Source organism: Cryptomeria japonica, chromosome 2 (assembly GCF_030272615.1).
Source record: "Cryptomeria japonica chromosome 2, Sugi_1.0, whole genome shotgun sequence".
In the NCBI taxonomy this organism is placed as follows: Eukaryota; Viridiplantae; Streptophyta; class Pinopsida; order Cupressales; family Cupressaceae; genus Cryptomeria; species Cryptomeria japonica.
Window position 1 is genome coordinate 35,917,758 of NC_081406.1, and position 72,089 is coordinate 35,989,846.

The 72,089-nt window shown below is 37.5% G+C and overlaps 1 protein-coding gene across 1 annotated transcript; it reads right to left on the reverse strand.

The window, feature by feature from the left end:
• Nucleotides 1-28,811: 28,811 nt before the first annotated feature.
• Nucleotides 28,812-47,386, reverse strand: LOC131047386 (eukaryotic translation initiation factor 3 subunit B). The gene is made up of 11 exons (XM_057981247.2): nt 47,009-47,386; nt 32,519-32,753; nt 32,032-32,178; nt 31,521-31,649; nt 31,282-31,410; nt 31,031-31,114; nt 30,746-30,870; nt 30,434-30,632; nt 29,725-30,257; nt 29,521-29,629; nt 28,812-29,435 (listed from the first exon to the last, which is right to left on the reverse strand). Exons 1-11 carry the CDS (start codon nt 47,125-47,127, stop codon nt 29,094-29,096), a joined length of 2,151 nt encoding a protein of 716 aa, XP_057837230.2. The 5' UTR covers nt 47,128-47,386; the 3' UTR covers nt 28,812-29,093.
• Nucleotides 47,387-72,089: the final 24,703 nt, after the last annotated feature.

Consider the following 72,089-nt stretch of genomic DNA (forward strand, 5'->3'; position numbering starts at 1 on the left):
TCCTCAACATATGTGGATCTAGAATCATTGAAAGCTTCTACATCCAAACAAACAGAGCTAAAAGAAAAAATCAAGGTTAAAGACATGGGATGTGGTGAGTATATATTTCATGTTGATCAACTCCCTCTATCTCCTAAGGTATTCAGTCGACAGGAACAACCTACAAATAATTTGCAATATCAAGGAATTGGGTATGGACCATCTAATGTTGTGGCTACTAAGTCTGAATGTAAATCTCTTCTAGTGGTGCAAGCAGCTCTTGATATCAATAGTCCTAAGAGTGGTTCCAACAAAGAATCTATTGAACGTATCGCCAGCCCTCTTGAGAACTCACATAGCCTTACCATTTCACCCATTCATTCCATTTCCACTCCTCTCCTAGACTTGGATCAACAAGAATTACAAAAGCCCTTACTCATTGGGGATCAAAAATCAAGCTATGAAAAGAAAAATCTAATAGTCAAAAATAAAGGAAATTCCTTAAGTCCAAATCAAAATCAAAAGCTATTGGACTCTGCAAAAATCAAAGCCAAGGATAAAAATCCTATGAAAGAGAAAGAGCAAGGATAAAAATCCTATCAAAATAAATGGGCAAAATTTTTACAATTTTAAGTCAAAAGGCATACTTGTTGATCCTAATTCTCTATCATGTCATCCTACTTTCACTTCTTTTCACAATCATAAGCCTTCATAACTCATCCACTTGTTTCACACATCCTTTCCCTTCTAGCGATACATCATGGACCTTTCATGGAACTTCCTCAAGGGACTTTGTTGTTAGGGATGCCCAAACTTCTTTAGGTGACATGCATATAGGCCTGTGTAGTTCACAAGCTAGTAATTATATCTTAGTTCCTTTATCGAGGAAGACAATCACTCGAGCTACACATCATTCGGTCAAGGAACAATGCAGCTACAATCATAAGGTAAATCCTCGTACATTTGAGGTAGGTGACTTATTTCTCAAATAAAATCCTCAAAATCAGCAAGATGGAGAGAAGAAGGGCAAGTTCAAACCAAATTGGCTTGGTCCTTAAATCATCACAACAGTCTATTGATCAGGTGCATATCAACATTCAACCCCAGATGGAAAACCTTTGAAAGATCCAATCAACAACATGCACCTTCGTAGGTTTTACACATAGCTCTTCAACATATCCTAATTCAAAAATACAAAAAAATAATAAAAATAAAAAATACAAAAAAATACACCCCCCCCCCTCCCCAAAAAAAAAGTGTAAAAGGAAATATTTTTTTCCAATGGTGAAAACTACTTCAGTGGCACCCTGGGCAAGTACCATGGTGAAAATCGAGTTACTGATGCCTGTGTAGAGACATTTCTCCTCCCTACTTCAGGATTCACCCTCATCCTTCCACTTTGCACACAATCACAGCCTATCCGTCCATAATAAACTTACCCATTCCCATCATGGCTTGTTATTGATCTACCTAAGTTTGGTTAGCCATTCATAATAATCCTTCCTTTTCACCCCTGTCTGTCCATAATAAATCAGCTCCTATATGTCGCTAAGGCAAATCCTATGTCTAGTGATGGGGTTTGGAACTGAGAGCATCACACATTCTAAGGAGTACAATTTCTTCCAGTTTTCTTCAGTCTAGCCGTGCACAATCCACAATAAAGCAACACTTGCATCACAAATCCACAATAAAGTTCCATTCTTCTCCGCAATAAAGTATCAATTTCATGGATTCAGTCAGTTTCAGATGAGACACAAACAACAACAATGGGCTTCAACAAATCAAATCTTTCAACAGACTCAGACAACATTATGGTTCAATGCTATGTATCCTTTTGTGAATGAAAACATTGTGACTAAAATCAAATCAACTTATACAAGTGACAAGAGACACTAAACTTGAGGACTACAATGGATGTTGGTGTCGAGTCTTGGTTTTCTTTTGATTTTATCTTTTGGTGACATGTCTTTTAGCTTTTCCAGGATGTCTCTGACTAGAGATTGTATCTCCGGGATGTCTTTGACTAGAAAGACGAGGATGGGATATGTTCACCTTTTGTTTTGTTGTCTATGGATTGTCTCTTAGTAATGCTATGACTTGTCCAAGGATATGAGGACACTGTGAGTCTAGTGTGAACTAGGGCATTCCTTGTTTGTGACTGTCTGATCTCCATGCAAGCAGGTACAATGACTTTCTGGGTCGAACCTCTACCTCAATTGTCATAACCTATTTGCCATAAAAAAGCCCAATGATGATAAAGAACAAGAAGCTCTTTCACTTCCATATCTTCTATCTTTCATCCTCCTTTCTTGATTGACCTCCATCGTCCTTCCTAAGTCCATGTAGCTCGCTATCACATGACTGAGTATAATGACATGCCAAAAATATTTGCATTTCATGTAGTTTGCACCTGCATTGCCACATATTAGCATTTCATGCATACATATAGATATCACAATTGCACCATATCCTACACACAATACATGTTAGCACATTTTACATTCTCATCATGTAAATAGTTATTTGCATTATCATATTCATCTGCATTTCATACATTCACATTTGCATAACATATAAAACATAAAAGAACAAAAATATTGCATTTCATCATATACATATTTGCATCTATATCACATGCATCACATAGAAGCAACATCACATAGGTACACATGCATATAGTTGCCGCAAGGATGAATCATCTCAAATATATATATCAAAATCATAAGTGTCATGATACAATGATGTCAAAATACATATGGCTACAAAATCACCTAAAGGTGTCTACATCGTCATACAAACATGGTACAAAAACTGATACATAGGGAGCCCTCTAAGGCTATGATGAACTCCCTCCCTCGGAGCCAGCTGGCCTTGATGGAGTTTGAGCCCTGGAAGTCCCCGCCCTAGGATCATCTCTCATGTTCCCTCTATCTGGTGGTGGTGGAGGACCCATGACCCCACCACTAGATGCTTGTCCCTTGTCTCTCCCTCTAGTGGTCATCGTAGTCTGTGATGCTCTCCAGAAACTCATAGCCCGCTGATCTAGTGGCACAACGCCATAATACAGGTCTCTCCAGTAAGCTATCTCTTCCCCTTCATGTAGAACATAGGCGTATTTTTCCCTTGTGTCCTCTACTTCCTGCATGCCCTTAGTGATGTCTCAGCCTCCGTGTAGCGTTGAATAGCTTGATCTCTCTCCCACTCAATGTCCCTCAGCTGTCTCCTGAGCCTAGCCCCATCTCGCTCCAGATCCTGGATCACATTTTCCTGTCCCTGTCAAATCTCTCTCAAGGATAGTAGCTCATCCTCCTCCTCTAGTCCCTATGGCTTCTCCTGTGGCTATCCCTGTCCCTATCCCTATCCATGTACCTGTCTGGGAACCTATGTTGTTGGCACATGTAAAGGCAATCCACCTCTACCTCTGACTACATGAGCCTGCCTCTCCTCTCTGCCATCTCTCCTCTGAGCCACCCTCCTCTCTACTACTGCCCCTTGCCTTCATTATCTGCCTCTGCCTCCACCATCCCCACTATCATCTCCACCATCCCCACCATCACCCTCTATCGGCTCCCCTGGATCTGTCAGTCATGGAAACGAATGCTCTGCCCAATATGCGCTATATTCTGCATCCATCTCTGCATCCTCCACATCTACCCAAATATCCCAAGGCATGTGAATATCTCCAGCATCTGTGTCACGGCCTGATCATAAGACAATAATAGAATTAAATGAGCCCGATCCCTCATTGTCCGTGCATACATCCCTGAACCCCGTGGCATCCGTTGTATCCTATCGAGATGCCTGCATACTCTCTCAATCAATTGTCGCTCAATAACATATGGTGTCCAACCAATCAAATACCTACTCCTGAACACATATGGAAGCTCCACTGCGTCATCCTCCCAGTCCTCATAGTCTCAATAAGGCTTCCATATCACACTGTCTACCTCATCAATCGCTCGGTACCAATACTCTAGCCTCCCAATTTGTGGTTGGGAAGTATTCATATCATACAAATGCACATAACTGCGCCCATGTCCCTTGCCTCTAAAGTGTATCGGTCGTGTAACCGAAAGATGCTCATATGCCCATACTTGTAGTAATGTCACTCTACTCCCTAATCTTGTTGATCCATGATACACAAAATAATGCAACTCATAATACAGGTGTGCCAGCAGACACAGCCCCCATGCAAACCTGGTGTTCTCAATCACCAATGTCTTCAGAGTCCTCCCCCATCCCACAGCCAACCCTCGTGTCGCCCTATTCGGACATAGGAACCCATTGATCACTCCTGCCAGCACCACCGGTAGTGCCAATCCTATAGCTGTCATAGTATCCCAAGCCACATGTCTTGCCCTCATCTCCAGTCCTAGATCCTAGAACACTTGTCTCGGTGCATCCATGTCTCCCTCTCGATCGTAAGGAACCAACTCCCCATTGATCGGTATCTGCAATATCATGTACACATCCTCCAAGGTGACTGTCATCTCACCCATCGGTAAATGAAACGTGCATGTCTCTGAGTGTCATCTCTCGGCTAATGCAGTCAGCAACCCCATGTTCGCTCGAAACTCGGGCATATACATAATATATCGTAATCTCATGGCCTCAACTGCTGCTCTATCCTCCAATGTTAGCTCTGCTCATAATCCCTGAGTCAAAGGGTGTCTATCCCATGACTCCAGCATAGGTAGGTCCTCCTGCAGTCAAGCAAATCAACTGTGTCAATCCTCATAGTACTCCTTGTTCATCACAAAGTGCTATTTTTTTATCCTAGTGCTTATATCTATCATATGGCACTCTATCCTGGTAGTACTCTTTGTTCATCACAAAGTGTTGTTCTTATCTTTTGGGGCACCTACTTGAGTGTATCCTCTTGAGTGGCTTATCCAATTGACAATGTATGTTCTATCACAGAATTGTCAATTTTAGCCTAATCCAATTGGCAACGTATGTTCTATCACAAAATTGCCAATTTCTTTGGTACTCCTTGTTCATCACAAAGTGTCTCGCTCTATCCTATCCTAGGGTCTCTACTTGAGTGTATCCTCTTGAGTGGTTTCCTGATTGACAACATATATTCTATCACAGAATTGTTAATCCTGGCCCTATCTGTTGTCCTAGTCTTCCCTAGAGAACCTGCTTGAGTGTATCCTCTCAGCAGCTTATCCAATCGACGACGTATGTTTATCACAGAACTATCGATTCGACCTTGAAGACATAAACGCGCATTCATGACACAAACGTGCTTGCATACTTCACAGACATTTATGCATTTCATAGATGCGCCTGAAACACATAGGCGTGCCTCTGTCATGCACAAACACACCTACCCTACATAGACGCACTTGCACTTCACAAACACACTTGCATTTGACATAGATGCTTTTACAATCATAGACATGGTTACATTCTACGCAAATGTGCCTAACCTACCCAGACACACCTGGTACCAACGCAGACGTGCCTTCCCATCTTTTGACCCACTTGACATTTTTTTAGACCTATCTAATGCGCATTTATTGACCTACCTAACATGCATTTATGACAACAATTAATGCAACCAAGGTACAAGGAGATATTGTGGTACTCACCGGCTCTCCTGCATCTGCTGGCCTCTGATATCGGCAAACACGATCAAATCTATGCACCAATGCCATCATTGTTGGCTTGTCTCTGCTCTCTCTGAACTCCGATCTCTTAGGTGTGTGGATGACAATGAGGATGTTTTCCCTCGTATTCTATCTTATAGACTGCCCTAGCTCTAGTCTCCCGAGTCAGTCTTCTTTATCCCGTGACTTTGTCACTCTATCCTAGCTCGTCAGTACTTTCTAGCCTTTCTTTCTTATCGAGAGATTGTCTACCATATTTTCAGACATTTCATCCAATCTCTCGAGGGGGCATATCATTCCCGTCTTGGGGCAACTTTGTATCAGTTCATCTTATCTTCTTTGAAACAACGCAACAAGTTGCATTGTCTCAAAGAGGGGAAAAATGCAGACACCTAAAATTGTCTTGTCTAATTAAATAAATATTTTTATTTATTTAATTATTTTAACCTAATTCTTCTATTAATTAAATAAATCTTTATTTATTTAATTAATTCATTTATCCTCTTCTAAGACTTTTCTCATTAAAATAAATACTTCTATTTATTTAAATTGTTCTTTCCCTAAATTAAATAAATATTTTATTTATTTAATTGATCCCACTTACTCTATTAATTAAATAAATCTTTTTTTATTTAATTAATTCATTAGCCTTTTCCACCCATGACACATGTCATTCATCTGTTAATTCCTACACTACCTACCCTCTTGTTATTTTCGTATTTCTTCTACCTACCCTCTAATCCTAGCCGACCATTTATCTTTTACACCTCTTAATCTTATCCCTCCATTTCTTACAATGTCTTCTATATAAGAGGATGCTTATCTCATTATCAACCCTAAGCATTCTCCTCAACTACACATTCAAACTTTCATATGCAATCAAGCTTTTTTTGTGATCAAGCTATCAACCACATTTATGTTCTTTGTTGAGCTCTTGTGCACACATAAAATCTGAGAGCAAATATATCAAGCAAGATCAATGGAGATAGGAAGAATGGAGATTCAAACCCTAGTAATCTTTGTGATTTTGTTGATTTGCATTGTCTTAGGTAATCTCCATATGTTATGGTGTATCTTTGTTGTTGTTAGGCTAGGGTTTTGTGGTTGAATCTATTTTAGTCTTTCAATATTATTGTTTCCATTATCCATTTTCACCATACACAATCACTATCATCAAGATCCTATATACATCCTCTAGTGTGACCGACATCTTGTCAATTGACAAATTAAATGTGCATGTCTCAGAGTACCATCTCTCTACAAGAGCAGTCAACAATCTTGTGTTCGCTCGGATTTCAGGCATGAACGTAATGTGTCTCAAACCCATGGTCTCTATCGTCGCATGATCCTTAGTAGTCAAATTCGACAGTAACTGTTGCATCATAGGGAATCCCTCCCACGACTCCAACTATGCTAAATACTCCTACAACCAAACCAATCGCGTCAATCCTAGTAGTCATATAGTGTTGCCTATCTTATCCTATCCTAGCCGAATAGTGCTTATGTTGATCAAATGGTACTACTCATTAGGCTATATCCTAGTGCTTATGTCTATCACATGGCACTCATCCTATTGGTGTATATGTTTATCACATTGCACTTAGTCTTTATCCTATCATGCTAGAGCACTTGCCTAATTTTATCAATTCGACGACTTATCCTAGATTTTCTTAGTATCCTATCCGCCTAGGGCCACCTGTCTTATCGTATCCTCTTGACAATTTATCCAATCATCTATGCATGTTTATCACATGGTGATCAATTCTAACCGTAATCCTATCCTATCCTACTTGAGGCACCTATATGAGTGCATCATCTCAATAATTTATCCAATTGACAATGTATGTCTATCACAGAACTGTTAATTTCAGCCTTCCTGGATGTATACACGACAAGGCCATGCCTAAACAAATTTTTATTGCACAAATAGTTTCATCTACCACACACACACCTTTACACAAAGATTCAATTTTGTTCTACATATACGTGGCAATCCAACCCAGACGCTCCTTCACTTGACATAGATGTGCTTTCAAGCATAAACGCGGCATTGCTCTGCATATTCATGAACATACAACCTAAACATGCCAATATAACTAATATGGAAATCCATGACATAAACGCGATTATAATCATATAGGTGGATTTAATTGGCACATATGCATTCACACATCACAAGCATGCCCTAAACGGACCTAGACGCGTTGAAATACCTAAGGACCGATTCTGCATTTTTATTCTAACCTACTTCCTAGCCTAATAAATGTGCAATAAATGCTAATTCACCAAGTAAGTTTGACGTGCATATCGGCTCGCACATGTCTATAGGTCACTTGAACCGATGTAATTTGACTACCATGATCTCCTGATTGCTAATTGCTCTCCTAATCTCTTTGAGTGCTCTACTCTCTAATCTCTAAAATATTGTGGATGCAAATGAGGATGTTCTTTCTTGTAGCTTCTATATATAGGTTGTGGAACCCTAATTGGTCGTTCTCGCCTCATGTTGTCATTTTCTCACCCATTTACCCCTTATTGTTGAATGAAAGTATTAGCCAATTGTTGACATGATGTAATAGAATAAGGAGGTAAAGAACAATACCATCGCAAATCTTTATCCCTAAATGTTCTAGTAAACAACTTAGCCAAAGTCTTTGATCATAAGAAAAATGACTACACAAAGTTTGAAATATTTTCACATGAATCACGAGATCGTATTTTCCATTGTAAAGCTCCGATTGAGGGATTTCCATATTTTTAAGGTGGGTAGCATGAACAATGTCATTAGATAATGGGCTCGCTACATCAAATGTTGGCACATTAAACTTGGATTGGTTCATAGAAGTTAGTTATTGTTGTAAGGATGACAAGATTTGAGCTAGGCTATTAATGGTTGCTTCGATGGATGGGTTGAAATTAGACATGTTGGATTGGGATGGAGGAGTAACATTGTTAAATGAAGGAGAAGGTTGAGAATAAGGAGGTGGGACACTATGATAGGTAGTTATGGGAGATGTTTGGGTGACAAATGGAAGACTCACAGAAGGAGGGATGAAAGAGTTTTGATTAGCAATGTTGCCCCCTTGACTAACATGTGTGTGGAAGTAGCCATGATGTTAGATCTAAAAGTAGGCACGCTAGTCATAAAAGTAGTCATATGAATAAAATGATTAGCTTCACTAGGAGGTTGAGTGTAACCAAGGGCTTCAACACAAATTTTCAGAGGCATAATATTAGTGTCAACAATATGAGCAAGGCCACACAACAAATCAACACCAACTTTATCGCTTTGAACCATTCTTTTTAATCCTTCAATCAATGGGATAGCCTCACTTTTTGAGTATTGTTGACTCATCCATTGTTGAAAAATTTCAAATCCATTGTCAATCTTCTCTAATTGGCCAATTGAAACCTTAGTTAGTGATTCACCCCCATCATGAGAATTATATAAAGAATAGGGATAAATAACATCAATCATTGGAATAGAAGAACACCCACATTCTCATGAAACAAGTTAACCAAATTAAGCTCCATATCCTTAGTAATTAAACCTTGGGGAGCCTTAATTCTAAAACTTCTTCTCGTGAGAATATTATAGGTAGGACTAATGGTAGTAAAACTCATGCATAGAGGGAAATTTGAATTTGAACTTGAAAATTATGATTAAGCAATACAAAATTTTGTGAAAAAATGATTGATTAACCAATTAATGAAGCAATTTGGTTTGTGAATATGAAAGATAAATGCATCAAGATCATAGCATAACATTCATAAAGATCAGATTTGAAAAATTATGCAATCCTCATAATAAATTTTAGAATTATAAATTAGGGTTTTTGTAAATTCAACCACTAAATTTATGTAATTCAATTTGAAAATTAAATCTAGGAGGGGAAATTTGAATTTTAAATTAAGTGAATAGTCAGATTTGAAATAATAAATCCAAATTATACAACCCATAAGTTCAATTTTAGAATTAAAAATTAGGGTCTTTGTGAATTTAACCTCTTAATTTTAAAAATTCAATGAAAGATTAAATTTGAAAATGTAAATTTGAATTTGAAATGCATAAACACTCAGATTTGAGAACATAAATCAGAATTGCAGGTATAAGATGTCAGGTTCACCAAAATGCAATGGTGAAAAATTAGGGTTTCTACAATAGAAGGATGAAAGCTACAAATTTTTACTTAGGGACCAAAACATTAAAGAGGGAGGTAAAACCAATGGATCTAACCAAAAACTAACGAGGATAAGGGCTGAGAACTTTATTGGATTTAATAGATTTGATTGGACAACCTTCTTTAGAGTTGAAATGTGAAAATGCTAAAATTAGGGTAAATGTGTTGGATTTGATGTAAATATGCATAAACAATAAGCTATAGTCATCAAATCAAGCCATGAACCTGGATTTGAGGAATAAATGTATTTGGATTTGTTCCCAGAAGGAGCTCCTGATTTGTTGAGACCGTAGTGACGATCACTCTGGTCCTCCATACTTTTTGTACTCTAGTGGGGGGTTGATTTGTCACTGTAAATAAAGCCGATTCTGAATATCGCAGCTCTGTACCTACTACTGTGCACAATAGAGAAGGGAAATCGGTTGGGAATAGGGGTTTGCCTTAGTTCAAACCCCAGTTTTGGAATTAACCCTGAAATAGAAATGAAATATGATTGAATTGCATCAATGGAAATGTTCTCCTTTTGAGGGAGATGTTGAATAATGACTGAAACATAAATACTATACCTCCTTGTGAATTTTTGTTTGTGTCCACATAGAATTAGGGTTTCATGAAGTCTTCAATAACATATAACATGAATGTCAACTCCAATACTTGAATCTTGACCTTACGTCTACTCCAATGCTTGAAAGAAGATTGATTGCTTGCTCACATGAACTCACATGCTTGATTGCTTGAATTGATTGATCAATATGATTGTTGGATTCGAATTGTATTTCAAAATCAAAGGTGTAGACCTCCTTTTATAATTTCTTGTCAAAAAACAACTTAATTTTCTAACATGAGCCGACATGGGGTCTAGATACCCACCCAAACCTTGTGACTATTAAGGGGCCCAAAAATGGGTCCTAATTGGGAGGACTAGGCGTGCCCTGGTCCTAACCAATCAAGCACCAAAATAGAGGAAATGAAGTGCAGGGATCACAAATACGACAAATATGAATGGTATGAGCAACATCAAGTCTCTGATTAGGCCTCGAGACACGAATGCCAAGTTGAGGGCCCAAATGAGGACAAAATTGTATGAGAGTACAATTTAGGACGCTATAAATTGAAATTTAAGTAGCTTATCCCTTAATAATAGTGTATAAACTCTGGCTGGAGGCCAACATTTAACTATCTATGGAGCCATGGAGGCCATAGTACCATTGTACCTTTCAATTTCATAATTGTCTCCTTATATTCTTGCAACTTCGCTTGTATTTGACCCTTTTCTTTTATCAATTCTTCCTCTCTCAACTGCAACTGATTAACCATTTTCAACAAACTGAGTGCCAAGGAGGTCCAAGAAATGGATGATGATGCATGTGAGGCTTGTGGTGATACCATTGTTTCCATCAATAGTTTTGTCGTTGACACAATTTCTTGTTGCAATACAAATTCTATAATATCCCCAGTCTCCCCAAAAACCATTTCTGCTAATTTGTCTAAGTTAAAATTATCCTCAAATGCAGGTCATCCATCTCAGTCTGAATGTTTTCATACTCTTCAACGGGTGTTTCAACTTCTTCCTCAATTTCCACTTGATTTTCTCCACCCCATTTCCTCAACAGCATTCCCTTTTGAGGGTTGTGGCATCTCTAATGACAATGGATTTTCTTCTTCCCTAGGGAAAGTATAAGGACGTCCTCATGATTCTAAATATTGTTTAGAAGAGATTTCCTTTTCCTCGGCTTGGATTTGTCTTTCCTTTTCACCATTGGTTTTAGAATCCAGATTCAAAATTGCACTTGTTTTCTCTTATCCTTTGGCAATGCTTGATTTCCTATTCAACCTATGAGATTGTCTTTGTTTACCTTCTCCTTTAGAGGCCTTACCCTTCTTATTATCAGATTTTCTAGTTGTCACCGGTATTCACCTAGTTGTATGAGAGATAATAGGGGATTCTTTTAAAATAACAATAGTGTGAGTACCTAGCTTGGATGATGTAGCAGAGGGTTAGAATTTCTTGGATTGCACATCAAGAGGGCTAGTTTTAGGCTTCCTTTTCTTTTTAACAATAGGGTTTTCTTCTCCCTTTTCTCTGACAATTTTAGGGCTTTCACTCACCCTTACTTTCTTTCTTTTTCGAGACTTGGAACTCTCATCAACTCCCTTATGTTTCATAGGTGAAGTATCCTTTATTTATTTTGCAGCAAAGCTTTAAACCTTGGGATTTTTCTTCTTTTCTTTAATAGAAACCTGTGTTTTCTCTTTATCCTTCTTTTCATTCATAGATTTATCAGGGGTTTCCATTCTAGGCTTCTTAGCAAATTTTCGAGCCATTTCTTGGCCTCAAGCTTTGGCTGTGGGAGGAGTTGACTGAGTCTCCCCCTTCTTCCTTGGAATCCCATGATTTAGAGCTCTTTGAGACATAAATCTTTTTCTTGGGAAGATGTTGTTTCTTTAGACTCTTCGAAACCTAGGGTTTACTACTTTCCCATTTTTTAAACCCTCTTAATCTAATTTTTATTCCACTTTGCCCAATATTTACATGCATAATCTTTTTAATTTCCAAAAATTCCTCCCAGATCATGTTTGGAAAGTAAATACCCAGAATTATTTTAACTAGGACAAAAATTAAACAATGGTGTGATAAGGAAGTGTCCTTACCTTTTTGGACTTCAATGGACATGTGATTGAGAAAATGTTTAAGGTAATTAGGCACATTTACTAATCTTTCATGGCACAAATGAATAAGAAGCTTGTAATAATGTGAGTATAACAGATACATTCGACCTTCACAAGATAAATACTTGATTATTATCTCTACCACCTCAACCCAATTCTCTAGTAGGGAAACCCTTCTCATTCCTTTCTTTGATGTTTCAAGAGGAGGGTCCTTGGGTCTAGTGAAATCTGTTGGATATGGTTGATCATTATTGTTGCTAGGATATGTTGTTGTCATTGATTTCAACATATTCCTGAGATTTATTTTGGTGTGATTGGGAAGATTTTCTGATCCGGTTTGCAGTTCTTTGTTTTACCGGACTCTGTCGGTATTCCCTCTGGTATATTCTGGTGTGATCAGATCTGGTGCTGAGACTTTGGGATATTGTTTTGGTTGGTCTTGTGTATCTTCATTTCATATGGTTCATGATTTGGTGCTCCGCAAGATATCTTTCTTTGTGACAGTTGTTGATTGGTTGTGTTCTTGAGCTTCTAGACGTTGACAGATGAAGATTTAAAAAATGGTGTCGGTGCAACTGTTTCGGATGATTCTAATGTGCTTGTTGGTGTTTCCTAGTCGTGTCCTATTTGTTTTGGCAATCCGCATTGATCGTTGTGCGATTTCTTGGTGGTTTTCATCAACCGCTACTGATTTTCGTATTATGCGGTATTTCTGGTGGTGTAGCGTGCTACGGTTGATCTTGGCATGATTTCCGATGGAGTTGATCATTTGGGAATTTGAATTAGGTCCATGTTACGTCATGTAAATCATTATATTGGTTCGGTGGTCGATCTTTGTATTGTGTGATGTAATTTTATAATTGAGGGTTGAGGGTTTAGCCAGCCTTGTTATCAAGGTTGATGAATTGTATATATAGGTGATATAGTCATTTAGTTTGAGTGTTGATGTTGTGTCTGCATTATCAAAGAGAGGTTTGTGTGCGAACAATTGATTTATCCTTCGGTGTTGAGTTTGTGATGAGATTGGTGTTGCAGGGCAGACATTTGTGCTTAACCGGAACTGTAATCAAGCATTTAGAGATGATATTCTTTCAGTTCACTTCTTCTGGATTGTAGTCCAAACCTTATTGTAAGTTAGTGAGACTTCTCTGAGGGTTGTAGACTTCCGGGCAAATATCTTTTGAGTAGTGAGCTTTAGGCAATGTGCCTGAATGCATGTGCATTCCCCATTGTAATATTTTCACATCCTACTATAGAGTATCATCTTACTGTGGGTAGGTTCCCACTGTGGTTTTTCCTTTAACCGGGTTTTCCACGTCAAAATCTTGGTGTTGTGTGTTGTGCTATTAATTTTCTTATTTGTTTATTGCTGCAGTTTGTTAGATATGTTGTTGTGCTTAAATTTGTATCATCCAGTGAAGACTGATTTACCCCCCCCCCCCCCCCCCTCTTAGTCTTCCTTCTTGGATGTTTCTATCAAACTCTACTCGACTAATAACTACATCGTGGGTATCAAAGTAATCTTCTCCATTTGTGGAAAGGTCGATTACTTCAACAACAACAATTATACATGCATCGACTCTTAAACCCTTCATAGTTGTCAAATTATCTTGTAACGTCCAAGAAAATTCTAGTGCCACTTTCGTATTATAATCACCCAACTTGTAAAAATAGTCCATTCATCTTGAATTTCCCAATTCTTGTTTGCAATTGACCACATTATCAAGAATTGTATGAACTTAGGGTTCTCTTTTGATAGGCTCTCCTCTCATTTTCTTGCACTTTCACTCACCCCACAAAGTTTTGTGAAAACTCACTCTATCTTTGTAGATTCTTAGCTCCGCCTTTTTGTTTTTGTATTTTGTATTCCTTCAATTGAATTCTCTCTTCAATTTCTAAGACTAAAAACAATAACAAAGAGATGAATTTTTGACAAGACAGGTTCACAAAAGGTAGTGCCTTTAATGCACAATAAAGAGATTGTTATTATGATTTAGATATGGTTATCTCATACCACATTTTTAAAAACATATCGAAAAAATCGAGAATGCAAAGTGATGATTAAAAAAACATATTGATATGACTACCCTCCACCCAACTTAAGACTTGCAAAGTGTCCACACATGAGGGAAAGTATGAAAATAGCTCATTCAAAAAGAGTACAAATAAAATGTGTGATAATAAATCATGATATAAAACATAAATTAATACATGAGATATGATGTGATTTAAATGGAAAGAGTAATAGATTAATTAATGATGCATATGCGAACGAAATCACAAATACGTTCAATGAGTTGTGTTGACGTGACGTGAGGTTCGTAGTTTGCATGCCTCAATTATATTGCAATGATGAGTTGGTAAACAATATAAATTGGTACAATTGGGGAAGTTGTGCCGCCAACATGGAACCAAATATATTGACTGTAGTTGTAGAACAAATAGTCATGTGCTTGACATGGCAAACTAAAATGACTCCAACAGATACAAGTCTTGTGTCAGTGGTTGTAGGAAACAAGGCCCTCTACTTATTTACCTAAATCTATGATAGAAAAAATAGAATGGATGATACTTTATTATGACAATGGAGTGTTCTCAAATAAATGAGAACTTTATTAATGTTGGCTTCTCTTACTAAGAAGACACATCGGTTAATCTTGAGTGTGGAACATCAAGAATAGAGGATGTTGTTGGGAATTTGTACTTATGGAGGAATTTTTATTTTCTACTTGGCTTATGATATAACCTAAGTCAATGACCATTTACCAACAGGGAGAATTGTATTGGGTCAATAGTTTTCAATTGTATAGCTCTGTTGGGATAGACTTCTGCAATTTCATAAGGTCCCAACCATCTGGTCTGCAATTTGCTTTGATCATCTTTATAATGAGAGTCAAATAGCAATGCCCAGTCCCCTTGTTGAAATATCTTTGTTTCAATGTATCTATTATGATATTTCACTTGTTATCCTTGAACTATTTCCATGTGGTGCATGATTAATACTAAGAGGGGGGGGTGAATTAGTATGCAAAAAATCTTTGCACTTAAACACTTTGCAAGACTAACAGTAAACCGGTAAAATAGTTTAACAGACAAATCGGTTAACAAACATGCAAACCAAACAACTAATAATGCATTCACCCACAGAAGCACAAACACCATAACACAATAAATTTTGACGTGGAAACCCAAATGGGAAAAACCACGGTGAGATGGAACTCACAAGTCACTATCTGCAGAATAGGAACCAGACCAGTTAAGGTCTTACAATGTTCTTTACCAAAACAGATTCTGTTAGGAATCACAATCTCTGTTAGGAGATAAGTCTGATTAAAGACTACCTTGCTAGAGGATTTTAGATCCACATATGTGAACCACCTTGTTAGAGGATTTACAAAAAGGCTTTTGGGCCTAACCGATTAAGAGCTACAGACTTGTCAAAGATGTGAGTAATCAACAAGTGTTTGATCTATCTAATAGCACAGACTGCTCGGTTAGATCCTTGATAGCTCATTCTTAATGCACTCCTACATTACTTCAATCCTCTACACATTCATATTCTTTCCAACTCCTCAACCACCTTAAACTCTAGCAATAACATAAACTTTTGTTGCAACCTCATCAACAACATAAAACCCTAGACATGATGTCCTTATAAAGGAATCTGATTTCATGTCCGTCCAATAGGATTACATTACAATTTCCTAAGTTCAATGAACCTGGACAAACTTGGCAACACGACACAAAAAGCACCATTAATGTGTCGGCACCGTCAAACAATCGGTGGATGGTAACTCATCACAAAATGTCGGTTGTCGGTTTGACAAAAATGAAAACTGGTAAAAATGTGTTATGCCTCTTTGGTCCTTCGTACCGCTTGGGATCCACAAACCGGTTGGGGTCAACATGCCGCTTCAGACCAGGAAACACATTCTGCAAAGCACCAATAGTCTAAAGACTATAATACAACATACTGGTTGGAACAAATATCAGTTGTGCTCTAACTTATACATATAAAGAGGATCTCAATGCAAGTGTGTGTCCATCAATGACAATCACAACAAAAACATCAAAAATGCCAACAGTGCAATGCCTCTCTCCTGAATGCATCAAGCATGTTGAGTTGTTGAATTATGTCTCTTTGGGCTTGTGTTAAATCTATGCCAATTTGGACAATTGTTTTCAATGTCTTATGTTCAAATTCAATAGGCATAGTGGCCTTCACACCATACACCAATTCAAATGGTGTGAATCCTATAGTTGTCTTCTATGTAGTTATGTAAGACCATACTACTTCTTGCAATATGGAACCCCAATCCTTTTTATGAATAGCAATTATTTTTGTAAGAATCACTTCCAACTCCGTATTTTTAACCTCCACTTGGCCATATGTAGTACCTTTGCGATGTTTGAGTTTATATTATTTCATCAATGTTGCAATCAAGGTTGATGTGAATTGTGGACCTTGGTTGGTGACAATCTCACACGGCACCGCATATCTTGTAAAAATTTACTCTTATAGAAACTCGCCAACTTTTTTATCCTTTGCATGCTTCATTGCTCTGACTTCTACCTATTTTGTTAGATAATCTATTCACACTAAGATATGCTCCTTATTATTGGGAGGAGGATTCATGGGTCCTACAAAATCCAATCCCCATTTATCAAATGGTGCCAATACCAAATGTGGCTACAGAGGTATTTCATCTGATTTTGCAAGCCTCCCCATTCTTTAGCATCTGTCACGTTGCTTAGTGTATTTATCTAGATCTTTATGGATAGAAGGCCATTAGTGTCCTATGTTGAACACCTTAAGAGCTATTCTTTTGGCTGCAAAATGTTCCCCACATGGTTCATCATGTCAAGCATGATGGACATCATATATCTCATCTTCTCTAAGACAACACCTCATAACATTATTTGGTCCAATATAAAAAGATATCTTGCAATCCAAGAATAAGGAGAACTTCTTTCCACTAGTTGTTGTTTTTCCCTTGTAGAGAAGTAAGATAGTATTTTTCCAAAAGCCAAATAATTTGTAATGTCTACATACCAAGGATCATGAGTTTGGATTGCAAAAATAAGCCCATCTAGGAATGAATCATCAATCAGATTTCTAGATTCTTTAGTGGTAAGTCTAGATAAGAAGTCAGCAACTACATTTTCTCTCCTTGGTTTATCAACTATTGTAATATCAAATTCCGACAACAATAATAACCATCTTATTAACTGGCCTATGACAACTGGTTTATTCATTAAATATTTGATTATTGTCGGTCGGTATGAACAAAGATTTGATATCCCATGATATAATACCTAAACTTGTTGATAGCATAAACTACTGCTAACATTTCTTTCTCTGTGATAGTATAGTTAAGTCCAACAGCTTGCGGATTCTTACTTACATAATAGATTGCATACTCTATTATTCCTTCTTTTTAACCCAAAATTGCTCCTATTGCATGATCTAATGTATCAATATATATGTGAAATGAAAGAATCCAATTTGGCCCTTTAAGAATAGGAGCTTCTGTCAATACATCTTTTAATTCCTGAAATTATTATTGACATTCTTAGGTCCAAACAAATACAACATCTTTTGTCGGGAGAACAAAGAGGTGAGATGCAATTTTACTAAATTCTTTAATGAATCTTCTATAGTAGCCTACATGACCCACAAAACACCTAACATCCTTTTGCTTTGTTGGTACTAGCAAATTTTTAATGACCTCTATTTTCATTAGATCCACTTGTATACCCTTCTGAGAAACATGGTGACCTAAAACCATCCCATCTTGCATCATCACATAGCATTTCTCATTACTTAATGCAAGGTTATAATATTTGCATCTTTGGAGAACCTTGGTTAGATTTTTCAAAGCCTCTTCAAAACTATCAACATGTGTGGTAAAGTCATCCATATACACTTACATACAATTATGTGTTAAATCTAAAAATATACTAATGATTGCTCTTTGGAATGTTGCAGATGCATTACAAAGTCCAAAAGGGAGAACGGAATATGCAAATTTCTCAATGAGCAAGTAAATGTAGTTTTATCTTGATCTCCTAATGCAATTCGTATTTGATTATAACCACAAAACCCATCCAAAAATGAAAAATATTTCTTGCCAACTAAAGAATCTAAAACTTGATCAATAAAAGCAAGGGGAAAGTGATATTTTCTTGTTGTTGAATTGAGTTCTCTATAATCCATATAGACTCTCCACTTTTCTCCTTTATTTGAAACTATAACAAGTGGTGAGACCCATTGACTATCAGAAATAGGATAGATGAATCTTGCTTCAAATAATTTATGCAACTCATTCTTAACTATTTCTTGAACTGCTAGATTCATCCATCTTTGAGGTTGTCTTATTGGCATGAAACCTTATTTGATATAAAATTTATGAGTGCAAAGGTTTGGGTCCAATCCTTTCATATCACTATAATCCCATACAAAAGGTTATTGATGCTCTTTCAACATAGACACTAATTGCTCTTCTTGTTCTGGCAATAGTGCACCATTAATATTTAGGTTCCTTCCAGGTGTAACTTCTACTTGAGTGCAGGATAAGATCATTGAAATTACATTTAAACATGCTACAAATGAATCTATTGTATGTGGTAACAGTTGATGGAATAACCTTGAAGTATACAAATATGTTTCACAAAAGGATTCAGGAAGCAAAGAGTTCATTGGATAGGATGCAAATGATGAGCATGCATATTTTTCCTCTCATTTACCATAATTATGCTAAATAATGTTATTGAGGATTGTATCATCATCCTACCCCTGCATCATAGGGTCATTTTCTATCATCATTAGCATCAGCAAACTATCTTCCTATGCATCTCCTATGTCTTGCCAAATAGGATGGTCATTTTGTTGGTTGGGTTGAGTTAGAGGATAAATAATTAATTTCTTCATGACATTACCATTTAAATTATCATATGATCTACATCCTATAAAAGCATCTATTGTTGCAAGTCATGGTCTCCCTGGAATGATCGGATATCCACCAAGGTTAGCTTTAGGTTGCAAAATGATAAAATCTGTTGGATATTCCCAAGAGTCTAGTGTTATGACCTAATCCTCTACCATCCCTTTCGGTTTAACAGTAGAATTGTTTGCTAATTGTAGGATTGTAGGTGTTGGCCTTAGGTTTGATAATTGCAAAGTTTTCATAGTTTCTTTGTTCATTACATCAATGACAACTTCTAAATCAATAAGAGTATCGGGTTTTAATTTGCCATTAATAGTGACATTGACCATAGGGCTAATACACAATTTCTTAATCATCTTGTTATAGATGAGAACATCTTTTATGGCTTGAAATAAAGGAATATGAATACTGACATTCCTTAATTGATCCATAAAATCATAGTCAAGTATACTTTCATCTTGTCTTTTACTTAGCCTAGTAGGACATGGTGGAACTTGTTGTTCAACAGATATATTTGCATTATTAGACCCTTTCTATTTCTACATAGGACCTTTTCTCACTTGATGAGGGATGAATAACAATTGAATCATCTTCCTCTGGAGTCTCTGTTATAAGAGGGGATGTTGGAGTTAGAAAATTTTTCCAAATTGAAGATGAACATTATTAATATCAAGGACATAAGTAGGGTATTGTTGTATATCACTAGCGTATGCTTGATTATTTGGGTTAGGTGCAAGCTAGGCAAGAAATTGAGTGGGTTTGGCAGGCAACAAGGAGATTCGAAGGATTAGACATAATGGTTTGTTGCATGGGTGGTCCCTGCAGCTGTGGTTGGTGTCTTAGGTTTTGATTTCCCCAAGATTGATTACCTCTTCGTTCTGGTGGTTGGTGCCAATTGCTTTGTGACACTTGCCAATTTGGATATGGGTTTTGCGTTTGAAAAGGCTACCATCCTCCAGTAGGAGAAGCATTCCAGGATACTGGCCCAAGGTTCATCCAAGTGGGAGGTAATTGGTTTTGCCATTGATTATAATTGACATAGGGAACATTATAAGAGAGGATGTCTTGGGGCATACTTGGCCTTTCATTCCATGGCTTTCATTGAGTAAGATAGAACACTTGGCCATCCTCATCTTCCAGGGCTTTAAAGTCAGGCTTCTCTTCTATATTGGCAATACATTTGCATCCACAATTTTTTTTCTTATAACGACAATGTGGACAATATTCAACCAATATAACATGTGCTTCTTCCTGCTTCTTTTGAGCTTGCAATGCATCCATCTGTGTGGTCATATGATTGATAATATCTTGTTTCATATCTATTAGCAAGTTACTAATTATGGAAATTCCTGTAGTAGTCTTTGATGCTAGCCCTCGTATGCCTTTTCTTTTTTTCATAGTTGATCTCGAATAATTCCTCATGAGCTGGCAAAGATCCTCCCAAGTTGCTTGCAATATTTATTCTCCTACCATCAAATTCAAAGCATCTAAGCAATCTTCATCAAATTTGTGAAGGAAGACATGTTTCAAAGAATCTTCGTGTAGATTGTTATGTTTTGATTTTTGCAAATAGAACTGAAAGCGCTCAAGATAATCTTCTAGTGGTTCATCTTCCTTTTGAGACTTGTGGAAGACGCCATCTCCTCGTGAATCCCCTCCTTTGCAATAGTCTTTGTATTTATTTAGGAATTTTGTTTTCATGCTATCCCAATCAATGAGTGCATCTCTTCCCAAGCTCATAAACCATCTCAAGGCTACATCCTTGAGAGTGGCACAGAACTATTTCAACCCATGGGCGTCTGTAGTGTAGTCATAAATTCAGCAAAGGACATCAAACTCAAAAAGGAAGGTCTTTGGGTCTTTAACAATGAGCCCATGGAAGTTAGGAAGAGCAGATGGTGGGATATTTTTGAGAGTATTATTTCTTTCCTATTGAACAATGGGGAAATGGAATGTTGGAGTTTCTTCGTTGTCATTAGCACATCGCTTCGCATCCCCCCTTCTATACCTAGGTGGTCAATTTTTTGGAGTGGTGGTATTTGAGCCAGATATGGATGGTGGAGAAGATGGTGGTGAATGGTACCATATTTTTGCTAGTGTTGCTTGGAGGGCATCAGTATTAATATGAGAAAGGAATCTTTCATGAGAATCCCTTCTTTTGTGCATGCAAGAAATGTATCTATCACCCTCAGCGTGCCTACACGTGGTTATCAAAAACTAGAGAAATTTCTTCGGAAACTAAAGATTCTTCTAAGTAAAAATAACAACTTCTAACTCTACAAAAGCATAAAAATTTACTAAACAACCTAGATAGTCTCATAGTTTGACACCATCCCCAACAACAATGTCAAAAATGTAGAGCCTTTTAATTTCATTTGAGAATGGAATGTTAATTCACAACTCAGGGATGATTTTCTAGATTAAGTAATCCATCATGGCTTAAAAGATTTCATTTATTCTATCAACCAAGGGACGTCAAACTTGAAATAGTGTAGCATTGTACGTGCACTACAAGTCTACCTATAGTTGTTTTCCTATGGAAATTCCAAGATACAATAACAAAATAAAATATTAGAAGAATAACAACTAGAGAGTACTATAACAGAAATGAAATGCTCAACAATTAACCTTTGCAAAGAAATATTAAACATTATGCTGCATAATCCAAATGTGTTTGATAACATGAATTTAATCAGTTGATGTTCAAAGTAAACAAGAAAAAATGAACTTAATCCGATTCAAAAAACTTATTCTAAGAAATGTAATAGAATTTAATCTAACAACTACAATAGTATTGTACCTCAAGTGGGCCCCCTTGGGTATGTACTCAGTCACAGATTCATAAAATTAAGTTCGTCTCATAAATGCATCATTCTTCATTGATTATGTTATTCATTAAAGAAAACACAACTAATGAGGACAACAAAACCATTAACCTTGTTAGGTAAAAGGGCTTTCTAATTTATGTAATTTCCCCATGACTAAGTCTCCAACTAACTACATCTCGAACCTAGTATCTAGGGAGAGATTTATTAAAAGAAATAAAAGACCACGAATTGGCTAAGAGTCCTATTAAGACTGTAACTCCTAACTCCTAACCAACTGCATAAATATCCATTACATGCAGTCCAACAAAGTCCTTAATGATACGTGTTTAGGTAGTTAAATTCATAATTAAAGAGTTCCATGTGTAAGTGCTTCTTCTGAACAGTCCAATCTATTTGAACTACCATTTGACCAAATCAACACTTATTCTATAATGGCTACAAGAAATGGAATAGTGATCAGCTACATGAACAATCAACTCAAGTCCAAAGGAGAGGTTGCAAAATCAGTTAGCACATACAACATCAAATATTCACAGCAACTAACCATTTTCATTGCATCATGCACATATTTCATAAATATATATTATATTAGAATTATCACCACACATAAAAGAGTACTCAAACAAAGTCTTAACATAACAACAAACCAAACTATGACTGATGTCTTATGAAAATTAGCAGTAAAAATTAATAAGTCTATAATGTACTAGCTAAAAGACTAATTAAAACAAACATTCTTGATCCCTATCAGGGTCTCTTTGTCATTCATGGTGGTACAAATTCATGTGCAACCATACTTGGTCAGCAACATAATAATATAATATTTTAATTCTCTCTCTTTTGCAAAGATTGCCTTTTTCTTGGTTGATTTGCATCTTTCATAACTTGAGGTCTTTTCATGTATGAGTGGTCCTCCATGCAAGTACACGTACGTCCCTTGGTTTGACCCATGCATTGTTTGAAGTGGTATGTGTTTTTATGAATAATCTCTCCTTAGTGAATTTGTGCAATCCTTCACTAAGAATCCACTTTTTCTTAATGATAGGGAAGGTGTGTATTCCTAGTCTCCTTCCTCTCTCAAATATGTCATCCTTAATAAAGATCTCCTCAACTTTTGGAGGTATATGTCTTTGGGTAAAGATCTCTCCCTTCATGGATCCCTCAAAAGGATCCCTTTACAGTTGTTGCAGGATATCTTTTTTGCAACTATCTTCTCCTTGCTCATAAGAGTTATGCCTCTTTGGCTTGGATATATGTACATTGTTTCTTTAAGTATATTTCCTTGATGATGGTGTTTATCCTTGTCTCTCTTTCTACCATAAGACACCAACATAGGCCTATGTTGACATCTTAAGGGGGGGAATACATCATGACCTCCTTGTATCTTACGTTCAATTCAAGTTGTGGATTTCTTTGCATACAATGTTTTGCTTGTTATCCTTTTCAAATTCAAGTTGCAGATTTCCTTGCATAAAATGCTTTGCTTGGTTATCCTTTTCAAAGCAGATTTCCTTGCATAAAATGCTTTGCTTGGTTATCCTTTTCAAAGCAGATTTCCTTGCATAAAATGCTTTGCTTGGTTATCCTTTTCAAATTCAAGTTGTGGATTGCCTTACATACAATGCTTTGCTTGGTTATCCTTTTCAAGTTCAAGTTGTGGATTTTCTTGCATATAATACTTTGCTTGTTTATCCTTTTCAAATTCAAGTTAGGGATTTGCTTGCATACAACGCTTTGCTTGGTTATCATTTTCAAATTCAAGTGGTGGATTGCCTTGCATACAATGCTTTGCTTGGTTATCCTTTTCAAATTTATCTTGCATATTTTCTTATAGACTGTTTCATTTGGTTATCCTCTGCACTGTTTTGCAAAATGAGTGGACTGGCATAACACAACTTGCTAGACTATTTCAACTTCTTTTTCACACAAATCACACAACATAACACAACTTCTTGTCCCAAAAGGATTTGTGCTTCCATGGATCACCTAGCATAACACAACTTGCTAGCTTATGAAATCCATGCTCCCTCTTGTTTTCTCCCATGGATCATGTAGCATGACACAACTTGCTAGCATGTGATATCTATGTTTCCTTTTTCCTTCCCCATGAACCCATAAGCATAACATATCTTGCTAGTTGTTGGATCATGGTTCATCACTTGATGCATGCTCTTGCTCTTTCCATGTGACCACTTGTGCTCTTGTAATAACATTCTGAGAATGATATTAGCGGTTGAGACATTTTGACTATCGAGGTCTCTCAAACAAGTTAACTTGGAGCTTTTATTTTAAGTACCAAACCCTTTTTGTCTTTTTGTGTGTCTTTGGATTTGACTTTTTATTTTTCTTTGTTTTGTCTGGTATGTCCTTGCATATGATTGTACGAGTTAAGATCCTAATATTAGGGGCTTGTTCCCTTTAACTTTGTGATGTCTTATCTCTTTGTGGTCTTTCTCTTGAATTTCTCATATTCCTCTTTCTCTCGCTCTTTAAATGCTACTTTATCGTGAGTATGCGCATAGGTTAATACTCTTGCTAAAGTGGGGGCTAGATGTAGCATCATAAATTGTAAACCTACACATTTTGCACCACATTTTGTGCCCCTACTTTAGTGTGTCCCATTTTAGCTCACACATGGGTCCATTTTCGATCTTTTTACCTCAAAATTGATGTCATCTTTTTGCACAATGATTTGAATCCTGGCATTAGGTTGTGTGCTCTCCATTTCTCACTTATTTGTCATGTTTTTGGTGGATAGGGGCACTTGGGGTGCCCTTGTCTAGACAGGGGCGCTTGTGGCATCCTTTTCCTCCTTAAACAAGACCTATTTCAAGTATGTCAGTGCACTTCCCCTTCTTGGTGATTTCGGATCTTAGTGTCTTAATTTGACTGTTAGAGGTGGACCTTATTGGTAAATTGCCCTAGGAACCTTATATAAAAGCATTCTTCTAATTCATTTTAACATCACGTCATCATGATATCACAAGCATTCATTAAGCATAAAGGTGGCATTTGATCCCACCATATCCTTCCAACATTTTCAAGCATCATAGAGCAACAAACTACATCAATCTTTATGCAAGCATGTGTTTATGATTGAGTCTCTTATGTTTTGTCATGTTATTGCATCAACACTTTTGATTACATTCAAAGAGCATTACATCATCAACCATTATCAATTGGAGCAGATCTAAGATATATCATTTAACATTTACTTCAATATTTTCATTTACAATTTCAATTCAATTAAAGGGTTAACTCCAAACCTAGGGTTTGAGATACATAAGCTACAAATGAAGATTCTGGCAGAGGAGACAACGATGATCAAATCTGACTTTTGAAGGAGCAAAAAGAAAAGTATAGGGTTGCTCCACACTACCTTGTAAAATAAATTTCGAACGAATTTATGGGAGACAATTCTAAGCGACATTATGATTTTGAAAGTTTCTGTTTGTCTACATCTGATAGCTAGAGGACCGAGTCGCCGCAAGGCACATTATCCTATACTTTTAGGCCAGATTTTTAAACACAAGTTTCTCTTTGTGCCCTCACCTTAGATCTAGCTCTATGTCTTTATACCACTACTAAAAGAGGGGTAAAAATTTATTCAAACACAAAAGAGATACAAACAGAGAGTCAAGAAGAGAGAACAAGAGAACCCTATCACTATCCACTAACTGATCTAGCATAAGAGTCATATCAGGGGACAATTGCCCCTTATCCACTATATTCCAACCCAACATTTGATTAAAGGCCCATTTGGCCAAACAATTTGCAACACCATTCCACCCCTAGGAATGTGTGTGAAAGTAACTAAATCCAGGGAACCGCACAACTGAAGAATCTGACTGATAACTGAAGCCAAGTGCCAACTAACATCTCCATGCTCGTACCGGGTTAGTAAATTCACCACCACCTGAGAATTAGATTCACAAATAATATTGTGCCAACCAAGAGCAGAACAATGTTGAACAACATACAAAATGGCAAGAGCCTCCATTAAATTATTTGTATTAAAACCTTTATAGACAGAAGAAAACAAATTGAACATCACCAAAACTGTCCCGCCCAACTCCACCAATGCCAGCATGCCCAGAGTTCCCCTGAGATGAACCGTCAGTGTTAATTTTAACACACCGAGTTGAGGGGGTGTCCATGGCCCTCCCGATTGACCCGTCGTAAAGGATGTTTGCACCTACCTCTACCACCCTACCTTATAAACACTAGAGCACTCCCTTGAAGAGGAAAAGTAAGATGAGTGCAAATAGCAACATCACCAGGATCCACGCCGCCAAACAAATCACACTTAGCCACAACCGTCTCACGAAGAGAATGAATAAATGTGTCTTTATACCACATTTGTAGATCATTATTTATGTTATTTTACACTAATTTTATATAATTTACTCTTAGATCTAGTATTAAATTTCAACTCCCTTAGGTAGCTTCAACTCAAACAAAGAGAGAGATACTTCAACTCCATGTGTAACTCTCTCCCTTACATGGGTAGTTGAGTTACACACCCCCTTTTGGCTTGTTGTGCCACCTCACTTAACCACTATTTTGTCATTTTTTAAGTAGGTTATGGGGTAGTTGGGTTTCTCACCCTCTTTTGGCTTTATGTGCCACCTTTCGCAACTCTTTTCCTATCTTCTTATGTGGTTATGCCACATGTTTTGGCATTTTACCAAGTAGGTAAAACCTTCCATTTTTTATGGGGAGGAGTTAATGAACCCCTTGGATGTATATGATATTTATTTTGTATATAATTCACTCTACGCTCACCTTCACTAGTGAAGTGATAGCTCGATGAGAGTATTGAGAACCTTCTGAAAATTTTCTTTCTCTATCTCTATTTTTCTCTTATTTTAAATTTCTTTTTATCTAGCTATCTAGCTATTTTGATCTTCGATCATCTATTGCTTGGAGTTGCATGTGATGTATGGCCAACATCAAATCCTAGCTCGGTTCTCATTTCTCACAGAATCTAATAGTATGTATGTATGTATTTATTTACATACATATATATATATATATACATATACATACATAAATATATATATATATATATATATATATATATATATATATATATATATATATATATATATATATATTTATTTATGTATATACATATACATACATACATACAAGAGGAGATAGTAGAGATCGACTCTCCCATTTGCAAGGATCGATTCTTGCCAAAATGATTGTATAAAGATTTCTCTATCCTATTTGTAATTTGAATCAAATCTTCTAGATGCAGCAATCATTCAACCCAACAATCGAGAGGAAGGGCGATCGACAGTTAAGCTGACGGGTGCATGAAAGTGAACCGCATTATCTTCCTATTAATCAGTGAATTAATAAATCTGTGCTAAAACAGTTCTAGAATAAAGTGGAGGGAATTCTAGTTGTGGGGGTATAGTTCTCGAAGTCTCTCCTCATTAGATACCCTTTGTATGTTGTGCTCCTTCCAGCCTACTGGTCCAGACAGGTTGCAGGTGAGAAAGCTTAATTCATGGCTTTGGAAAAAATAAGCCCAATTTGTTTCATTTCGATCAGACCTAAATTCCTTGTTCTTATTTGATGCCTTCTGCTAAATGGACTTCTGCCTTGTATGGCCCTCAATGGAGGATGATGATCCACAATTCTTACCTCTTCCCAAGAGAGGTGTCTTCTCCAAACTAATCGCTGCCTCCTCAAGACTAATCGCATGCCCCTTCATTAGCATCATAACTGATGTGCTTAACAATTGGTTAAAGACTAAAGATTGCTGATTGTGGAGTCTCTTGGTTCGCAGCAAAGGTTAGAGTATTGAGCAAGATTAACTCCTTAAATCGGGCTTCATGATTATAGAAAATTTGAGGCTTTTTTAAAAAGGCAATTTCCTGGGTAATAGTAATATCAATATGTATCTGTATCAAAGTCTGATCTTATTTTATCAGATCTGTCTGCTATTTCCCAACCTAACTTCTTCAATTCTCTTCCTTGCTAAGTGCAGTTTATACATATATATATAGGAATTTCTGATCTTATTCCATCTGCTATTTCTTCTTTTAACTGATCTGCTCTGCTTCTGCAATAGATGGGGATCAATTATTCCTTGATTCCCCCACACAACTTGTATAAATAGCTTTCAAAAAACCCCTTCGCCCAAAGGAGGTGACCTTTCTAAAAGGGTCAACCTTGTTCATTAATAAATTTGATTTAATTTAATTTAATTCTTTCCAAAGGTAGTGCTCCACATAGGCAGGTTGGCCAGCATCAAGGGGGTCGGCCCATTTAGAATTAAATGTAATTTATTTGAGTTGGCCCTATAAATTTAGACGGCCAGCATTATTACTTACCAATTCCTGAGTTGGCCCTATAATATTTATTTCATTGCCTAAATTCTATTTATTAAAGATGCAATTAGTTTGTCTAAGTCTCTATGGCAAGGACATGACAATATTAGCATCAAAGCTTTGTGTTATCCTTGAACAAAATTAAAATCAAAGCAAAAAGCACATGAACTCACCTAAAGCTTGCAGTGAAACAAATATATACCCCCGCATCTAATAATCTCACACTTCTTGAATGCATCATCCGTGATTAAAATTTTACTTGTGTATTTTTCTTAATGTTACAATGCAACCACCTCGAGGGATATATAACATTCGACAGAAACAAAAGATTTCTTACTGCAGTTTTTTCATGCTAAATTTGGCAATTTTACAACTCAACTCAACAAAATTTTAAAGTATTTCTGCAATAAAAAATGTGCTTATAAAATAAGAAAAATTACTGCAGTCTGAGACACCTGCCAGCAGAATGGCACAATTAAATACTTTCCTGGATGGGATTGACATCAGCAACCTATTTTATGGTACTTTAGTCCTCAAAACCATATGAAGCAATCTCTTCTGTAACATCTAATACCTCTTCAGCTTCTACTTCTTCTGCTTCATATTCTTCTTCTTCATCACTGGGCTCTCCATCACGCAATGCTTGTCGAAGGAATCTCTCTTCTTCCCATAGACATTTCCATTCATTGACCCAGCCCTGCCATTCCTCCTGTAATTTCTTTCGTTTCTCCCTGTCTTGTTCACTTAACAATAATGAAACATCCTGATCCTCAGCCTCGTATTTCTTGCTATACTTCTTCAAATTCTTGGCAATCTCCTCTTCTTTCTCTGGACTTAAAAGAGAGGGTGGTCTTGGGCGCCATAACAACTGTGGATTACAGTAAAGGCATATATGAATACAGAGCTATAAAACCTCTATTTTGAACTAGTGCAGCATGGTTTTTGATTCTCACCTGATAAAAGTGATCCCTAGAAACACGATATAATAGCTTTCCATTAAATGACCATATGTTGAAGCCATTTTCCATTTCATGAACTGTTGTGACATATGTTGCTACGTATCTGTAAATAGACAGTGTATAAGCAGCTATATGAGAAGCACAAAGCAGCAAAACAAAGGGATAACTTATGTAACATTGGGTATATATAAAAATTACCTTCCAGTAGGATCCCACTCAATATCAGTTGCCATGAAATGCTCCCCAGTTGCCATTGTCTCAAGCTCATCAACATTGTAAAATTCAAGCTGGCCGTTGTGAGATTTTAGCCCTGCCAAAATAATGAAGCGCCCAATAGGAGACCAGAAAAGTGCATTTGCTGATCTTCCTTTAATAGTGGCGAGTTTAGAAACCCGACCAACATTATTAGGGCTCCTCATTGAATAGAAACTGACATCTGGCTTAATCCCATCTCCATGAATAATAGCAAATCTATGCCCTTTGGGCTCCCAAGCAAATGCAACAATTCTGTCATTCTTGTTTTCTAATTCTAACACTTCTATGGGAATATCTCTTTCCTTGATGCGGAAAAGCTCAAAGCCAGTGTAGGTACTTTTCTTGGTTTTTGTATATCTGTCCACTTTCACTGCAAGGTAATCTCCGTTGCTTTGCCAATACATCTTGCAATCGCTTACACTGAAGAGATTTTTCTGCCTTAGTTCTTCCCTTCCAGGAATTTGCACAAGACTAACCTGAGAGAAATGGCACTTATTTAATAAAACTATCTAAACCAAGGCCCTATAAAGCATAGTAATTTGCATCACTTGTTCAACATTCTTAGATGGAACTTTCAACTGAAAGCATACAACTATAATTATAAACTGATAAATGTAAGAATTTGTCCAAGTAACAACATTAAAAAGCTCACTCTTGCAGGTTGGTTTCCACCACCTCCCTCTGGCACAAACAGTGATAATATTGGATCTGTTGGAGACCAGCTGAAATCCATTACATTGTCAACTCTGAGGAGTTTCTTGTCAAGGAGACCCATTGTATCTGTTTCATAGACACTGATGGCATTTTTTCCAATCCTGGCAAAATATTTATCATCTCTGCCGCCTGCCCATCTGGTCAGATTTGATTTGCATCAATTTAGAGTGTCACTGATAAGTGAAAGATACAAGCAACAACAATACTAAACATGTGATATACTAACACTAAACAAAATGCAAAGAATTACCTGAATACAGGCCAAGACACACCAGCAACTCCTCCAGTTCCACCAGTTGCAAAATCGTCAGCACTTCCTTTAAATTCTCTCACTACGACACCACTCCTCATATCAAAGATGTTTAGAGTAACCCTCTTGAACAAAAGGCATCTAGTGTCAGAGAAAATTCACAAGACATTTGAAATGAAATATATTAAAGACAACCTCCACTTATTATCTCCACCATGTTTTTCAATAAGAAGACGGTATTTTTCTGAAATATTTAGTCATATAGCATCTCCGCTGCTAAAATACCTGTGTGTCTCTTGGGTTACTAGGCTCATGGCTGCTGTAAGTTACCAGGAATTTCTCCCCGGGTGATATATCAATCAATCTAACCTAAAAGAAGAATATAGGAGATAAGTCATATTTCTATTCTATATTTGACAAAAGAATGATTTCTATTAAATATTTATGTGATATCAAAGACTCAATAGCACAGCAACAAAAATAATTCTCAATCATAATGCTTCACAGCCACCCAAGTAAACTTTACACAAAAAAACCTGTGTATGTGCGAAACGCATCAATCTGGTAAATGTGGTAGCACCTCCCCAAACAGCTGCTCCCTGCCTGTGAAGAGTTGCCAAGTATGTTCCAAGCGGTGACCACTGAACAAAGCTCTCAGTCCAATGCTGCAAAAGAATTGGTCCTAAGCTTCAGTAGACTGGAAAGTAAAATGCAGTCATTGTGTTACTTTTCACTAGATAAAAAATTCTGCAGCTTGTGCCACGATCTACTTAACTGTACGGCGGTACACTAATTCAGGCTTCAAATGCCTAGCATCATTCCAATAAACTTCAGTGTCTGACTGAGCACGAATGACAAATTGATCGCGTCCTTTCTCATCCGTAAGCCACTGGTGTAAATTTTCCTGCAACATAATAATACTCCAATTGATAAATGCAAAACAAGATTGCTAAGAATTCCAGGACATATAACACTACATTATCAAACTTTTAAAACAAGCAAAATTCAATAGTTAAGTTTTCAAGGTGTAAATATTTATAAATGAACATTCCAGTTAATAATTTAATTCTTTTGTGAATTGAATAATTCAGGAAAAGCTATAATGTTGCCAATAGAAAACAGAAGTGGAAGATGAACTTGCAAAGCGTACATAGTAGTATTTAATGATTCATTAAAGTGAATTTTCAGGTAGAACTCTTCTACGATTTCAAAACATATTTTGAGCTGAGAAGAATCCAAACAAACCAACTTTGTCATATAAAAACAGATAATAAAGGAGTACATACAATGGGAGAATATGTCTTGGTTTCAGGAGGAACCCATTCGTCTGATACTTTCATGAATTTCTCAAAGTCATCAAACATGTTAACAGCAAAAATGTGTGCTTTGTCCAGCTTATATCCATTTGTTTGATCTTTTGCTGTTTGTGCTTCCTGCATCAATCAAAAAGCAAAATGGGAATATATTAGATACAATTGTTACACGGGAAGAAAAGGGTGAAAGCATCAACACAATCTTCTTGATTAAAATAAAAATCAAAGATTCCAAAATTAAAGATTTCATTTAGGATATAAAACATTTAAAAAGTTGGCCAGAAGATTGCAGTCGGCAAGTCAAGAACAAAATGATCTCTGCATATAAAAACAAACACTCAAAAATTATTGTAAATTTTAACTTCTATATGCCATTATGTAACAGTAACACTATCCAGTCTATTTGAAAAATGAGTCAATATAAAGCATTCATAACAATATGGAGGTACACAAACCATACCTGAGGAGTGTTGTACTCTATAAAACAATAACCTTTAGTCTTCTGTGTCTCGGGATCAACTGGCATCCACAGACCCCTGTCCCTGATTGTTCCAATCTGGCCAAAAATCTTACGAACAACACCTTCAAGTTTCTCAAACTTCTCTGGAGGCACAACAGGAAGATTGTCAACAACAATGACATTCCCGAACCCCGTCTCAAATTCCAACGAGTCTTCTTCTTCCTCTTCATCATCACTGCATTGAAAAGAAATAAAATGAACATTAGCAAATAAGGAGAGCACTCTATATTTCCAAGAGAGCAATAGTTCTCTTGGACAGCCATTGCTATTTCAAACCATCTGCCAGGGTTCTATTCCAGCTGTGGCCTGCAGCCCTGTCCCATCGAAAAGAGAAAAAGTGTACTATATCTTGACAACATCTTAGAAACATTAATGGAATAAATAGGTAAAATATTAGGAACTATTTTGCAGGTTGCAGCCTACTAAGGAATGCAACAGGTTTCTTCTAAAAGTATTGGTTAATAGTTGGCAAGGACATAAGCAAGGTAGGAGATGAATCCAGGCAGAATAAGATAGACTTGAAGGATCTTAACACCACTTTTCTCTTTCCCATTCCAAACAAACAGGATTCAAAGTATCTTGTGGTATACAGGCAGTTTATGCAGCATGCTTTATATGATAACCTCAAATATAATTTGCAATCATCCCAAAATTGAAAAGCTAATGCTTAATCAAAATGGGGTCTGCAACTCTTCGCAGCTCGCAGGGGCGAGCATGGCAAGCAAAGGGCACCCAACTACAGAGCTTTCCCAGCAAAAATTGGAATCATTGGCAGATTGGACCTAGGAACATTGCTGATATATCTATGAGTCAGTCCTTGCCTACATTTGTCACAGGATCAAACAGAATCCCTATAGGGTTGGACCGATATTCAGAGGTTCGGGAAACACTCAGACTTGGATGCTAAGAGAAGAAAGGGAGTCCTGAAGGAAGAATCGTTGTGTGGGGCATCTAGGGCATCTCTTCAATCTTCAGAGGTTGTTCTGGGAGGGTCAAATCCTCAAGGGAGGCCACTAAATCAAATAAATGATTGGAGTTGGAGAAAGAGGCAGGGTCTAGGGGAAAACAAGCATAGGGTTTTCAGTTATAAGGGTTATCATAATGATGAAAGATTCAAACCAAGAGTCCTGGCAGCAAGCTTTTTATAATGCCATCTGATCTCATAGCTCCAAACGCTAATCAGTTAAAGGACAAAGCTTTGCTGGTGAAGTGGTGTGGTGAGGGTGGAGATGTCATAGAGATAATGGACTGGTGGAGGAAGGCCTACTCAGGAAAGATAAGTATTTGTCCCCTTCAGAATGCTTTTTTCCTTATAGAATGCATAGATCTGAATTTTAAAATCGAAATTTTATATGGAAAACCAATCTTCTTCAAAGATTCGAGCTTCCACCGAATCAACTAGACCCCCAACTTTGATCCCACTAAATATAATTTCAAAAAATCTCCAAATGGCTTAGTTTGGTAGGCCTACCTGCAGAATTTTGGAACGGGGAAGCCTTGATCAAAATAGGAGATGCCCTAGGCTCCTTTCTGGGGGTAGAAGAAGACTTCCTCAATGGTAAATCAGGGGATGTTGCAAATATTAATGTGGAGATTGATTCAGATATAGGAGTCTATAAAGAATTGGAAATCTTGTCAGATTTTGGTAGATGGCCTCAGAAAGTGAAAGTCTTGGATGATAGGCAACCTGGAAGCTGCCTCTTTAGGGAAAAATTGATGGCTGGTTGTTCAGGAGTCAATGAGAGCTTAGAAGGGGTGAGGAGGGAATGTTTGGAATCAGGTGTAGATCCTCAGACAAACCTCGTGGATTTGCGGGGGAGGGGGGGTTGATAGAAAGCATAAAAGGCAAATCTCCATTGAGTAGAGAGGAAGATAGCAGGAATATTCTATCAACCTCCTACCTTCATGGAGAGGAAGGAGAGGGGGGGAAGCCCCTGAAGGAAGGGCCTCTAAAAGATATCACAGGCCAAGTTCAGCAAGCAAATCTCAAGAATCTCAGAGGAGAAGGAAAACAGTTGGAATTGGCTGAAGGCAATAGAGAGTCAGTGGAGGGTGGAGAGTTGCGCTTGGGAGAAGGATTGGGCAGGGATACAAATAGATGACACAAGGGCTATGAATAAAGAGGAACTTAATCAACTTAGGAGGGAATCTCTGCTCTAAATCAGGAAATCAACCACCGTGTTTTATATCCTCAGAGGATAGCCAATTGGGCTTTGACAAAAGAGAAGTCAAGGAAACTCAACTACAAAAGGAAGCCTCCTTTGTTAATGGCTTAAATGCTGATTAAAGAGAGGCCCCATTGGCTCCTAGCTTAGAAAAGGAGGGAGATAGTTAAAAGGTTGTAAAGGTAGAGTCTATTATGGGAGAAGAAGCCCATCTTTCCCCGGAAATGGAAGCAATTTGTGATTTCCTTGGTATCTCTCAACCACAAATTGAGGAAAGTGACGAGGAATTGAAAGAAAAGCATCTTTTAATTCAAAAAATCATGGAGTTAGAGGATGCAGATGATACAGATCAGGATTTGTCATTTGGAGAAGAAAATATTCAGGATCCAGAGGAAAGGAGTAGAGTGAGGATATCTTTGGCTTATGTCAATGTTGCCCCAACAAGGATAAACCAGATTGTGGGTAATCTTCAGTAAAGAGGAGGGGTAGGAAATCCCTAGCAGAGCTCAAAATGATGGATGGAGCAGCGGATGATCAAGCAAAAATAACTACCTTGTTGAAGTCAGGGAAGGGGAAGACCCTTCCCCAGGAGCCATGATACTCCTAACTTGGAATCCCCTAACAAACAACGCTTGGTGAAGCGTTGCAGTTTTACTACAAAAGAAAAAATAATAATGTTACAAGAGACACAATTGAATAAAGAGATGCTAACCTTTAAGAAGAAACTAGGAAATTGGGAAGCAGATGCAGTTCAAGCTATGGGATTGTCCAGGGGATTGGCTATTCTTTGGAATCCGGGGAGAATATCTTTTGAGAAACTAATAGGAAAGTCTCATTGGCAGAGTGGAATAGTTAAAAGTGTCAACAGTGATTTCGATTTTGTCTTAATAAATGTATATGGGCCCATACCGAACAATAGAAAAAAGGAGGATGGGGAGAGTTGAATATTTTCATGCTTCAAATACCAAACTCTAGCATAATCATTGGTGGAGACTTCAATGCTATTCTCCATCTGTCTGAAAAAAGAGGAGGAATTCAAAAGGAGTCACAATCTCAAACAGATTTCAGAAATTGGATAATTGGGAATAATTTGTTGGATCTAGAAACTGAGAATGGAAGCTATACATGGAACAATAGGAGGCTGGGATTCAATCATATAGCTGAAAAATTGGATAGGTTTTTCTTTAGAGGGGATCTAGTTGCATTTCCTTTCAGGCTCAAATCATCCATCAAGTCTATCTCAGGGTTAAATCACTTTCCTGTTCAGTTAGATATCATAAAGGATAGGAAGCTTATGTGATGTCCTTTAAAGTTTGAAAAAATGTGGATGAAAGACCAGAGTTTCTTTGCGATGATAGAGATGTGGTGGAAGGAAGAACAGTGCGGGGATTCAATACTTTTCTGCTTTGTCCTTATGATGAGGTCAATTAAGCAAAAACTGTTAAAATGGAATAGAGAGCATTTTAAAAACATTTTCTCAACTAAAACCAATATTGAGGAAGCAATGGAGAGATTGAATGAAGAAGTGTTACAGTTGGTATGGATTAGAAAAGATTTTTGAGAGAGAAGAAACCCCTAATTGAGTATGAAGAAGTACTAGCGAAGGAGGAAATTTTTTGGCGCCGAAAGTCAAGGGAGGTATGGTTGGCAAAAAGTGACAGAAACTCCAATTTTTTCCATAACAATACTGAGCAGAAAAGGAATATCAATAGAATCCTCAAGCTTCGACTTGGATATGGCAATATTATTGAAGATCCTATAGAGATTGCATGAGAAACAGTTTCATTCTTCCACAATATAGTAAATAACTGGGATGGTTCTGATTATAATGCCCAAAATACTTTGTTGGCTAACATACCAAGGTTGATCTTGGAAGAGCAAAATAAGATGCTCACAGAAAAGTTCCAATCAACGAACTTCTATCAGAAGAGTTGGCATATCATAGGGAATGAGATGGTTGAGGCAATAGAGGCTGCAAAGAATTCAGGAAGATTCCTGAGGGAAATAAACAACACTTTTATCACCTTAATAACCAAGAAGGAAGATGCTTTGTGCTTGGATGAATTCCGACCAATTTCACTACGCAACACTATATATAAAGTAATGGCAAAAGCCTTAGCCAATAGATTGTAGAAGGTATTATCAATCATCATTTCAGAAGAAGAAACAGGATTTGTGTCAAGGAGGTCCATATTCAATGGAGTAATAATATCACAAGAAGCCATCCATTCAATTCAGAACAATGATCAGCCAAGCATAATTATTTAATTGGATATAAAAAAGGCATACGATAAAGTAGATTGGAGGTTCCTATGCAAGTGTCTACAAGCCTTTGGTTTTTGAAAAGAATGGATGAATTTGATATATTTTAGCATTTCCAATCCAAGATTTTCAGTGCTAGTTAATGGAACTTTTGAAGGGTTGTAGAGATATCTAGAAGACTACACCAAGGGGATCCAATTTACCCTTTCCTTTTTGTCATTATGGCTGAGGCTCTGGGAAGAGCCATAAGCAAGGCTCCGGAGGTAGAACAAATTAGAGGAGTCAAGATCTCTAATACAGTCCAAGTAGTTTCCCATCAACAGTTAGCAGATGACACAATGCTATTTGGTTATGGAAACAAACAAGAGGCCAGATATTTTTAAAAAATACTAAATCTGTATTCCAAAGCATCAGGCCAACTGGTAAGCCAAGAGAAATTGGAGATATTCTATTTTTATGTCAAACCTAGGTTAGAGAGAGATATTAGAAATATTGGGTTTCAAATTAGGAAAACTCCCCTGCACTTCTTTGGGGTTACCTTTGGATAAAAGAATAAGATCCTCTAAAATATGGGACCCTAATGGTAAAAAAATGGATACGAAAATGGAATCTTGGAAGAGTAAATGGCTGTCCTGGGCAGGAAGAGTAACGATGTTGAAGGTTGTTCTATCTACCTTGCCCACATATTTGATGTCTTGTCTTCCTCTTTCAGCGGGGGGCAATTCAAAATTAGTGCAGAAGATGAGAAATTTCTTTTGGCAGGGAAAGGCAGAGAAGAAAAAGATGGCATTGATAGGATGGGACAAAATTGTAGCGGTGCGCGTAGGGTTAAGGAATCAGCAATGGCAAAACAAAACTTTGGGAGCCAAATTGGTGTGGAAGATGTATAAGGAACCTCACTTAAAATGGGTGTGGATACTAAAAGGTAAATACATGGAAGACATGAACCCAAGTGGGATTTTTAGAACCCCAAATCCTCCTAAAGGATCAAGGGTATGGAATTTTATGATGAATTGTCAAGATCTTATTACAGAGCTTATCTCTTGGAATATATCAGATAGGCAAAGTGCATTATTTTGGAAACATTCCTAGAGGGGCTACCCAATAATAGATAAAATAATGAATACTGACAAGATTAGAGAATTTTTTGAGAAAGAATGGGGGATATATGTAAGGGACTATGTGGAAATATTGAATGGGGACCCATCTTTGGGATGGAAGTGGAAGTCATTTGATGACCTCCCCCTCCCAAGAGCACACTTAATTCAACTCAAGGAGATATTGAGAAATAGATCAGTAACACTCCAAAATGGAGAGGATGTTCTAGTTTGGATGGGAGCTAACACAGGGAATTATAACTCCAAATATGGTTATAAAGCAATTGTCAAGAAGCAAAGATTTCAAAACACAGAGATACCAACCCAGTTATGTTGGGACAAAATGTACTTGCCGAAAGCGGGATTATTCACTCAGGCAGCCTTACAAGTCCGAGTTCTTACAGCTGACAGGTTTAGGAAATTTGGGTTTGTTGGCCCCTCTATCTGTGTCCTATGTGAACATGGTGAAGAGACAATGGATCTATTATGGGGACATAATTGGTAAAAAATTATTGTCGTATTTACGAATGATCATGAAGATCATTATAAAGAATTACAAAGAATCTCAAAATAGAAAGATTCTAATAAGAAACTAAAATGACAATATCTTACAATATATTACATTATTGAGCATTAATAACTTAAGAAAATATAATATTAATACCCTCCCTTAATGCTCCATCTATCAACTACAGCAATAGACCCCCTGAATTTTACAAACTTATCTGGACTGAGGGGCTTGGTGAGAATATATGTTGGCTGCTCCGTTGTAGGAACATACAGGAACTGAATGGATCCGTCTTCAACCAACTGGCGAATGTAATGACAATGAAGCTCTACATGTTTGGTTCTTTCATGGAAGACTGGATTCTTGGCAAGTTTGAGAACTCCCTGATTGCCAAAGAACAAGGGAGTCGGACCTGCTTGAGATATTTGCATATCCGCAAGCACCGGCGAAGCCAAACTGCCTCACAAGCTGCCTTAACTGCTCCCCAATATTCTGCTTCTGTCGAGGAGAGAGCCACTGCTTGCTGCTTCTTACTAGTCCAAGTGACTGCACCGGATCCCAATCTAAACACATATCCAGAGGTTGATTTCCTGTCATCAACCAAGCCTACCCAATCTAAATCTGTGAACCCATTGAGTCTAGGATCATGACTCCTAGTATAAAGAAGTCCATAATCAAAGGTTCCTTTCACATAACGCAGCACACGCTTCATTGCTACCCAATGATCAGCCTTGGGGGCTGTCATGAAGTGTGAAATGTAGCTCACTGCAAAACTGAGATCAGGTTTAGTAGCAGTAAGATAGATGAGATTGCCCACTAGTTGCCTGAATTGTGTTTCATCTACAGGAGGAGAATCAGACTTGGCTGATAAGTTCAAGCCAGTCTCCATAGGTGTGGAAGCAGGTTTGCAATCCTGCATTCGAAACCTATCAAGCAAGTTCCTGGCATACTTAGACTGAGAAATAAAAATGCTATCATCAGTTTGTCAAACCTCAACACCTAAACAATAATGGAGAAGCCCCAAATTTATCATATCAAAATCCTTGCACAGATCCTGTTTGATTTTTTCAATCAAATGTGTTGAACTGCCAGTAATGATCAAGTCATCCACATAGACAAGAAGAAAGAGAATATCATCACCAGAGTGTTTGATATACAGATTACTGTCAGAAGGGCAACACCGAAAACCATGAGCAACCAAGTACTGATCAATCTTAATGTACCACGCTCGAGGAGCTTGTTTAAGCCCATAGAGTGCTTTAACAAGTCTACATACTTGATGTTCTTTGTCGGCAACCTTGAAACCAGGAAGCTACGTCATGTAGACTTCTTCCTGCAACTGACCATTGAGGAAGGCACTCTTAACATCCATCTAATGGACTTTCAATCCAAACTGAGCTGCAATAGCGAGAAGAAGACGAATGGTACTCATCTTGGTAGTAGGAGCAACTGTCTCCTCATAATCAATGCCCTCTCGTTGTGTGAATCCTCGAGCAACTAATCTGGCCTTGTACTTATCCAAGGTACCATCTGCATGATACTTGACCTTATAGACCCATTTGCAGCTAATGGGTTTCTTCCCTAGAGGAAGATCAGAGAGAACCCAGGTGTTGTTCTTCAGAAGGCTATGGTATTCTGCGTCCATTGCCTGTTCACACTCTGGAATCCCTTTTACTTCGATATAAGTCCGAGGCTCATAAATACTATGAATGTTGGCCATGAGAGCAAAGTTAACTGTATTTTGCTGCTTGCCCTTATTTCTGGAAGATCTACCCTCAATGAACTCATCAGGATGAAGATCACTGATGATCTTAGCCCACCACTTAAGCCGGAGAGTAGATGTGCCAACATCAGATGGAGGAGGAATAACTGGAACTGGACGTGGAAGAGGATCTGAAACAGGTGGAAGATTAGCATCATCCGGAGGAAATTCAAGTAGTGCATCATCAAATACAAAATCTGCATCATCCCTCCCATCAGGTGAACCAAATGGAAGACGAACACCTAAATCAGAAGCCTTCAAAGGCGGATCCTCAGAATTCTGCTCAAAGGAGGAAAGCTGAAATGGTCCTCGATCGTCATCAAAGACAACATCGCGACTGAAGATGAGACAATCAATGTCTACATCAATCAGCCGGTAGGCCTTATGGTTGTCATTGTATCCTGTAAACATAAGCTTCTGACTCTTGGAATCCAGCTTAGAGCGCTTCGCATCTGGAATCCAAACATATGCAAGAGAGCCAAAAACTTTTAAATGACTGATCTTGGGTTTGCGACCAGTCCAGGCTTCCTCAAGAGTCTTCCCTTTAACAGCATGAGTGGGAGACCTATTAAGGAGATAGACTGCAATAAACACTGCTTCTGCCCAATACTTCTTAGGAACATTTTTGTGTTCCAGCATAGACCTAGCCATTTCTGTAATGGTGCGGTTACGACGTTCTACAACGCCGTTCTGCTGAAGGGTGTATGGTGTGGTTAACTGACATTTTATGCCATGTGTATCACAGAAAGTGGAGAAAGCAGTAGAACAAAACTCCCCCCCCATTATTAGACCTAAGAGTAATAATAGAACAACCAAACTCTTTTTCTACCAAGGCCTTAAAATTTTGAAATACAGGAAACACGCTCTAAGAAAGTACACCCACATCTTACAACTGTAATCATCAACAAAAAAGTAAGAAATACCTGCACCCAGTAACAGAAGTAGTATTCATTGGACCGCATACATCAGCGTGGACCAACTGCAGTACCTTAGATGCTCACCATGAATCACCATCCTTGAACGGTGTCCTGTGCTGCTTCCCAGCTTGACAAGCTTCACAAACTCATTGATTCTGAGTTTGAATTTCAGGTAGGCCATGTACTAAGTCTTCCCAAACAAGCTGAGCAAGATAGTGAATGTTCAGGTGACCATATCGTTGATGCCATAGACGGGTGATAGAGGAGGATTTTGTTGTGAAGGCATGCTCAAGAGAATCACCTGTATCCACAAGTCTGTAAAGACCATGATCCTCAATACCAATAGCAACTGTAGTGCGTGTCGCACAATCAATGATTGAACACTTGTGTGCACTAAAGATGACATCAAGCTGAGGAGAATGCCGCATAATCTGACTCACAGAGAGAAGGTTCAGTTCCATGCCAAAAACGTAGTACACATTGAGGAATATGAGATTCCTCCCACTAGATTCTATCTGAACGTTGCCTTGCCGACAACTATATACTCCTCACCTCCTCCAAAAAAAACTGAATCAGTATAGGGAGTGAATTCTGTAAACCAATCACGCCTATGAATGAAATGATGAGAAGCACTAGAATCAATGTACCAAGCAGAAGATTTCACATGGTCTGCAGGTCTTTTAGCCATGAAGGCATAAAAGGCACTCTTTCTGCTCTGTGTGCTCAGCAACATTGGCCTTAGGTTGAGACCCTCTCTGCTTTCGCTGTTCGGAAGCTATCCAATTGCAATAATCCTTAATCAGATGGCCATATTTGTGACAATAATCGCATTGAACCTTTTTCTTTTTCGAGCCTTCCTGTGACTGACTAAAGCCCTTCTGGTGAGAGGATTGAGATGACTGAGATTTGCCTTTATCCTTGAGAAAGGATTTGGCTGCAAATGCTTGCTCAAAGGAGGATGAAGTGGCACTAGTACCAAACTGTTGTTTCCAGTGATCCTATTGCAGAAGTTTGGTGCATAACTCTAGAAATTTCAGATCAACATTCGTAGACGTAATGTTGAAAGTCTCTATGAAGTGCTCATAGGATTTTGGTAGGCTTTTCAGGGTTATGACTACCATATCCTCTTCCTCCATTTTCCGACCAATAGCTTCGAGTTGATCTCGAATGTCCATTATCTTTGTGAGATGCTCCTGTAAGGACATGTGTTCATCCATCATGACGGAGAACAACTGGTTCTTTAGAAAGAACGCTCAGCTTTTGTCGGATGTCTCATGCAACTCCTTCAAATGCTTCCAAATTTTTGAGGCTGAATTGCCTGAAGGAATCTGAGGTAACTGGTCATCTGTGACAGAGAGCTTGAGAAGCATAACAGCCTCTCGATTCCTGTCATCAAACTTGTCTTGATCTGATCCGGCTGTGATAGGACGAGATTCTATTCCCAAAACAAGATCATCAAAGCGACGATATTCAAAAATAGTCAGCATGCGCTACTTCCAAGTGTTATAATTTTTGCCATTAAATCGTTGACTGCCTTCCAACATCAAGTTGGTCAATGACGCCATCTTGCACGCTTCCCAATGCACAAAAAACGAAAATCAGAGAATAGGCGATAGCACGAAATACAAAGAACAAATCCCAATGCAGAAAACAAAGGCAGATACAAGTACAAACTTCAAAAAAAATATGAAATACAGCTGGCACGGATTTCAAGAAAAAAATTCGGCTGACCCGAAAAATCCAAAGACAACCCAAAAATCCTTGCAAAAAACCCAAAAAGAATCTGAAATCAAAATTGAAATCCGTTGGCACGAAATTTGAGGCACGGAAAACAATGCACCCACGAAATTCTGAAAAACAACCTAGTTGAGCTCTCGAAAAACCCACCAAGAATCTGCAATCAGAAAAAAAAATCGACTTGATCTAAAGGGTAAAAACCCTAATCGAAAATGCAGATTTCCGTCAAAAAATGGCAGGAAAAAAAATAAAAATTTGCAGGTGGAAAAAATCGCGTCACGCGCAACGGATTAATGGCGTAGCGAGACGAAGGTCTAGTTAAAAAGAAATCTGCCACAGAAAACACGAAGAACAGTAGAAAAACCCGCCTGGAAGAAAATCCTTTAGAAAAAATTTGAATTTCGAATTCTGAAAAAATCGCAAGCCCTAGATTTGTTTTTTCATTGATGAAAAATTTCATTCAAAATTTTTAGAAAACACAAAAATTTTCTTTCTGCTCTGATACCATATTATGGGGACATAATTGGTAAAAAATTATTGTTGTATTTACGAATGATCATGAAGATCATTATAAAGAATTACAAAGAATCTCAAAATAGAAAGATTCTAATAAGAAACTAAAAATGACAATATCTTACAATATATTACATTATTGAGCATTAATAACTTAGGAAAATATAATATTGATAGGATCGTATCTTTATGAATTGTCCATTCACTCAAAAATGTTGGATATGGCTATGTGCTTAATTGGGATGGATAACTACACTCCCCAATGATATTATGGGACTGTTTAAATGCTGGTCTAAAATGTATAGATCAAGTTTATATGGCAACCTCTAAATTACATCTCCCTCTCTGTTGATGTGGGAACTATGTAAAGAGAGAAGTCGGAGAATTTTTCATGAAAAGAAGATGTGTTGGGAGGCTTTGTCAAGCAAGATAGAAGCTGCCATTGTGGAGGTAATTAACAGTAGACTAATAACAAACTGTCCAAAAGAAGTCCAGTTCACTAATTGGGATGGTAAAATTAGGGGAAGATGGCATGGATCGAGGATCCCCCCCTTCTTTGGCAATAGAGATGCTGGAAATAAGAATGGTAGAGTCCAATGTGTGTGGACCCCTCCCAAAAAAGGTTGGTTCAACCCGAGGGCTCCAAGAGCAGGCTGTGTAGTTCATTCTTGGGATGGATCAATAGTAGCTAAAATTGCAAAACCTTTAGAAAAGGACACCACTAACATAGCAGAGTTTAAGGCTCTAGCAAAAGGCCTTATTTTATGCAAAGATCTAAAAATTAAGGAAGTAGAAATAAAAGGTGATTCTCCAATAGTTATCAATGCAATCAGAACAAGAGCAACTCCCAATTGGAGATTGAATACATTATTGGGCAGATCATTAGAAGTTAGAACTACTAAAGTTCTTTAATGTGATCACCATTAACCATGCATATTGTGACGCAAATTGTATAGTAGACCAGTTGGCAAATCTTGGAGCGGATGGCAAGCAATTTAAAAAGGAAGGACCTGAAGAGTAGATTCGTTTCCAAATAGAGAATTCAAACTTAAATTAAGAAAGAGACAGTTGGAAAGGGAGGGAGTGGTTCATTTTAAAGCGGAGGTGGATTAATGATGCCAGCGGAGACATAAAAGCAACACATCATATTGATCATTGGGAAGGATATTTAATGTAAGTTTATATCAATATTAAATGAAAGGGACAAATTAAATATCTCCCCACGAGTTGATATCAATGGGGGATTGCAAATCTCGAATCCCAAACAGGCGCTTCCTTGGTAAATAAGTAAGCTTCCTTTTGAATTTTAAAATCACACACCCAAAGTTGGCTATGATCATTATTGCTTACATCTTTGGCGGCGGATTATACCATTGACAGCCTAGTGATGAATGATTTTGCTTGATTTGTCTATACGGCCACGTCGTTTGGGAGGAGATGGCTCGCAATACATTTAGCAATTTGAAGGCATTAATGACATGCTTTCCCATGAAGATAGGACTGATAGGAGCAGTTGTCTATATAATCTTCCTCCGAAAGAAAGTTTAAACACCTTTGCTTGGAGCTCTCTTCAGAATTCTTCAACATTTCCAAGTTTAGGACTCATGGACTCACCTATCAGACTGCTTGCTAGCAAAAGGCAGATGTCGTTTTTAGGGTTTGTGACCAATAAACGTCTCATGGACGTAGTGAATTACTCTCATAGATTGTTTTTCCATGTAGTTGAGCATACTCTAGGCGGTGAATTACGGAGAGCGAATTATAAATATAGAGTTAATACAGACATCCCAGCAGTATTTTTGGCTATCGTGTTGATGATTGGGGAGCAGAAAGTGGCGGTAAAGAGATTGTGTTGGTGGGTTTTCAATGCTGCATCTTTTGGAGACATCGACTGTGTGATAAAAAATATTGATGGCAATCTCACCCTTCCTTGTCCCATGCACTATTTCATTGTGAAGCATGCTGGGAAGGATGTCCCTAGACTCCCTGTGCTCTTGGTCTGGGATTAAGTGTCATTTGACATTAGAAGGCCTATCACTCGAAGGAACTTGGATTTCTTGAAAAGGATTTATGGGCTCCGAACAGGTTTCTAGGAGAAATCATTGGAGATGTTGTTGATGAAAATGTTGAGTTAATCCTGCAATTCAAACAAGAGGAAGGCCTAGATGGCCTGGGAAGAGATGATTCAAATGAGGAAGAGCCGGAGATGGAAGCAGAGGAGCAAGGAAGTCTTCCAGTTGCAGTTGTGGGAGCTCTTCAGGGTTCCAGCTCGGAAGGGGCTGGTCCTTCATCCCCCCTGTTGGCAGAGGCAAAGGGATAGCTCCGGCAGGAGCTTAATTTGGTCTTCTTCTCCTCAGTTCTGTTTATTTCGATTGCTGTTACCATATCCCTGTTCTTATAGATATTTTATGAATATGTTGAAAATATGGTCTGGTTTTGGCAGAAGGCATGGAGCCATGCTCAGCCTGTCTGCATTCAGATGTAATCTTTTTTGACTTTTAATATTAGTCTATATTCGGCTCCGGCCTATTATCGATTAAAAAAAATGAAGAAAAGCTAATGCTTAATCTCATTTTAGAAGGGCAGGGCAGTTTCATCCTGGTCAAACAAACACCCGAGGTCATTCTTTTCATGCACAAGGTCTTACATCCAGATGAAAGACGGGGAAAACAAAGAATGATCATTAAATTAGACATTAATAAAGTATTGAGAAAATCTAAATTCAGTAACAGATGGTGTCATTGGGTCCACAGTTGTTACACTACTACCATCCTCTTGGTGCTATTGGTGAATAGTTTCCTTTCTGGTGTCATTGGGCCCAAAGTTATTACACTACTCCCATTCTTTTGGTGCTACTGGTGAATAGTTTCCCTTCGGCTTTTGCCAGGAGCTTCCAAGGCTTGAGGCAAGGCTATCCCATCTCCTCACACATCTATTATAATCTCTGAAGCCCTGGGTAAGATCCCTTAAAGTTAAGGCAGGTAAGTCTGATATGCCATAGTGCATAAAATAGGACAAGTTTGTCCGATCTTGCGATGCTTTGTGGCTTCTTCCATCTCCACTCAATCTTATTTATGCTTTTAAGGACTTGAGACTGTAGCACATGAAGCAAATTACTGTGTCACATGAAGCAAATTACTGTGTGGATTTGAAATCATCCAATTGATTCCGGTAAGCAAAGTGGTGCCTACCTAGAAACATTTAAATATCATATCCCACCCCGCTTCTTCAAGCTGTGGTGAGCAAACTTACAAGAGAAAAAATTACTTGGATCTCTGATTTGGAATGGGATTAAATCAAATGAATAAACAGTGAAGGATATCTATGATTCGTTGTACTCCCAAAAAGGTTAGAGACCTACAGAAGAACCACGGAAAAAATAAGAGAGACAAAGAATGCAACCCCGATGGCATCTGAAAAGCCCACCCAAAACCCTAGCATCACTTTTTCCATGTAAAAATCCACGCACCTCTTAATGCCGAAGTCTTCACCAGGAGGGAGCTGTATTGCATTCAAATCCACCTGTGAAAAATCGATGTTCAGCTGGTGGCCGGGCACAAGCAGAGGCATATCCATAGTTTCTGCCATACTTGGAGCACTTCAGTTGTATCCACCAGGAGAGAAGCTTCTTTGACTATCCTATGCCTTCACCCGATGGTTGATATTCGATCATTTACGTTCCCCTGTAAGGGCCGAATCTCTGTTAGGGCTTTACTGCTTCTGCCGATTAAGCATCGATCACGATGGTCGAGAGTTGCACAGTGTTCATAAATCAATTTTTTTTTCCTAGTAAGTTTTTTAGGGTATGTTTAACCACTTCAAATATCAAACTGAAAAAATGCAATTCCTTAGTGGATATAATTTAATTGATCTAAGGCTAGGTATAATCAAAATGTGTATGCAAATTTCTTATGCATTTTGATTCTATTTATTAATTGATTAAAAATTAAAAAAGTTGTATCTTGATTTTTAATTAATTAATAATAAATTTGATGAAAGGTACATCTTACGTGTTGCATAGATGTTGTTGAGTATGATGGGCTTCATGATTTATTTTTAAGAGGAGGTAGTCTTAGGTTTTTTTTGCTACTTATCAATCATCTCAAGTTTTCAATTTGTACCAATTAATTATTTCACTATTTAATATTTTTTATTCTATTAAAAATAATATGTTAAATTATAAAACAAATGAGACCACCAACTTCTATAAATTTTAGAGCTTAAACTATTTTTTGATGAATATTTCCTATTTAAATTTGTATTGATAAAAAGAAAATAGTAAGGTATTGACAAGAAACAGGAGGGTGATAAAAATGCACACCTATGAGTTCTTACATAAGGGCCAAGCCCTGAAAATATCAAAATAACAATGGGCCTAACCTGACGAAAACCTAAGCAATTAAGGCAACATCAAAAGGAGGAGGATCTTTGTCCTCTGGTTTTCCCCACACATCATTGAGGGTGGAATCATCAATAGGCTCCCAACCAGTGAGAGAATTGTCTTTTGCATTTTTCTCTGGCAGTGGTTGAGTGCAGACCGAAGAAACGACAAGTGGCACATGGGAAAATTTGTTGGTATCAGCCCTGCCAATGTCTCATCATGGAGATGGCGAACGTGAAGGTAGAGATCATACTCTGGGACTAGCAGAGTTCTCGGGATTCTAAGGAGCTAGGTTGTGAGAACAGGACTTGATATTTCCAAGACTGTCCCATTTAGAGGAGTGGTTGCACCCACGTCGATGCCAACAAGGAGAAGTGGAATCAAGAAGAACCCTCACAATAATGAAATGGGTATTCCCCCAATGTTCTAAAAGCTCATGTAAATGAGCAACCTCAAGTGCAAACTTTACTAGCTTGCACTTGAATCTACATAAACACAATAGAACAAATCATGGTTATATTATATAAAGAGAAATATTTGTCAACAAATATTGAATAAAGTTGCATTTCTATCTTTTCAAATTATAAACAAATCTTTGCCCTAAAAGTGTGTCATATCTAAGTGAACTTGTGAGGAAGACAAGGCTAATCTCCAAGTAAAACCATGTGCCACAAGAAGGGATTAGGTCTTAAAGGCTTGAAGAAGTTGAATGTATCTAGTCTGATGCTAGTTGGGTCCATAGACAAAACCATAAAAGGTGCTTCAAATACTTAATTTGGTCATAGAAAGAGCGATTAGGTGTGTGTGTGTGTGTGTGTGTGTGTGTGTGAAACAGGGATTCACAAGTTTATGCATGTAAATAAGGAACTAGGCATGTTTCTCAAACATTACATTAAAGGAGAGGGTGAATTTACTTGGCTCGATCACAAATTTGATTAAAACAGACTGAGCATAAGAGAGATTTGAGTATGCTTTGTTTAATTGAAAACGAGCTATGAAAAAATGTAAATTGAATGCTAGATCTATGGTTAAAGGTGTAAAACTGAAATAAATTAACATGAACGTGTAGTTTCAGATTTGATGTGCATCCATAAACACGGATCTAGAATTAGGGAGATGAGAGGAACCTGTGTCTAGAATCTAAGCTTGAAAGTGTGAGACAAGGATGCTTCGAGCGACCCTGTCCTCGGAATGTCAGATGCAGACAACAAATATCTTTTCGGGATCAGGATGTAGTCTAGAATGATCTCCTAAGATTCACTCAAAATTTGTTGGACATAGGTGTGTGGGGCAACCTTGTCTTCCGCTTTTTGCTCCTTAAAAAGCTTGATTTGATTGTCTCTGTCTACTTTGCTCGATTATGCAATTGTAGCTTCTAAACTTGTAACCTGCACACAGAAGAAATGAAAGTGTGTTGTCGATAGGCGTTTGCCTAGGTCAAACCTCAAGTTTGTAATTAACCCAATAATTAAAATTAAAATTGAAATGAAATGAAAGTGTAAAGCATACCTTTTGAGAGTAGAGGCTAGATCTGAATTGAAATGTTAAAATTAGAATATGACACCTTGATGAATCTTGCCTTTAAGTCTTCATGCAAAGGTTGATGTTGTCATATAGGAATATAGGACGTCTTCATAATGTCATGATCATGGATGTCATCTTGAATTGTTGAAATCTGAATACCTGACCACTCTTTCACTACCTTGATGATGCTTGATTGCTTGCTCACTTGAATTAAATCCTTCTCTTGAAAAATTTAATTGGAAACTTATGGGCAAATGTATCAAATGAGGGGGTAAGGCTTACTTTTATACCTCTCCTCATCAAACATGTGTGAAATTCTGAGATAGGCCAACATAGGAAGGGAATTCTAGCCTAACTTTAATGACTATTGTTGGATCCAAAATTGGGCCCATTTAAGTGGGCAAAGGGCACCTAAGAAGCCCTTGTCCAACCTATCAGGGTTGATGGTGTAGTCACGGTAGGAGAGTTAGGAGAGTCCTCAAAGAGAACAGTCTGGATTGTGCAGCAAGTGAAACACAACACAAACAACTCAATGTGATGGAGGCAATGCAGAAACAAACTTTATTGTATCAAAGAATTCAAATACATGTTGGTCAGCAACATGCGAGCTTACAAATTTTGGCATACGGGCCTAATTACAAACATGCTCAAATACAATATCCAGGCTCAAGCAAGAATGCAAGCCAACTTCGATACTCCCCACTTTCAAATTGTTCTTCTATATATGTTACTTGTGTCAAACTGCTTGATTACATTGATTTATATGATATTCATAGCTTAAAGATGATCTGTGTTAGCCCAAGATGAAAACAATTATCGATGAAGAAGATGTAACGAGTAAAACAACAAGGTCGGCCTCCGCCAAAGGAATCCCTCCGAAAACAACATAGAATGATTTGCGGACCTAATGGAAGGTCGACCACAAGCCAAGGAACGTTGGAAGTAACCAATTTAGGTTCCGTGAGCTATGGAAATTATCTGCAAGATTCTTTATTAGCAAATAGGTCCAAGCAGCTCCAGTGCTCTGATTAGCAAAACTAACACATATTCCAGAAGTGATAACTTGTCGGAAAAAGATCCAAATTTCCCGTGGACATAGGATAAGGTAGATGAGCATGTCCACAAACAAAATCTAGCTCCACAAGATTTGGTGAACAAATGCGGCAAAACACAGAATGAAAAGCTAAAATTGCAAACAAAAAGAAAATGTTTTTGGTTAATGTAAGATTGCCAAGAACCAATGACGCTCCTGCATCAGTTGAACAATAGATTAGGTGCTAGGTGAAGATTGAGATTTGAAGCCGGTGTGAGCAAAATCGAACATGTTCAAAGCATAGAAAGCCAAAATATTATAGTGAGGCCTAAGTGAGGATGAAATTGTATAGGGATACAATTTATGATGCTACATATGTGTGCGTTTGTAAAGTTTCAAAATCAAAATAATATTAGATATATTTAAAATGCTTTCGATATATATGATTTAAATTCAATACGTAACATGTAAAAACAATAACATTAATATAAAAGAGATGATTTTATTTTTCCTTAGTCTTTTTTTTTTAATTAATGTGCATATAAGCTAAGCTAATCATTTAAACCATCATTTAAAGCATAACACGCGATTAAAACCACTTATTCGTGATAACACAAATGTATAAAGAAACCATTTGTAATGCAGTATGAAATACAACTACTAAGTCTATGCAGGATTTTCATCATTGTCAACCATTGTTGGGTGACTAGGACATCTCTACCTCAACCATGTTCTCACCTTCAATTCTGCACCCTACACTCATATGTGCTCAATTTCTCATCAATAGATTAGTCCATACACCATAATCATAATTATAGCATTTGAAATATGCAATTCATCATCATTTAATCTAACTCCATGCATTCTTAGCAATCATAACTAATTATCATTCACATGCACCCATTCAACAAAGGATTAAATAACATACGTCTAATGGCCCATCCAATTTTCCAATTATTATTAATGTTAAAATTATGCAGACAAAAATTGAGGTGTGACATCCTTCCCCACTAAGAAGAGACATTGCCCCGGTGTCCTATAAAACACACACTAAATCAAATAAAAGTATTACATTAATAGAAATAAAAGTATCTCAAACTAACTCCTCCGATGAGGAAAAGTATGGTCTATATCCTCTAGATTCTCCCAAGGCATTATACATAGAAAAATGGTCCAATTAGACCTTATACCTGATAAACGTATAAGGCACTGAGGGGTGGGGGGGTGAATTAGTGCAAGCAAAAACAATAACACAAATCTGATCACCACTTTAAATAACTTAAAGCTTAATAAACATAAAAGAAATATCACCACATAAGCTAACACCCAGTATATCAAGCTCCACATAACACAAAGATTTATACATGGAAACCCAAAAGGGAAAAACCACGGTGAGAGTTAATACCCACAAGATTCACTATTTGTAGAATAGAAATCTTTGACCGGTTAAGGTCTTACAAATATGCCCGGTTAGGAGCAGACCCTGTTAGGAGTCACTCTGTTAAGGGATTTACCTCAGCCTTATTAAAAGATTTGCCCTGTTAGGAGCAACCTCGCAAGAGGATTTAGACTCAAGTTAATGAGCTACTTTGTTAGGGGATTTACAATTCCAGGCCTGTTAGGACCTACCCGATTAGGGTATTTGACTGCTGCAACTGTTCGGAAAACAACAGTAAAATGATCTGCATGTAGCACCTTTGTGCCTGATAAGATCCGCTTTAGTTCTACTCAATACATCAACAACACATCAATACAGAGCTTCTCAGATTACCGCACAATCAAACTCTCAATATTCGCTCACAATCTCATACAACATCTCATAACTCATCACACTTTTTATAAGCATCAACTTAGTCGGCTACTAACCTTGGAACAATTTCCTAGGTTCAATGAATCTGGACAATTTTGCACTACACCCTTTAATTATGTCGACCACTGACATAACAAGCCAAAAATAAAATATTATGTGTATCGGTTTACCGATCTTAGTGACTTTGTTCTACCGGTTATCTATTCTTCTTGATTGACTGCTCTGTACAACATAACTTGCTCGTCTTGTTGAATCTGTCGTTGCGGTATAAAACATAGCTATCTGGTACAATCTCCAACACTCCTGCAAAACTGCATCACCTAACTCTTCATTGATCGCTCATACCAGTTGCTTAGAATACAACTTTGTTCCTGTTTACCGGTTGAATTCCTATTTGTCGGTTCACTGATAAACTGTCTCCTCTACTAATTATGCTTTACCGGTTGGCCTAAAAGACTTAGATGACTATCAAAACATAGTTGCCATCAATGACAACATAAAACAAGTCATCAATCAACCCATTACATCAAAACAACGTCGTCAAGCCAATAATCTCCCCCTTTGGCATTGATGGAAACACTTAGGAAATTTTTTGTCTAAGTGTGCAATACAAAAATTGACTCGACTCATGACACATACTCCCCCTTAGAAATTGCATGCTATTACAAAATTTACAAACATATATACTACTACTCCCCATGACAATTCAAAATTTTGACTTCACTACTACTCCCCCTTTGACAGCAATGAAAAAGGTAAGCAAATACATGAAAGATAAATGCAATATACATCAGAATTTGCATTATCATATATAGATAAAAAAAATCAAAATGTTTACAATGCCATCTTAGAAAATGCATCTCTAAAATGAGACTTTAACTGCTTCAAATCATTGTGCCAAGTTTCCAAAAGAGTGTCGGTTATCTCAACATGTGTTCTTATCTGGCAAGCCAGCTCCTCCATGACATCAATTGTACTCATCTTAGATGTAGCTAGAATAGCTTCAGTTTCCTTGTAGCCTCTCTACAAGATTTCAACCTTAGGAATCAAAAGTGTTTGTATCTCTTGTAGTGACTTAGTCCTTTTGACTTGTTCATTCTCATAAGCTTTTAGCTTATGTTGAAGTTCAACAACCGATCTACCAAAAGTTATAGCAGAATCATTTAGGGAGCTAAATGATTCACTTAGAACTTCAAGTTCCTTTTCAGCTTCCTGTTTCCTTTTCATCAGATCATCACAAAATAATGAAAACTTTGCAACTGTGGATAGGATTTTACCTCCAATTTCAATTTCATCTTTAATATGATCTTTATTAACCGTTAGAGAAACTTTGTCTTTATCAATATCATTCATCAATTGCTCTATTCTTTTCTTCTTAAATTCCTTTTCCACATTCAAATATGTTGCATCTTCAAAACTTTTCATTTGTTCACCAACATCAACAACCAATTGACCTAACTTATCAATTGGTGTAGACAGTCTATTAGTGTCTATCTCTGGTAAAAGACTAGACAAATCTCAACTGCACATTGTATAATTTGAGCTTCCTTTTGTTGTTCCTTCATTCTTTTCTTCTTATCTCTAGATTGCATGGCAGTTGCAATCTCCATTAGTCATGTAGAACTCAATGCATCCATATTGATGGTTCCTTGTATACTTAATGCATCATCATCCTTATCATCATCAATTTTCTGCTTAGAAGTAGGTGATAAAGGTATCACTTTAGGTGTTGGTTTCACTAATTTCAATTCTTCCTCATCTTTCTTTTCTTTTGTCTTCTCCTCTTCCTTCTCCTTGTCCTTTATCGGTGGTGTCTGTGTATCAACTATTTGAGTGATTACTGGTGGCTCTTGCTTAGTCCATTTTTCTTCTCTTCTCTTCAGTTCCTATTCCTATTGTTCAATCATCTGAACACCTTCATCCTGTATATCCTCAGTGTGATCTTTCGTTTCCTCCTCAGTACCAGTTACCTTAACTTATGTATCATCATCTGGAATTATAATTGATTCAATTTGTACATTTACCAGTTCTGTCTTTTTTTCTTCATCTACTGGTTGGTTTCCCATAACAATCTCATCAGGTGTAAAATCATCAATATCTACATCATCCGGGAGATCTTATGCCTTAATCTTTTCTGGTTGCTCTTCTTCCTCATCAGGTATCAACCCCAAAAATTTCTTCAGAATTTGCTTAGTCTCAGCATGTACCGACTGAGATTCACCAACTAATAATCTTGTCAACCTTTTCTTTGTCAGTATTGATGGCCTTGTCTTAGAAATAATTTCTTGAATATCTTCCCTAGAGGTTTCCTGTTGTAGATGCATCAATATAAATTTAATTAATTCTTTGTCCTATTTTATAGCAGTTTTCCATCTTGCCTCCAATTTATCATACAAAGAATCAGGTATCAAACCTTGTAACTCGATCAATACTTTACAGTACTTGTTCATATACCAGACAATAGTATCTTCAATTTGCATTTTCTCTTCTTCACTAAAATTGTTATAAAGTCTCTTTACATCAGTCAAAATACCATACTTTCTAATTTTCTCCAAAATACTTTCAAGTAAAGTGAGTTTACTTACCCGTGGCTTCGCAGATTTCACAGTAGGAGATCCAACCACTTTGGATTTCTTCCCACTAGCTCTCATTTCCTTCTGTACACCTTCAGATTCAGTATCATCTTCCTCAATAGTTTCAAGTGTCCTTTGCGCTTGCCATTTCTTTCTTTTCCCGTAAACTTATTTCACCTTGGGTGCTTCAGGCTTAGCTTCCTTAGGTTTTCTTCTAATCTGGATCTTAGGAGTAGGAGGGGCTTCTCCTTCACCACTATACTCCTTGTTTGTCTACCGATGCTAGTACTGGTTGGGGCGCTAGAGGATTCATCTTTCCTTGCTTCAAACTTAGCTCTAGCCTTTGCTATTGCCTCCTTAGTAAATCCTTATTGCTTAGCAAACTGCTCAACTTCCTTTCTCACTTTCATAGCAATGACTGGTTTGCTTAACTCAGAGTGCACTTGTAAAGATTTCTCTTTATAGGTTCCAAACCTCTCAGCAATAGTATCTACCAGTTGTGCTAGCAAGTGTTCAACATAAGCAACCAAAAGATCTTCTTCAACTTCATATCCCATAGGCATCACCCGAGTTGTCCTGGGATCAATTGCCTCCATCTGACATGTGTCTATGTCAACCAAAAAACAGATGGTATCCTCATATTTACTGACAACCTGTGCCAGTATCCTCTCTCTTGCATGCATCTTTTTCTGAAAATCTTTGAAATAACCCCAAGCAATCTTACCAAAATCATTTCCCAACATCTTGATGTTGTTCTTCATTTGTAACAATGTCGGTGTATCCTTAGACCACAAAACGTCACCTATACTAGGAAATAAATTCTGAAAATAGAAGAACAATCTAACAATCAGTTGTCCAAATTTAAACTTCAGTGTTTTGTCTTTCTTGATGGATTCAAGATTGAGCACCAACTGACTTCTCAATACCTCTGACAAATCATAATCAACATTTTCTTTGATCATCTGGTAAGTAGTATGGATGGCTATAACAGGGATGTTGTTCATCTTGCTAGAATGATATACCCGGTATCCTATGACCATTGAAGCAAATTTTACTACAAGATCATCAATCTCATTAACAGTCATAGCTCTTCCATCACATCATGACTTGGTTAGGTTGGCAACATCATCCTTAGGAACTGATCTCAATATTGGAACTTCACCAGTGGAACACAATCTAGTTACTGCATGAATCACTTCTTTGGTGATTTTATGTGGTCTATCAAGCCACATAAACTGGTCATGCACACGACTCAAAACATATCTCACAAGATCATCTTCAAAATCATCAATAGAATTTAGTGCATGGTGAAAAATTTTATCCATGACACTCTTAAAATGTTCCTTCAATACTCCATTCTTGTCACACAATAACCCTATATAGATCAAATATAGCAAAAATTCCAAGACCTTCCAACTTACAGTGAATGTATGATCTAATATCCTCTACATGCAAAACTCCATATGGGACTCCGAATAGGGCTTCGACGGGATCAGTTTCAATGGATTTAAAAGGGTGCCTCTTAAACTTTGGACGAGGCCTGACTGTAACATCTACCAAATGTGGTTCATCCGTCTTCAGAGATTTGGACTTAGAAATAGATAACAGGATTTGTCGGATAAATACCTTTCAACGCTTCCACAATTAGGGTTTCAACATTGAGAATGCACTTTCATCGATTATCAATCGTAGATCGCTCCAAATATTCTGTTAATCTGATCAAATGATGCTCACACAAGCTCTTCTTTTCTCTTTTTTCTCTCTAAGTGCTCTCAAGAATGCAAAGTGACAAATGATATTCAAAAAGTCCTTTAATTTGCTCATACCTATTGCATTAAATTCTATTCCTGGTTGTATAAACAAACAAACCCTAAAACACCATTCAATATACTAATGGTTCTCATATCACATCAAATCTACCGGTTTGATCATAAAATCACTTCACAATATCATAATGCATCAAGATATGCAGATTTATCTTATCGCACACCATATAGGGGGGGTTCAGAAATGGATCTGACATTAAGCTCCCCCTAAGCCTTTTAACAACTTAGTTTGTCGGTGATGAGTTCTCCACACTAGGTGAAGAATTAGGATCTTTCAATGGTTTCTCATCACTCTTCTTTTTCCCGATCTTGTTCATCTCTCCTCTGGTCTCTTCCACATCAACTTTCTTCTTCCCTTTCTGGTCAGCAGATTGATTTACTGGTTGACTCATTTTAGCTCTACAAAACTTTGCAAGGTGTCCCGGTTGGTGACAATGAAAACATGTCATACCAGACGCTCTCTAGGGTCCAGCATTGCCTCTACCACCTTCTTCTACAATTCATAGCTACAAGACCGTACTTATGACAAATTATGCAAATCACATTCATTCTCTTTTCCATCTCATAGGGACTAGACCGGTTAGTATAGGGTCTTTGCCAATTTGCATTTCTCCAGTCATTAAAAGTTATTTGCCAATCTCCACCAAATCTTTGATTTATGTGGGGTGTCGAATTATTTGCTATATACCTACTATCTCTTAGAGACATTGCCATGTTTAGATCAGCCTTTATTTCTTATTTTTCTTCTTGTTCCTCATGAAGATGAGCATACAGGGTTCCAACCTCTTGGTTCAGCTTAAATATCTCATGTTCTTTTTCTTTGATCTTGTCTTCAGTTATCCTCCTTGGTTCAAGCTCTTGACTCATCCTGATGGTTAGGGCTTCCAACTCTCTCCTTAGGTTTTCCTTCTCATCATTTAGTTTTTCAACTTCAGTAACCAATGCATCCATGTTTGCTTCATCAGAAGAACTATTTTTAGTAAACTCCATCAATTGTTCTACAAGCTCTCTTCTCTTAGCAAGTGAGGTTTATACTTGCCTTTCAATGTATCTAGGGCTTCTTTAGATTTTTCAAGTTGGTTAGACAACTCTCTACAACTCATATCCCCATGATAGCCTTAGGGATCTTTCCCAAGTGGTTAAGCCTTAAGGGAATTAGGCTCAGATACCAATTGATAAACTTATAAGGCACCGAGAGTGGGGGGGGTGAATCAGTGCAAGCAAAAACAATAACACAAATCTGATCACCGCTTTAAATAACTTAAATCTTAATAAACATAAAAGAAATATCACCACATAAGCTAACACCCAATATATCAAGCTCCACATAACACAAAGATTTATTCGTGGAAACCCAAAAGGGAAAAACCACGGTGGGAGTTAATACCCACAAGATTTACTAACTATGTAGGGGAAAAAGTGACACTAAGCAAACATGCCCTAATCTCACTTTCAATCACACACTTGTGGAATACGAAAGAGCCTAGAGGTATCACACAATTGGCTACTTCTTTTTGTGGAAGAGAGAGCCACGGGCTACCTATTAGGATTTCTATTCCTTTGTTGCAAATGATAGATAGAATGATGCAAGTTCAACTACTAGCCCTAGAGTGCAAGTATGAACTAGTAACTTTGAGCACAAGATCGTAGAATTGAGATTTAATGATGAACAATTGTAAGGATAAGAGGAGAAATGTAAATGTGTACCTTGAATGGATTTGATTCTACAAGATCTACCACTGAAGCTGGAAGCCTGAAATACTGAAGCTGCTACCTCTGAAACTGCTTAAATTCACTGAAATGGACAGGACCAGAGCGCCTAGCGCCCCTATCCCAGGGACCAGGGCACCCAGCGCCCTTGTCCTGACAGGACCAGGGCGCCCCATGCCCTTGTCCTAGCTTTCTGGGTTGGAATTTGGTGTGAAGTTTTGTCTCAGTCTGCTCCCATCGGATCTGCAACTTGCGGTGTCGTCCGAACCCCAAAACCTGCACTTATATCTGAAAAGGTATGGTGGGCGGCTATATAGGGTTTTGCCTTAGTCAAACCCCCGCTTTGGTGATTTCCACCTCCACGAATAGCCAAGTTGTATTGTAAAAGTAGTGTGTGCAGACCTTGTGTGTGTGCAAGATCCTAAAATGCAAGTAAGCAAACTAGAGCAACCTAGAAAGTAAACCCTAATTGCTTGTAAATGATAATGTAAATGCTCCAAATCAAGATGTAAAGAGATCTAAAGCATGAATACAAGTGACATAATGAGGCTTATGCAAGGACATGAAAACAACATGAAATCATACCCAACCCCAAGGGAGGGGTACAAGCCAATCTTCAGTCGGTGATCCCTTATTGCTCTTCAATGTCTTCAAAGCCCTAAATGGATGAATGAATTTGATGAATGCTTGATGGATGGATGTTGAATGTTGTTGAAGTCTTCAAAGATCTGCTCTTTTGCTACATAGAAGGTCCTTGAAACCAAAAATATGGATCCTTTCAAATGAAGAAAGAGAGCTCTTATATATGAAACCCTAGGTCTTAATTTCAACTTTTGGCCGACCTAGAGATTGAATCTCCTGCCAATATCTTGGGGTTAAGCTTTATTTTATGATTGGATCGCGCTCCTAAAATTTCGGGAAAAATGTCCAGGACCATGTGCACTCCGGGCGCCATGGTCCTCTCCGGGCGCCATGGTCCTGACAACTTTTCACCAAATTTTCAGGGCCGTCGAATATGATGATTTTAGAGAGAATCCTGAAGTTACAGCTGATTTCGAGATGTTTTGACCCCCGAAATCAAGCCCCCAAGTTCAAAATAGGACCTAATTAGGGTTTTTGATTAAATGATGTATTAGAGGAATAAAATGAAAGGGGCACACTTTAATGTAAAGGGCCCAACTTTATGATATGGAAGATGATGAAATAGGACCTTAGACCTAATTAATTTGATTAATTAAGTGCTAAAGGGGAAATGCAATGCAAAATGCAAAATGCGCCAAGGCGGGTGCTAAAATAGGTGTGAAATTGTACCACCCTAGCAAGTGCGTACAATTTATGACGCTACATTTAGCCCCCACTTTAGCGGTCATATGAACACTACGTGCATATGCAAGCTAAAGTATAGAAAAGTAAACATTATTTGAAAAAGGATATATCCATAAGTTGTCGGACGAAGCCCCCAGCGGTATCTGCAGTACACAGTTAGGAACCGCACCCTACAAAACACACGTTAGATCACAAAATCACCTAATGCTTACTAAGGAAGGTGATGAAAATTCGAGGGTAGCTATATGCCCCCCCCTGTTTCGGCTTGCTAATTTTAGTGAGTTGAAACAGGGTATCATGTTTACCACTTCGAATTGTTAAAGAATATTGATGACAAATGCTCACAAGAAGATTTGATATGAGATCAAAAACTAATGGAGAATCATTTGATAAGAAAGAGGACTAAATCTCAATTCCAACACAACAAAGAGTGTGAGGATTTGAGAGTTCCCTAACACAAGATGAAGGATGTAAATGGAAACAAAATGCAAAGAGAAGAAAAGAAAGGAAAAAAAGCATGAATACACACATTGGTGATCCATGAAAAGAATAGTGAGAGAGAAAACATGGACTTCTCGCCCCTAGATCTTGTCTAGGTGATCCATGGGAAAAAGGATATGGAAAACTAGCCCCTAAAGTCTGTCTAGGTGATCCATGTAAGGGAGGAGAGTGAGAAATCCTAGCCTTATGCCGCTAGTTCCACTCGACCTCGTGCATGTCTGTGTAAGTGAGGTTAGAAGCACCTCATAGGAGTCTATGCCCGAGTATGCTACAACCTGTATATGTATAGTACAAAAGCGTGACATCTCACTCTAAGAGTCTGTGCTCTGGTTCCGAGAATAATCACCTTGCATAAAAGAAAAATGGAGACATCTCGCTCTAAGAGTCTATGCTCTGGTTCCGAGAATGACCCATTGCTCAAAAAGTGTAATGTTTATGTCATAAGTAAAGTAGAACAAGGATACCTACCTTAAAAGAAGATATCCCAAAAATGCAACAATGTCATAGATCCAAGCAAGAGAGTTTTGCACTTTTTAAGCAAGGATAAGATAGTTGAAAAGGAGATCCTTAGAGGAGAAGAGATCTTTGTACAAAAGACACCTATCCCCGAGAGGAATTGTCTTAGACAAATATAACATCTTCTAGAATAAGACAAAGAAGAGAATAAGAATGCAATACTTCCCTCTTTTGCGAGGTGAAAGTGATTCTTAATGAAGGATGACGCTCTTTTTAACCCAATCGGGAGAGTGAATTCATTATGGATGTATTTTACCAAGTGCAAAAGAGGTTGTAGTCAAGGACTTACACCTCTTGTAAGAGAAAATCCTTGAAAAAACAACAACAAATGTATACAAGGAATAACATCAAGTAATAAAGTTCACACCATCCACGAAATAGGAAAAAGTGGATCCTTAGAAAAAAAATAAGGAAAGATCATTGCCTCCCAAGGATAAGGACAATGAGAAGGACTTACACAATCTTCTAGGGAGAGATTTAGACATAAGCAAAATGTACTACATACTCACATGAGTTCATGCAAGCAAGACATTAGTGTATGTAAAATGCTCCTCACAAGAAGTGGGTAAGGTAAGAAGGAGAATACACATCTTCTCCCATATCTAGGAAAAGAGGATTCTAAAGAAAAGATGATCAATATTTCCATACTATTACCCCATAGGAACAAGAGATAACATAGAAAAATTAGGCTATTATGTTGCTTCAAAAATATGATTGCACTTGAAATTGTACCATCATGAATGACAAGGAGCCCCCAGTAAATGAGCTACCAACGTCACATAATGATGAGCAACATAATAGCCATTAATGTTATTTAAAGACATGATAGATTGAATGAGGTATTTGAATATGATATGCTGAATGCTCAACTATAAGTGAGATCAAAAACATGTATAAAATGATAAAAATTGAAGAAGAAAAGTCACAAGACATCTTAGAAGAGGGATGAGTGTAATTTATTAGAGCCTTATCCCTGGAGGAAAGGACTTTATGATGAATAGGAGATAAAGATTCATAAGTGGATTTAGAAATTTGAGGGGAGTCATAAAGAGATTTGTTCATCGCCAGGATTTCCTTATGAGGGGAATGAGAGTTGATAGAAGTAGAAGATGATTTAGTTGAAGTGAGATCATCATCATCACTACTAAATATAGCATTCACATTGAGAGATGGTCTTTTAGATGCTTTGGTGGGCTTAGAAAGATTATATCCAAGTCCAAATGAATATTCATGCATGTTATGTTCTAAAGGAACTTTAATTCCTTGTTCATTTGCGCCACAACCATTTCCACTATAGCCACTCTTAGCCAAAATATGAAAACCACGACCATAACGATTAGCCATTTCAGAAAGAAAAGGTGGTTTTTCATAAGACAAAGAATCAAATTCTTCAGAATTAGAGGTGTGAGGAGAAGAAGTTTGAGAAGCGGCCACAAAATTGTTGCTCATAGGCTCAGGTAATGTTGATTGATTTTTAGCTTCTTCCTTTTTTTCAACTTTAAGCTCTCTAGGAGGGACCCTATATTCACCTACAAAGGTGGGATTGAAATCAAGAGATCCCCAATCGTCTTCTGCGAGAACCTTCTCAGGATCAAAAGCCTTTTCATGTGTAGATTCAAGTTGAGAAGAATCTTCTTCAGGAACTTCAGACTCATCCAAAGAATTATGATTATCAGAGGGTAACGATTCATCCATAGGTATCTTGTTTAACGAGTCATCACTAGAAGAGGAAGGCTTAGAAGAACTCCCTTTGGAAGTAGATGTTTGCAAACAGGCTTGAAAATTAGTATCACCCATCAAGGTATATGTCTTTTTATTATAAATAAATTTAACTTGTCTATGCAATGTAGAGGGGACAGCTTGCATACTGTGAATCCAAGGTCTCCCTAATAACAAGTTGTATGTTAGATTTCCCAACATAACATGGATAGGAGTAGGCAAAGTAACAGGTCCCACTGTGATGGGTAAGGTGATAATACCTAATGAAGACTTAGCCACATTATCAAAGCCTCGAATGGGATGAGAGTCAGGCTCAATAAGGGATGTATCCACATTCATCTTATGCAATAGATTAATGCTACACACATTAAGGCCAGAACCATTATCTACCAGTGTTCGTCTTATAGCAGTGTCATTTATGATAACCACAATCATCAAGGGATCATATTGATGTTGAAATTCACTAGTAGGCAACTCATCTTGTGTGAACACAATTTGAGCTTTAGGATTCATCACAGAGTTAACCAAAGACACTATATTACTAGATGTATTAGGTGGAGGAACATTCAAATCTTTCAAGGCATCTTGTAACATTCCATGATGAGCGGAAGAAGTTTGGATTAAATCCCAAAGGGATATCTTAGCAGGGGTAGCTTTAAGTTGTTATATGAGATCATATTCCTTACCAAGAACTTGTGAAATCCGTGGAGCTTGCGGAAGAATTGGTTGAGGATTAGGAAGAGACACTGGAGTAACAGGAGGAAGATTAGGCTGCCTATTATTTCTAGTATTATAAATATGGGCAACCGCATGATAACTCTCTCTAGTCAGTTGCTTAGCATACTCATAAGGGCTCTTAGTAGAATAACCTCGTTGCACAGTAATAATAGGTTTCTTAGGAGTACAAAAAGAATCATTAGCATAACCACCTTGGACCACTAAGATAGGCTTATTTAAAGGTTGAGAATTTTGAGAAGGACAAGCACCTTGGACAGTGAAGAGAGGTTTGTTAGGTGTTTCATTCACATGTATCAAATTGATTAAGGATGGTTTAGAGGAATGAACGAAAGTGTTGGAAAAATTATTGATAGTCTTCTCTTGCACTAAAATCTTATCACGGATTAAATCAATTCTAGGAGAGAGACAAGGGGTAGGCATTGATGTTCCAGTAGGAAAAGTAATACTAGGAAAGGTCATATCATCCTCTATCATCAAAGGATCTACATGGGGAATAAACTCTCTAGGAGAAGGATCAACATTACTCTCTAAAGTCTCACTTTTGAGAGGGAGATCTTTGAAAGAGATGTTAACCATCTTGCTTTGAACTAGGGTTTCCTTATGAGTAGAACCAAGTTGAGGAGAGGGAGATGCTTTGTTTTTAGAAGGAGAATGATTGAGATTCAAGGAAGGTGAGAAACTATCAAGGGAGTTTTCAATCTTGATTTCATCCCCTTTGGCTAGGGGTAGAGAATAATCTATACCTTCTTCTAATGGTTCATCCCAAATAGTGAGGTTGTTGAAAGGAATGTTTGAAGTATTGTCAATTTCGGGAGAGGAGATAACATTGTTTATTAATTCCTCATCCTTAGGAGGGAGAGCATCAATAGATGTGTTAAACTCATCCTCTTTCCTCAAAATATGTTCAATATGATCTTTAGGGGAGAGAGAATTAAGGAAATTACTTTTTATTTCATCTTCTTTCTCTAAGGGATGCTTATGGGTAAGACAAACTTTAGGAGAAGGGTAAGCATTTATCATTAATTCATCATCTCTAGTGGGAGTTTTGTTGGAAAAGGAAATGCCATCACTAGGAAATGTAGGGATAATGTCATCTTCTTGCACAAAAGGATCCTTATGAAGGGAGCGTTTATTAGGAGCCACAAGGTCATCAAGGGCATCATCCAACAAAGCATGATCATATCTATTAAAAGGTTTATCTTTTGATTCAAAAGGAGATATCTCTTCATAGAGGGGATCATTGAAAACAACCATGTTACTAGATTTAGTGGAAGAGTTGATAGGAATGTACCGTTGAGAGGAATCATTTGACTTATCTTTCTCATCACAACGAAATGGCATAGTAACAATGTTTATGAGTTTTTGGTAAAATGAAGGTTTGGTATCTTTAGGTTTCAAAAACTCATCTAAAGCTTCATCTAACTCATAATCATCACAAATATGAACATCTTGCACATAAAAATCTGACATTTTGAAATAAAGATTGCATAAAACTTAAACACACAATGCAAGGAAACCAAAGCACACTCTTTCTTGTCCTTCCCTTTTTCTTTTTCTTCTTTTTTTTTTTATGAAAATGAAACTTAAATGAAACACGCTAAATCTAGATTTAGATCTAACAAATGTAATGCAAGAGAAAGCAATAATAAGATTCACGTCGGGTTCACCAAAATGTGTAGGGGAAAAAGTGACACTAAGCAAACATGCCCTAATCTCACTTTCAATCACACACTTGTGGAATACGAAAGAGCCTAGAGGTATCACACAATTGGCTACTTATTTTTGTGGAAGAGAGAGCCACGGGCTACCTATTAGGATTTCTATTCCTTTGTTGCAAATGATAGATAGCATGATGCAAGTTCAACTACTAGCCCTAGAGTGCAAGTATGAACTAGTAACTTTGAGCACAAGATTGTAGAATTGAGATTTAATGATAACAATTGTAAGGATAAGAGGAGAAATGTAAATGTGTACCTTGAATGGATTTGATTTAGCAAGATATGTCGCTGAAGCTGGAAGCCTGAAATACTGAAGCTGCTACCTCTGAAACTGCTAAAATTCACTGAAATGGACAGGACCAGGGCGCCCAGCGCCCCTGTCCTGGCAGGACCAGGGCACCCAGCGCCCGCCCCACGCCCTTGTCCTGGCAGGACCAGGGCGCCCCACGCCCCTGTCCTAGCTTTCTGGGTTGGAATTTGGTGTGAAGTTCTGTCTCAGTCTACTCCCGTCGGATCTGCAACTTGCGGCATCGTCTGAACCCCGAAACCTGCACTTATATCTGAAAAGGTATGGTGGGTGGCTATATAGGGTTTTGCCTTAGTCAAACCCCTGCTTTGGTGATTTCCACCTCCATGAATAGCCAAGTTGTATTGTAAAAGTAGTGTGTGCAGACCTTGTGTGTGTGCAAGATCCTAAAATGCAAGTAAGCAAACTAGAGCAACCTAGAAAGTAAACCCTAATTGCTTGTAAATGATAATGTAAATGCTCCAAATCAAGATGTAAAGAGATCTAAAGCATGAATACAAGTGACATAATGAGGCTTATGCAAGGACATGAAAACAACATGAAATCATACCCAACCCCAAGGGAGGGGTACAAGCCAATCTTCAGTCGGTGATCCCTTATTGCTCTTCAATGTCTTCAAAGCCCTAAATGGATGAATGAATTTGATGAATGCTTGATGGATGGATGTTGAATGTTGTTGAAGTCTTCAAAGATCTGCTCTTTCGCTACATAGAAGGTCCTTGAAACCAAAAATCTGGATCCTTTCAAATGAAGAAAGAGAGCTCTTATATATGAAACCCTAGGTCTTAATTTCAACTTTTGGCCGACCTAGAGATTGAATCTCCCGCCAATATCTTGGGGTTAAGCTTTATTTTATGATTGGATCGCGCTCCTAAAATTTCGGGAAAAATGTCCCGGACCGTGTGCACTCCGGGCGCCATGGTCCCGACAACTTTTCACCAAATTTTCAGGGCCATCGAATATGATGATTTTAGAGAGAATCTTGAAGTTACAGCTGATTTCGAGATGTTTTGACCCCCGAAATCAAGCCCCCAAGTTCAAAATAGGACCTAATTAGGGTTTTTGATTAAATGATGTATTAGAGGAATAAAATGAAAGGGGCACACTTTAATGTAAAGGGCCCAACTTTATGATATGGAAGATGATGAAATAGGACCTTAGACCTAATTAATTTGATTAATTAAGTGCTAAAGGGGAAATGCAATGCAAAATGCAAAATGCGCCAAGGCGGGTGCTAAACTAGGTGTGAAATTGTACCACCCTAGCAAGTGCGTACAATTTACGACGCTACACTATCTACAAAATAGAAATATTTGACCGGTTAAGGTCTTACAAATATGCTCGATTAGGAGTAGACCCTATTAGGAGTCACCTGGTTAAGGGATTTACCTCAACCCTTTTAAAACTTTGCCCTATTAAGAGAAACCTCGCAAGAGGATGCAGACGCAAGTTAATGAGTTATCCTGTTAGTGGATTTACAATTTCAGGCCTGTTAGGACCTACCTAATTAGGGGACTTGATTGTTGCAACTGTTAAGAAAACACCAGTAAAATGATTTGCATGTAGCACCTCTATGCCTGATAAGATCTGCTTCAGTTCTTCTCAATACATCAACAACACATCAATACAGAGCTTCTCAGATTACCGCACAATCAAAATCTCAATATTTGCTCATGATCTCATACAACATCTATTAACTCATCACTCTTTTTATAAGCATCAACTTAGTCGGCTAATAACCTTGGAACAATTTCCTAGGTTCAATGAATCTAGACAATATTTCACTACACGCTTTAATTATGTCGACCACCGACATAACAAGCCAAAAATAAAACATTATGTGTATCGGTTTACCGTTCTTAGTGACTTTGTTCTACCGGTTAGTTGTTCTTCTTGATTGACTTCTCTGTACATCATAACTCGCTCATATTGTTGAATCTATCGATGTGGTATGAAACATAGCTACCTGATACAATCTCCAACACTCTTGCAAAACCGCATCACCTAACTCTTAATTGATCGCTCATTTTGGTTGCTTAGAATACAACTCTATTCTTGTTTACCGATTGAAGTCCTATTTGTCGATTCACTGATAAACTATCTCCTCTACCGGTTATGCTTTACTGGTTGGCCTAAAAGACTTATATGACTATCAAAACATAGTTGCCATCAATGACAACATAAAACAAGTCATCAATCAACCCATTACATCAAAACACCATCATCAAGCCAACAATACCACACTATTACACAACTTAATGTTGTATCTATAAAGAATTTGAGTGGGCACTAATGACACCACTTCTAGATCCTATACATGTAAAACATGTCAATCAAGTATAGGAATCGTGTTAGGATGGTGGCATGGAAACATAAAAATACATTTTGGATTTTGCCAAGAGTAGGTGGTAGAGCGAGTCCATAAGCAACTAGGTTGATCACTTCTATCCAATCAAATGGACCCACAAATAGAGGTGCTAGTTTAGATAACTTGTCAAATGATATGGAACTCTTATAAGTTTTGACCATCATAAAACTTTGTCCCCAATTGAAAACTATTTGAAATTCCCATTCTTAATTGCATATCTCTTTTGTCTATATGTTGCTTCTTTTAATCTCTCCATGATCAATCTCATTTGATCGTCCATATCTCTAAGTATATCTAGACCAAATACTATTCTATCTTCCACATTATTCTAACTAATATGTGTATGACACTTTTTCCCATAAAGAGCTTCAAATGGTTCCATACCCAAAGATACATGGTGCGAGTTATTGTGCATGCAAACTCCACCAATGGAAGATACTCCCACTTATACTATCAATCCATATGATACACCCTAAGGACATCTTTGACTATCTAATTCATTCTCTCGCTCTATCCATCTGTTTGTGGGTGGTATTATGAACTAAAATTCAATGTTATCCCTAATGGTACTCCATACAAATGAAATATCTTTTGGACAAACTTCTTATCGAAGGTCAATGAACCATCTTAAAAAGTTCTTAGAATAAATAGTGTTACCTTGGTCAACTTATCCACAACTACCAAGATGACATCATGTTTATTATTCGACATAGACAACCCTTGAATGAAGTCCATATTAATCACTTGCCATTTATGTTTGGGTATGGCATGTGAGTATAAAATACCTCTTGGATGCACATGATTAGGTGTTAAACATTAGCACTCCAAGCATCAAGCCACAAATCCAATCACATCCTTCTCAAGACTTTTGGCCAAAACTAAAGAGACATCATTTCTACTATCATCTTGGTAACTCCAAGGTGCCCTAAATAAGGTGTGTTGTGAATCTCTTCTAGGATCAACTTTCTTAATTACCTTGAGTTTGGAATGTGCATTCTTCCTTGGTATCTCAACATTACATCTAATTCAAATGCAAAACCATCAAACTAATGGTCTAAGGGGTTTTTCTCTAAGGCTTGCTTCACTCTAGAATAGTGCTCATCTCCTTGTAAATTTTGAACCACTTGGTGTCTCAAATTACACATTTTAGTAGTCATGGTTGCTCGATGCTTTCATTTCCTAAGAGAATCTACTACTCTATTTTCCTTCCCCTTGATAGACTCGATCTCAAACTCATATTCACTAAGAAACTTTCACCGTCTCCCTTGTCAAGCATTGAGATTGGGTTGTGTAAACATATAATTAAGTCCTAGGTGGTCTATCTCCAATTAAAATGGCTCCCTCGTGAGATAATGTCTCCACATTCGTAGTTCTTGAACTATGGTTTCCATATCTAAGTTGTGCAATGCATAGTTCAACCGATACTACTTCAACTTCCTCGACTCGTAAGCCACCACTTACATATTTTGTATTAGACCTCCTTGATAGTTATGATACTTAATATAAGTATAGATCCAATAGCCAACAAGATGAGAGGGGGGGGGGTGAATCATACAAACTTAATCATCCATAAAAACACCAGATTCAACCTCGGTAACATATATATCAGTCATATAACCAAAAACTGTCAAACATGCAAACTAGCATATGAACAATATAAACCTCATAACACCGAATTTAACGTGGAAACCCAAATAGGGAAAAACCACTGTGGGATTTTGGACCCACTAAGAAATATACTCTTCTAGAGTATGCTCGATTAAAAGCAAATCTTGTTAAAGATTACAAACACATTGCTAGATGTGACCCGGTTAAGGGATTTCTCTCAGATATGTTACGATCTTCACTTTATTAGAAGTGACCTTGTCAAAGGATTTCAAACACTCAATAAGAATGTCACCTTGCTAGAGGATTTACATATACGATTGTTAAGTCCACTTGATTAAGAGATTTTTTGTCACTTTCACAAAATAATAGTAATAAAAATCTATCTGCAACTTCACATCTAAAATGCTAAAGCAGATTCCTATTTGTTCAATACAATCTAGACATAGAACTTATCTTGTCCCTCTATTGGGAATCTATACTCTGTTATTCTAACAGGTCTTCAAGCTTCTATGCTCAGTAATCACTATGTAGCATCCCTGTGCATACACTTGCCCGCATACATTGTTTATCAACAGTTTCCTATTTATAAACAATCTTCTAACCGCTTAATCTCCTTGATCACATTTCCCATGATCAATCATAGCCATTAGATCTTCAATCTTGTCTAGGTTCAATGTATCCTTCAATCTGAAAATGTTTTACCCCACCTTGGAACTTGCATTTTCACCTTGGAACTTGTGTTAGGGTAATGCGGTTCAATCTGAGCTGTAGATCTTCTTGCCAATCTTTCTTTACCATAGATTCTTTAACAATCTTCATACACGGCTTACCAATCATTTAATTCGCTCCAACTCATTAGCTTCCTTCATTAAATATCACATGTAAACATTTAATACATTCTGTTATAGCTCGGTTGTAACTCGGTGAATACTAAACTTCACTCGATAGACATTCTGCCTTCATTAATCGATAGCAATAACCTTAGGGTTTATCGACTAGGTTCCTTAGGGTTTACCGACTAGGTTCTTTGCCTGATAACATAGTATAGTATTAACCTTTACATTTTACAACATATGTATGATGTTAAAACAATCTAAAACATCATGAACTCATCATTGTCTGACTCGGTAGTAGTTGCCCATTGAATAACTTATCCCCTTATTCATCATATTCTTTCCTGCGTCTTTTACCAACTTCTTTATAATCTTCATATCATACTTCTCAAGATATGGCAACATCATACTGAATTAGAAAATCAATTTCTTGACATCAATGACAAAATAATAATATCAAGATAGTAAAACATCTTTAATCAGTTATGTCCATAATCATCAACAACCTTTTCAATATCCTTATTGAAATGTCAATAGTCTTTCATTGTCTGTTATAATGTAATATTGCCAACAATCTCCCCCTTTGGCATTGATGGCAAAACCAATTGATTTGACCTAAAAAAGATTCAGATTGCTGTGATTCTGAAATGCTTGAAATGCTCTCCCCCATACATTAGACTTCTCTTCTGTTTTCAGTCTTTATTTCAATCTGTAGTCTTCTCTCAGTCTTCTCCCATATATTAGTCTTCTCCCCCTTTGGTAGGTCTTCTCGTCTACTCCCCCTTGGTAGGTCTTCTCCCCCTTTGACAACAATGCCAAAAAAAGAAAAGAACTAAAATATAATTTCTTTCTGTAAGAAGTTATTTCCTGCTGTTGTGTATCAAATGAGTCTTGGTCAGAGCATTTGTCTTCAATTCACGTTCCCTGTATAATTCTCTGTATTATTCTAGTATTAGTTCCAATACACTTTTAGAAAACATTCTAAAGTGTATAACTCCAGCATCAACTCCCAAAAAAATTTCAATAGAGTCATCGGATTGATGCTTTCACCGAACTCGGTCAGTGAGTAGAAGATAGGGGTAGGACCCCTAACTTACTTCTGAGATATTCAAAAGTGTCCTTTGGTAGTGGCTTGGTGAAGATATCTGCAATTTGCTCCTTTGTGCTAACATATTCCAACACCACTTTCTTCTCTTGAGCTTCTTCTCTAAGATAATGATATTTGATAGATATGTGCTTTGTCTTAGAGTGCATAACAAGATTTTTTGAAATATTAATGGCACTAGTATTGTCACAGAATATAGTTACTGGCTCGGTAACTTTCTCATTTATACCTTCCAACAGTTGTTTGATCCATGCAATGTTGGTACAATTCAGTGTTGCAGCAACATATTCAGCTTTGGTTGTTGACTGAGAAACACATCCTTGTTTCTTGCTAAGCCAACTCACTAGTCTTTCTCCTAAAAAGAAAGCTCATCCACTTGTGCTTTTCCTGTCATCAATGTTGCCTGCCCAATCAGCATCAGTATAAACTTTTAAATCAAAATCATTTCCTTTCTCATATACTAAGCCATAATCTTTAGTGCCTTTTAAGTATCTGAAAATTCTTTTGATTTCCATCATGTGTGTTTCCTTAGGATCTGCATAAAATCTTGCAACAATACCTACTGCATGTGCTATATCTGGCTTACTGTGAACAACATATTGCAACTTTCCAATCATAGATCAGTAAAGTGTCTCATCAATAGATGTAGGTTCATCATTCTTTGATAGTTTATAGTTGGTAGTCATAGGAGTACTTACTGGTTTTGAATCCTCCATTCCAAATTTCTTCAAGATTTCCTTTATGTACTTGGATTGAGTAATGAAAAACTCATTTTTCATTTGCAGTATCTGTAAACCTATAAAATACTTTATCTCACCGATTAATGACATCTCAAATTCTTTGCTCATTTCATTTCCAAAGTTCTTGCATAAAGAGTCATTTCCACAAAATATAATATCATCAACAAATATGGCTGAAATCAATATTCCATTTTCATCATTCTTCATGTACATG

What these genes read in the sequence shown, in the direction of transcription:
- LOC131047386 (XM_057981247.2), bottom strand. Translation starts at nt 47,127, where the DNA reads ATGGCAGAAACTATGGATATGCCTCTGCTTGTGCCCGGCCACCAGCTG. An exon ending in GAAGACTTCGGCATTAAGAG is followed by an intron (nt 32,754 to 47,008) that starts GTGCGTGGATTT and finishes TTTTCAATGCAG; the next exon opens with TGATGATGAAGAGGAAGAAG. An exon ending in GTGGAAACCAACCTGCAAGA is followed by an intron (nt 30,258 to 30,433) that starts GTGAGCTTTTTA and finishes CATTTCTCTCAG; the next exon opens with GTTAGTCTTGTGCAAATTCC.